General features: G+C 44.8%; 2 protein-coding genes across 6 annotated transcripts; one reads left to right on the forward strand and one right to left on the reverse strand.

The window, feature by feature from the left end:
- The first annotated feature begins 20,484 nt into the window (after positions 1 to 20,484).
- On the forward strand, positions 20,485 to 25,595 carry LOC127300137 (3-ketoacyl-CoA synthase 12). Its single transcript, XM_051330218.2, has 2 exons — positions 20,485 to 21,336; positions 24,376 to 25,595. Exons 1-2 carry the CDS (start codon positions 20,765 to 20,767, stop codon positions 25,205 to 25,207), a joined length of 1,404 nt encoding a protein of 467 aa, XP_051186178.1. The 5' UTR covers positions 20,485 to 20,764; the 3' UTR covers positions 25,208 to 25,595.
- A 38,038-nt stretch (positions 25,596 to 63,633) lies between these two features.
- Positions 63,634 to 70,530, reverse strand: LOC127300146 (uncharacterized). Of its 5 annotated transcripts, none has more exons than XM_051330246.1 (5): positions 67,688 to 70,530; positions 66,042 to 66,360; positions 64,802 to 65,265; positions 64,392 to 64,488; positions 63,634 to 64,320 (listed from the first exon to the last, which is right to left on the reverse strand). In XM_051330246.1, the coding sequence occupies exon 1, from the start codon at positions 70,141 to 70,143 to the stop codon at positions 68,194 to 68,196; it is 1,950 nt and encodes a 649-aa protein (XP_051186206.1). In that variant the 5' UTR covers positions 70,144 to 70,530; the 3' UTR covers positions 63,634 to 64,320; positions 64,392 to 64,488; positions 64,802 to 65,265; positions 66,042 to 66,360; positions 67,688 to 68,193. The 5 variants fall into 5 exon arrangements, with proteins under 5 accessions (XP_051186206.1, XP_051186192.1, XP_051186188.1 ...); XM_051330232.1 differs by having other exon boundaries at positions 66,042 to 66,441; XM_051330228.1 differs by having other exon boundaries at positions 66,042 to 66,181; positions 66,269 to 70,530.
- Between the last annotated feature and the right edge of the window lie 1,559 nt (positions 70,531 to 72,089).

The following is a 72,089-nucleotide window of genomic DNA, read 5'->3' on the forward strand; positions in this document are numbered from 1 at the left end:
AAACTAAACTTGGTCAACCCTTGCCATGTCATCCAAGACCTTGTCAAGGTGAACAACTTTCATGTTGACCACCATGGCTAACTTTGACCAGGTTAACTGATACGTCTCCGACGTATCGATAATTTCTTATGTTCCATGCCACATTATTGATGATATCTATATGTTTTATGCATACTTTATGTCATATTTATGCGTTTTCCGGAACTAACCTATTGACGAGATGCCGAAGTGCCAGTTCCTGTTTTCTGCTGTTTTTGGTTTCAGAAATCCTAGTAAGGAAATATTCTCGGAATTGGACGAAATCAACGCCCAGAGTCTTAGGATCACACGAAGCTTCCAGAACACCCGAGAGCCGCCAAAGGAGGGCCCTGTGGGCCCCAGACGACAGGGTGGCGCGGCCAGGGGGTGGCCCACGCCCCCCTAGTGTGTCATCGCCTTGTCGACCCTCCGACTCCGCCTCTTCGCCTATTTAAAGGTTCCTGACCTAAATCTTCGATACGGAAAAGCCACGGTACGAGAAACCTTCCAGAGCCGCCGCCATCACGAAGCCAAGATCTGGGGGACAGGACTCTCTGTTCTGGCACGCCGCCGGGACGGGGAAGTGCCCCCGGAAGGCTTCTCCATCGACACCGCTGCCATCTCCACCGCCATCTTCATCAACGTTGCTGTCTCCCATGAGGAGGGAGTAGTTCTCCATCGAGGCTAAGGGTTGTACCGGTAGCTATGTGGTTAATCTCTCTCCTATGTACTTCAATACAATGATCTCATGAGTTGCCTTACATGATTGAGATTCATATGAGTTTTATATCACAATTCATATATGTGTTACTCTAGTGATGTTATTAAAGTACTCTATTCCTCCTGCACGGTGTAAAGGTGACAGTGTGTGCATCGTGTAGTACTTGGCGTAGGTTATGATTGTAATCTCTTGTAGATTATGAAGTTAACTATTGCTATGATAGTATTGATGTGATCTATTCCTCCTTCATAGTGTGATGGTGACAGTGTGCATGCTATGTTAGTACTTGGTTTAGTTGTGTTGATCTATCGTGCACTCTAAGGTTATTTAAACATGAATATCGAATATTGTGGAGCTTGTTAACTCCGGCATTGAGGGTTCGTGTAATCCTACACAGTTAGTGGTGGTCATCATCCAACAAGAGAGTGTAGAGTCTAGCATCTATTTATTTATTCTGTTATGTGATCAATGTTGAGAGTGTCCACTAGTGAAAGAATGATCCCTAGGCCTTGTTCCTAAATACTGATATCGCTGCTTGTTTACTGTTCTACTGCATCTGTACTGTCCGCAATATTACCACCATCAACCACACGCCAGTCCTGGACAGCAAAGCACTTTTCTGGCTCCGTTACTACTGCTCATACTTATTCATAGCACATGTATTTCACTATCTCTTCGCCGAACTAGTGCACCTATTAGGTTTGTTGGGGACACAAGAGACTTCTTGCTTTGTGGTTGCAGGGTTGCATGAGAGGGATATCTTTGACCTCTTCCTCCCTGAGTTCGATAAACCTTGGGTGATCCACTTAAGGGAAACTTGCTGCTGTTCTACAAACCTCTGCTCTTGGAGGCCCAACACTGTCTACAAGAATAGAAGCAGCCGTAGACATCAAGCACTTTTCTGGCGCCGTTGCCGGGGAGGAAAGGTAAAAGGCACTCATACTCCGGTTCCAGGTAACTAAGTACTTTTCTGTCGCCATTGTGTGTGTGCTCGAAGCTATTTCCTTTAGATCCTGCAATTGCATCTTTTTGTTTCTTGTTTTACACTAGTTAGGCATAATTGAAAACAACAAAAATATGAGAGATCTTTATGAACTTTATCTTGAATTAGGACATGATGTGTTTGAAGAGAGAATTAAAAAACCCATGGAACTTTATATGCATGATAATGGGAATGTTATTAATATGAATGCTTTGAACACTATTGTTGCTAATGCTATGGAAAATTCTAAGCTTGGGGAAGCTGGTTTTGATGAGCATGATATTTTTAGTCCCCCAAGCATTGAGGAGAAAATTTTCTTTGATGATACTTTGCCTCCTATTTATGATGATTATAATGATAGTGGTCTTTTGGTGCCGCCTGTTATGGAGGATAAATTTGATTATGATTACAATATGCCTCCTATATTTGATGATGAGAATAATAATGATAGCTACTTTGTTGAATTCGCTCCCACTATTACTAATAAAATTGATTATGCTTATGTTGGGAGTAGTAATAATTTTATGCATGAGACTCATGATAAAAATGCTTTATGTGATAGTTATATTGTTGAGTTTGCTCATGTTGCTACTGAAAGTTATTATGAGAGAGGAAAATATGGTTGTAGAAATTTTCATGTTACTAAAACACCTCTCTATGTGCTGAAATATTTGAAGCTACACTTGCTTTATCTTCCTATGCTTGTCACTTTGCTCTTCATGAACTTGTTTATTTACAAGATTCCTTTTCATAGGAAGCATGTTAGACTTAAATGTGTTTTGAATTTGCTTCTTGATGCTCTCTTTTGTTTCAACTACTATTTCTTGGGAGTGCATCATTAAAATTACTGAGCCCATCTTAATGGCTATAAAGAAAGCACTTCTTGGGAGATAACCCATGTGTTTATTTTACTACACCAATTTTGTTTTATATTTGTGTTTTGGAAGTTGTTGCTACTGTAGCAACCTCTCCTTATCTTTATTTTATTGCATTGTTGTGCCAAGTAAAGTCTTTGATAGTAAGGTTCATACTAGATTTGGATTACTGCGCAGAAACAGATTTCTTGCTGTCACGAATCTGGCCCTAATTCTCTGTAGGTAACTCAGAAAATTATGCCAATTTACGTGAGTGATCCTCAGATATGTACGCAACTTTTATTCAATTTGAGCATTTTCATTTGAGCAAGTCTGGTGCCTCAATAAAATTCGTCTTTACGGACTGTTCTGTTTTGACAGATTCTGCCTTTTATTTCGCATTGCCTCTTTTGCTATGTGGGATGGATTTCTTTGTTCCATTGACTTCCAGTAGCTTTGTGCAATGTACAGAAGTGTTAAGAATGATTGTGTCACCTCTGAACATGTGAATTTTTGATTATGTACTAACCCTCTAATGAGTTTGTTTCGAGTTTTGTGTGGAGGAAGTTTTCAAGTGTCAAGAGAGGAAGATGATACAATATGATCAAGGAGAGTGAAAGCTCTAAGCTTGGGGATGCCCCGGTGGTTCACCCCTGCATATTTCAAGAAGACTCAAGCGTCTAAGCTTGGGGATGCCCAAGGCATCCCCTTCTTCATCGACAACATTATCAGGTTCCTCTAGTGAAACTATATTTTTATTCCATCACATCTTATGTACTTTGCTTGGAGCGTCTGTGTGCTTTTGTTTTTGTTTTTGTTTGAATAAATGCTTGTGTGGGAGAGAGACACGCTCCGCTGGTTCATATGAACATATGTGTTCTTAGCTTTTAATTTTCATGGCGAAGGTTGAAACTGCTTCGTTAATTGTTGTATGGTTGGAAACGGGAAATGCTACATGTAGTAATTGGTATGATGTCTTGAATAACTTGATACTTGGCAACTGTTGTGCTCATGTTTAAGCTCTTGCATCATATACTTTGCACCTATTAATGAAGGAATACATAGAGCTTGCTAAAATTTGATTTGCATAATTGGTCTCTCTAAGGTCTAGATAATTTCTAGTAAAGAGTTTGAACAACAAGGAAGACGGTATAGAGTCTTATAATGTTTACAATATGTCTTTTATGTAAGTTTTGCTGCACCGCTTCATACTTGTGTTTGTTTCAAATAACCTTGCTAGCCTAAGCCTTGTATCGAGAGGGAATACTTCTCATGCATCCAAATCCTTGAGCCAACCACTATGCCATTTGTGTCCACCATACCTACCTACTACATGGTATTTCTCCGCCATTCCAAAGTAAATTGCTTGAGTGCTACCTTTAAAATTTCTATTCTTCATCTTTACAATATATAGCTCATGGGACAAATAGCCTAAAAACTATTGTGGTATTGAATATGTACTTATGCACTTTATCTCTTATTAAGTTGCTTGTTGTGCGATAACCATGTTCCTGGGGACGCCATCAACTACCCTTTGTTGAATATCATGTGAGTTGCTATGCATGTCCGTCTTGTCTGAAGTAAGGGAGATTTACCGCTAGAATGGTTAGAGCATGCATAATGTTAGAGAAGAACATTGGGCCGCTAACTAAAGCCATGATCCATGGTGGAAGTTTCAGTTTTGGACAAATATCCTCAATCTCATATGAGAAAATTAATAATTGTTGAATGCTTAAGCATTAAAGAGGAGTCCATTATCTGTTGTCTATGTTGTCCCGGTATGGATGTCTAAGTTGAGAATAATCAAAAGCGAGAAATCCAATGCGAGCTTTCTCCTTAGACCTTTGTACAGGCGGCATAGAGGTACCCCATTGTGACACTTGGTTAAAACATATGTATAGCGATGATAATCCAGGTAATCCAAGCTAATTAGGACAAGGTGCAGGCACTATTAGTATACTATGCATGAGGCTTGCAACTTGTAGGATATAATTTACATAACACATATGCTTTATTACTACCGTTGACAAAATTGTTTCTTGTTTTCAAAACCAAAGCTCTAGCACAAATATAACAATCAATGCTTCCCTCTGCGAAGGGCCATTCTTTTACTATTATGTTGAGTCAGTTCACCTATTTCTCTCCATCTCAAGAAGCAAACACTTGTGTGAACTGTGCATTGATTCCTACATACTTGCATATTGCACTTGTTATATTACTTTGCATTGACAATTATCCATGAGATATACATGTTACAAGTTGGAAGCAACCGCTGAAACTTAATCTTCCTTTGTGTTGCTTCAATACCTTTACTTTGAATTATTGCTTTATGAGTTAACTCTTATGCAAGACTTATTGATGCTTGTCTTGAAAGTACTATTCATGAAAAGTCTTTGCTATATGATTCATTTGTTTACTCATGTCATTTACCATTGCTTTGATCGCTGCATTCATCACATGTGCTTACAATAGTATGATCAAGATTATGATGGCATGTCACTCCAGAAATTATCTTTGTTATCGTTTACCTACTCGGGACGAGCAGGAACTAAGCTTGGGGATGCTCATACGTCTCCGACGTATCGATAATTTCTTATGTTCCATGCCACATTATTGATGATATCTACATATTTTATGCATACTTTATGTCATATTTATGCGTTTTCCGGAACTAACCTATTGACGAGATGCCGAAGTGCCAGTTCCTGTTTTCTGCTGTTTTTGGTTTCAGAAATCCTAGTAAGGAAATATTCTCGGAATTGGACGAAATCAACGCCCAGAGTCTTAGGATCACACGAAGCTTCCAGAACACCCGAGAGCCGCCAGAGGAGGGCCCTGTGGGCCCCAGACGACAGGGTGGCGCGGCCAGGGGTGGCCCGCGCCCCCCTAGTGTGTCATCGCCTCGTCGACCCTCCGACTCCGCCTCTTCGCCTATTTAAAGGTCCCTGACCTAAATCTTCGATATGGAAAAGCCACGGTACGAGAAACCTTCCAGAGCCGCCGCCATCGCGAAGCCAAGATCTGGGGGACAGGACTCTCTGTTCCGGCACGCCGCCGGGACGGGGAAGTGCCCCCGGAAGGCTTCTCCATCGACACCGCTGCCATCTCCACCGCCATCTTCATCAACGCTGCTGTCTCCCATGAGGAGGGAGTAGTTCTCCATCGAGGCTAAGGGCTGTACCGGTAGCTATGTGGTTAATCTCTCTCCTATGTACTTCAATACAATGATCTCATGAGCTGCCTTACATGATTGAGATTCATATGAGTTTTATATCATAATTCATCTATGTGTTACTCTAGTGATGTTATTAAGGTACTCTATTCCTCCTGCACGGTGTAAAGGTGACAGTGTGTGCATCGTGTAGTACTTGGCGTAGGTTATGATTGTAATCTCTTGTAGATTATGAAGTTAACTATTGCTATGATAGTATTGATGTGATCTATTCCTCCTTCATAGTGTGATGGTGACAGTGTGCATGCTATGTTAGTACTTGGTTTAGTTGTGTTGATCTATCGTGCACTCTAAGGTTATTTAAACATGAATATCGAATATTGTGGAGCTTGTTAACTCCGGCATTGAGGGTTCGTGTAATCCTACACAGTTAGTGGTGTTCATCATCCAACAAGAGAGTGTAGAGTCTAGCATCTATTTATTTATTCTGTTATGTGATCAATGTTGAGAGTGTCCACTAGTGAAAGTATGATCCCTAGGCCTTGTTCCTAAATACTGCTATCGCTGCTTGTTTACTGTTCTACTGCATCTGTACTGTCCGCAATCTTACCACCATCAACCACACGCCAGTCCTGGACAGCAAAGCACTTTTCTGGCGCCGTTACTACTGCTCATACTTATTCATAGCACCTGTATTTCACTATCTCTTCGCCGAACTAGTGCACCTATTAGGTGTGTTGGGGACACAAGAGACTTCTTGCTTTGTGGTTGCAGGGTTGCATGAGAGGGATATCTTTGACCTCTTCCTCCCTGAGTTCGATAAACCTTGGGTGATCCACTTAAGGGAAACTTGCTGCTGTTCTACAAACCTCTGCTCTTGGAGGCCCAACACTGTCTACAAGAATAGAAGCACCCGTAGACATCATTGACCAGAATGGATTTGGCAAGTGGTGATGTTGAAACAAAGTGAAGATGACCCCAAATTTGAAACTTTGCAAATCAACTCCAAAATGGACACCACCACCACCATTCTAACACAATAATTATATAATTGAGTTGCACCAAAAAGAAATCCAAAATTCCTCAAAATTGTTCTTGCGGCCATTTCTCCGAACACCTTGCAGGCAACTTTCCAGAATTTGGTTACACCCTTTTACACACTGGTTTCTTGCCTAAACCACTTTTAACTTGTGATCATTAGACTCTCCTGCAACCCCTGCATCAAGACTCGTCCTTGCCCTGGTCGATTAAAGTGAAGAAAAGGAGAGAAAAGCTCATGCCATGTACCATGACGGCCACCTTTGGTCACCCTCTCTCTGGCCTCCCTCTCCCAGCACCACCTTGTCCAAGAGCATCTACTCATCACCACGATCGTGCCAGTGCACGGCCCGAGCTCGCCAAGGCACGGCATTGGCCAGAACGCGCGCGTCCAAAACCATGCCAGTGCATGCCAGCCGACGCGGTGAGCACGCTCTGGACGCGCCAGTACGTCGCGCGCTCGAGCACCCTCGCCCTCCCCTGCAAAGGCTACGCCTGCGTCGAGCATCTCCTCGCCACCCTCTACCGCGTAGACATACTCAAATAGCTGCGGCCGCCTTGTCACCGTCGTCCTCGCCAGAGAAGTACCGTGGGTACCGTGGCATGATGAGCACGCGCCCGATCGATCGCATCCTCTTTTCTCTGCGCTCGCTGCGCCTTGAGCATCGCCAGGACGACACCTACACATAGCCGTCCTCGCCTTGCCCCTTCGAGCACCGTAGACGCCGCGCCATGGACGCTCCTTCACCGCACCCGCCGGCCACCTCCCCTGCTATAAATAGAGACGTCCCGAGCCCCAACTCTTCACACCAACTCGTTCTCCTCCCATCCTTGCTTCTTCCCCACCAGTTAATTTGACACCACCTCGCCGGAGCACCACCAATTGCAAGACGAAGTCCGCCGGAGCCCGCAGATCACCGCCGACGATTGACGCTTCCCCGCGCCTCGCCACTGCTACCAGGAGCTTCAGCACCGTCGACAACGTCGCCTCGCACCAAGCAGGACCCCGCGGGAACGCCGGTAGGTCCTCCGACCCCCTAGGCTCGCCGTCACTCCGTCGGGATCTCGTCGGAGACGACGATGATCCTCGACCACTCGATCTTGTTCTAATCCGACGGTTGGTAACGAGCGTACCGTTTCGCTCTGATACGAGCCACTGACGGGTGGCCCCCACCTTGTCAGGCGGCCCACTCACACGGGCTGTGTTGCTGGGCCGTGCGTCGCGATTTAAAGTCGTTTCGGCCCAATTCCTTTTCCCGCGCAGCCCAAGAATTCAAATTTCGTTTAAATAGTTTCAGTTCAAATTCAATACTGGTGTCCACTTCCAAATCGAATAACATACAAACTACTGCACCAAATTTAGCCAACTTTATATCTATGGAAAGCTCATGAAATTCTCTAGCCAATGCCACTGGTCCCATCTCCATTTTCGTAGTAGAATTAATCTGCTAAAAATAACAAGGCAGAGCCTTTTCTAACTTCAAATAATTTTTAAAAATTATCTATAAATGATATTGAGTTGATTCCAACTCTCATAAATCACAAATGTTGTCCTCTAATTGATTATGCAATAATATAGCTAAGTTGTTTGAATAATCATGGACTAGATCAAAATAATGGCTATGTAGCCATTACTAGTGCATTTAAATCTTGAAATTCAAATTCTATAAATAGTATGAGAGCTACTCTCTCATTTAAATATTGATCCTAAGTAGTACAACCAGAGGAAATGACCTTAGGCCAATGAACCTCTGATTATTATTACTTAGAGATTTTAATTCATTTAAATGGTAGTCTTAAATTGTGTGAAGTGTAGCACTTCATTTAAATTATACTCCCATATAATAGATATGGAATGTTGACCTTGGTCAACCTATATTTCATACCTGATTATTATGTGAGGAGATTAAATCTTAACAAGATTTAATGAGAGGAAATTGTTTTCTCTGAAGATTTAAATAGCAAACTAAAGTAATAATTACAATGAGAGGAAATTATTTTTCTCTTAACTAAGAACCAACCAAGTAATCCACCATGCCATGATTGATATGATGCTAGGATTAGTGTGTGAATCTTTGGTGTGTTTTAGTCTAGCATGTAAGATTTGGTTTGGTGTTTATACTTCGTATTCGTATATAGACGCTAGTAACGAGGAGTATCAAGAGGAGGAAGCCTACTCCCAGGAGGAGGAGGAGAACTTTGACAACTACCCTGCTCAAGGCAAGCTAACCCTTGCTAAACACCTAGTGCATAGCTCTACAAGAGCAAGGCACCATCACACTTTATTTTATGTCTTACTTATCCCATGTTTTTACCTTGCAATTATTTTGCTTATTTACTTTCAAAGTACTTTTTGATTTATGATTCACTTGGTCTAGAGTAGAACAACATTTAAAGTTAGCTTAGAACAAATCAAAGCTAGATAGCACCCCTCATGAAATAGTTGCTAGTGCTAATCAAATAAAATTTGACTACTCTAGATGGGAACATGGTGAAGTGAAATGACTTTGAAAGAATGTGACTTTGAAGGTGACATGGTTGACTTGGTGAATTTAAATGAAAACTGATGATTGGGTTTGAATGCGATACCCTTCCAATTATACAAGTACCCCCACAATACCTGATTATGGGTAGGGCTTAACTAGAAACTTGTGTATTTTAGTATGGGTTCCCTCTAAACAAGCATCATAGGGTTACGCCGAGGCTGCCTCCGTATATGTGAAATGATGTGAATATGAGGTGAATGTACGACCCAAGCCCTGTGCAGTTCCCGGGTTGACAGTTGGTTTTCACCGGGAGGCCAAGCTCATGGGGAGAGGTGCCTATACTAGGATATATAAGTGAAAGGTTATGGTTGATGATCCGCGTACTGAGTTACGATGATTCGGGGTTATCCTCGACGGATGAAATCAAAAGTTGTGGCACAAGAGTACAACCTCTGCAGAGTGTTAAACCTATTCGAATAGCCATGTCCACGGTTACGGACGATTGGAAAGGCCATACTGTTCCGTTATCAGAATTTTGATCTTAAAAAGGAATGGTGAATTGAAAGGTGATATTGACTTGAACCACAATGAATTGTGGGAATGACCCTAATGTTCCCACTTGAGTTAGTCTAGCAAATGATAAGGCTTACTAAATGTTTATCAAACTAAAACTTGGCTTTATGCAAATAAACCTAGAGTTTAGCACCCCTTAATATACTTAATAAGTAATTACTTTAGTATTAGTTTGCGAGTATTTTAAAAGTACTCATGGCTTTGCCCTGGCTATTCAAATGCCAGACTTTGAAGGAGAGCAACAGTATCAGGATGACGGACAACAGGACGTCTACAATAACTAGGATCGTCTTCTAACGTCAAGCGTTGCCTGTGGAATAGATAGTCCACTACTACTTCGCTTCCGCTACTATTTGTGTTGTTGAACAATATATTTGTGTAATATTGGATCATGTGATCTATGGTTGTAAGACAAGTATGTGTTGTAATAAATGATGACTCTATGCTACTTACTATTATGTCTCGCAAAAACAATATTCATGGGATTGCGATGTACGGCATAATAGGCATCTGGACTTAAAAATCCGGGTGTTGACAAGTTGGTATCAGAGCCATTGTTTGACCTTAGGAGACCCTAGTTAGAATGGACGTTCAAAAACTTAGTTTCAAATTCAAGGAATTGACTAGTTATGAAAATTTTATTCACCCCCTTATCTTTGAAGAATCTTTTGCAAACTTTAAATTCATGCTCTTTCTTATGAGTGAAGTAAAATTTTGAACACTTGCACTTCTCTAGCTTACTCATCTAATCCCTCTACAGATGGAGCCCATCATCCCAGCGGAGCCTTTCCTTCAGACTGAGTTCTACCAGCTGGGAAATGGTGGCGAGATCATTTTCGAGAGGGACCTCTTCGCCCTTTCGGAATTCCTCGGACGCCCACCTCCGGAGATCTTCGGTGGATAGGTGAATGACCAGCCCGGAGGTCAGCTCCAATGGGTCATCATGGTTGACCTCCGTGGAAGGTTCACGCTTCCCATGAGCCAGAGGATCCAGTTCTCCTTCCGGGAGAACAACTGGGCAGACGGGCTCGCCCGTGGACTACAGGAGGGGCTCGCACGTCTGTGCGGGCAGAATGCTATGGACCTCGAGGGGAATCGCTTTGCTCACTATGCAAGGCACAACTCTCTTGGGGTTCCCATGAACCTGCCGTCGCACCCTCAACTGCGTCACCATGTGGATCATCTCGACTTTATGTTGAATGAGACCCGCATCGACTTGGACAACTCCCGCGAGTATGCCAACCACACCCACCTTCAGCTGGCCCAGCAGGCGGAGACCATCAAGGTCATCGCCAGGGAGCGCCGGAACCTCCGCCGCCTCAACCTGAAGAAGGACTACTCCATCAACCGCCTCAAGGCCAGGATCGCCACACTGAAGTCGACCATCGAGACCCAAGCCGAGCAGATTAGGGAATTGGAGGGAGAAGGTGAGGGGGAAAACATCCAGGGGGACGGCTACTCCTACGTGAGCAACGACGACGACTACGAGGAGGAAGACGATGACCTGGACTTCCACCCCTACGAGGATGGCCACGAGCACCTTGCAGCCGGGATAGACAATGTCTACCCGATCAACGTCGATGGAGAGTAGTCCCGTCTGAGCACTTGCGTCCCGTGATATGTATCGGTCCTTTGTATCCGCCCCATGTATCGTAGATTGTTGATAGGGTTCTTCAAACCCTCCGGATTGTTGGCTTGTAATATTTGCTACCTTTATGACTATGTTTGTGTGTTTAATATTATTATTTTATGAATCAAGTTTTAAACTTTGTGAAATTGTATCCAAAATGAGCCATAGAAATTTCCCTCTCGTCTCATGATCCATATCCCTGTTCAGATGGCACCCCCAACTCGCAACATGACTCAGGAGGCGATGATGCAGATGTTGCAACAGATGTTGGCTGATAGAGAGGTTGAGAGAGCTGAACGGCAAGCCAACTTAGCTGCACTTCAACAGATTGCTCAGGGCAATCAAGGCCACGGAAACCACGACCACCCAGGGTCGAAGCTGAAGAACTTCCAGAACACTAACCCACCGGTGTTTAGCAAGACAGAGGAACCCCTCGATGCTGATGATTGGCTCCAAACCAAGGAGAACAATCTTGAGGTTGCCGGAGTTGAGGACAATGAGAAGGTGTTGTTCGCCACTCACTATCTGGCAGGACCTGCACGTGCCTGGTGGACAAGTGCCCGCGCATTGAATGCGGGGCAAATGATGACTTGGGAAGATTTCAAACTCAAGTTTAGCAAGTATCATGTGCCCCCGGGCCTGATCAAGAAGATGAGGGACGAGTTCAGGGAACTGAAGCAAGGCCGGATGTCCGTGGTGGAATACCGCGACAAGTTTCTAACTTTGTCAAGGTACGCCCCGGATGAGACTGATTCTACTGAGAAGAGGAAGGAAAGGTTTCTGAACGGACTGCATGATGAGATGCAGACTGTGTTGATCAACATCCCCTTCGCCGACCTGGAAGCCCTCGTTGACTCCGCCATTCAGATGGAGGGGAAGATACACCAAGCCAATGAGAACCGCAAGCGCCGCATGATGAATCAGAGTGGGCCCAGCAATAACCACAAGTATCGCCCCAGCTCAAGTGGAGGGTTCGCCCCAAGGAACAACAAGCCCCCGATGCAGAATTCACGTCCGGGTTATCAGAACCGGAGTGGAGGAAACCCCAGGCCAGGAGGCCACAACAACAACAACAACAACTACAACTACAACAACAACTTGAACCGCGCTCCGCCCCGAGCCCCCAACCACCACAACAACAACTCCAACACTGCTCCAAGGACTGGGAGCAACGCCGTTCCCATCACCCCCAAGGACAAGTCCACCTTCAACTGTTACGAGTGCGGAGTGGCGGGGCACTTCTCCTACGAGTGCCCCAAGAAGCTCGCCAAGACTGCCGCCAACACCTCTGGCCCTGCTCAGCAGCAACGCCGTGTCACCAGCAACAAGAAGTTCGCCCCCAACAACCCGAACAACCGCAATGGCCGCCTCTATCACATGAGTGCGGAAGAAGCTCAGGAAGCCCCAGATATTGTGCTAGGTATGTTCTCTGTTAACTCAATACCTGCAAGAGTGCTGTTTGATTCTGGAGCATCGCATTCATTTGTTACCGAAGATTTTGCATGCACTAGTAAGATTCAACCCATCAGTTTGAAGCATGTCATGATAGTTCAAATACCTGGGTCAACAACTAAAGCTAGAAAAATTTGCAAAGATGTGCCTATCAGAATTCATGAAATAGAATTTTATGCAAATTTGATTGTTCTGGGAGCCAAAGGTTTGGAAGTAGTCCTGGGTATGGACTGGATGGCGAAACATCATGGACTGATTGATTGTGCCAAGAAGGCCATCACCATGACTAGTAGCACCGGAATAATAGTCGAGCACATATCTGAAAGAATGCCCAGAAAGTTTACCTGCAACCAAAGTCTAGCCAAACCCACCTTGGATCAGATCAGGGTTGTTTGTCGATACCCCGATGTGTTTCCTGATGATCTACCTGGTATGCCCCCAGATCAGGATATCGAGTTTATCATCGAGTTAATCCCTGGAACCGGACCTATAGCCCAGAGAGCCTATAGCATGAACCCGGCAGAGTTAGTGGAACTGAAGAAGCAACTGGATGATATGTTGTACAAAGGTCTGATTCGACCAAGTGCGTCGCCTTGGAGATCACCAGTTTTGTTTGTGGATAAGAAGGATGGTGCCACTCGTTTGGTTACAGACTATCGTAAGCTTAACGATGTCACCATCAAGAACAAGTATCCGTTGCCCAAGATAGAAGATCTGTTTGACCAACTGACCGGTGCCAAAGTATTCTCGAAGATTGATCTGAGGACAGGATACCACCAGCTGAAGATTCGTGCCACCGATATCCCCAAAACTGCCTTTACCACCAGATATGGATTGTATGAGTACAATGTCATGTCATTTGGATTGACCAATGCCCCCGCTTATTTCATGAATCTCATGAATAAGATCTTTATGAACTTCTTGGATAAGTTTGTCGTTGTCTTCATCGACGACATCCTTATCTACTCCAAATCCAAAGAAGAACATGAGCAACATTTGGAAGTGGTCCTAGATACCCTTCGGGAGCATCAGTTGTATGCCAAGTTCAGCAAGTTTGAGTTCTGGTTGAAGGAAGTAGGATTCCTGGGTCATATCTTGTCTGCCGGAGGAATTGCCGTTGACCCCTAAAAAATCAAGACCGTTGAAGAATGGAAAGCCCCAACCACTCAGACCGAAGTCCGTGCATTTCTCGGATTGGCGGGATATTACCGCCGGTTCATTGAAGGATTCTCGAGCATAGCAAGACCGATGACTGTGTTATTGAAGAAGGACAAGAAGTTCGAATGGACTGACAAGTGTGAAGAGAGTTTCCAACAGCTCAAGAGTAGATTGACCTCAGCCCCAATACTGGTTATGCCGGACATTACCAAGCCATTTGATGTGTACTGTGACGCCTCCAAGATTGGTCTTGGATGTGTGCTGATGCAAGAAGGCAAAGTGATATCTTACCTATCAAGACAGCTGAAGCAGCATGAGCAGAACTATCCAACCCATGACTTAGAGCTAGCAGCCGTGGTTTTAGCCCTGAAAGTATGACGTCATTACCTCATGGGTAATCGATGCGAGGTTTACTCGGATCACAAGAGCCTGAAGTATATCTTCACGCAGAAGGAGCTGAATATGAGGCAGCGCAGATGGATAGAGTTAATCAAGGATTACGATATGGAAATCCACTATCACCCCGGCAAGGCCAATGTGGTAGCGGATGCTCTAAGTAGACTGCCGTGTCAGTTGAACTCCATGTTAGCAATCGAGCAACCCAGCCTGTTTCAAGAGTTTGAACAGTTTAGACTTGAACTGGTTAGCGAAGGATATCTAGCCAGCATTGAACTCCAACCCACCCTGATTAGTCAGATCAACGAAGCTCAGAAAGGAAATGCTAGCATTGACGGGATCAAGAGCCAAATAGCTGCGGGAAAGGCACCAGGATTCACCGCAGATGAAGAAGGAGTGCTATGGTACAACGGACGCCTTTGAGTGCCATCAGACTCAGAGTTGAAGCAAGTTATTCTGAAAGAAGCCTGATACGTCTCCAACGTATCTATAATTTCTGATGTTCCATGCCACATTATTGATATATCTACATGTTTTATGCACACTTTATGTCATATTCGTGCATTTTCTGGAACTAACCTATTAACAAGATGCCGAAGTGCCAGTTCCTGTTTTCTGCTGTTTTTGGTTTCAGAAATCCTAGTAACGAAATATTCTCGGAATTGGACGAAATCAACGCCCAGGTTCCTATTTTGCCCGGAAGCATCCAGAACACCCGAGAGTCGCCAGAGTGGACCCACAGGGGGCCCAGACCATAGGCCGGCGCGGCCCAGGCCCTGGCCGCGCCGCCCTATAGTGTCGGCGCCCCTTCGACCTTCCGAGGCTGCCCTTCCGCCTATTTAAAGCCTCCGTCGTGAAAACCCTATCACGATCGACGAAACCCACAGAAACCTTCCAGAGCCGCCGCCATCGCGAAGCCAAGATCTGGGGGACAGGAGTCTCTGTTCCGGCACGCCGCCGGGACGGGGAAGTGCCCCCGGAAGGCTTCTCCATCGACACCGCTGCCATCTCCACCGCCATCTTCATCACCGCTGCTGCTCCCATGAGGAGGGAGTAGTTCTCCATCGAGGCTCGGGGCTGTACCGGTAGCTATGTGGTTAATCTCTCTCCTATGTACTTCAATACAATGATCTCATGAGCTGCTTTACATGATTGAGATCCATATGATGAGCTTTGTATCGCTACTAGTTGTGTGCTACTCATGTGATGTTATTAAAGTAGTCTATTCCTCCTGCATGGTGTAAAGGTGACTAGTGTGTGCACCATGTGGTTCTTGTCGTAGGCTATGATCATGATCTCTTGTAGATTGTGGAGTTAATTATCATTATGATAGTATTGATGTGATCTATTCCTCCTTCATAGTGTAATGTGGGCAGTGTGTGCACTATGTTAGTTCTTGGTTTATTTTGCAATGATCTATTATGCTCTAAGGTTATTTAAATATGAACATTATTGTGGAGCTTGTTAACTCCGGCATTGAGGGTTCGTGTAATCCTACGCAATGTGTTCATCATCCAACAAAAGAGTGTATGTAGCACATATGAGAAAGAGTTATTTATTATGCGATCAATGTTGAGAGTGTCCACTAGTGAAAGTATAATCCCTAGGCCTTGTTCCTAAATACTGCTATCGCTGCTTGTTTACTATTTTACTGTGTTACTACTGCTGCAATACTACCACCATCAACTACACGCCAGCAAGCTATTTTCTGGCACCGTTGCTACTATTTATTCATACCACCTGTATTTCACTATCTCTTCGCCGAACTAGTGCACCTATTAGGTGTGTTGGGGACACAAGAGACTTCTTGCTTTGTGGTTGCAGGGTTGCATGAGAGGGATATCTTTGACCTCTTCCTCCCTGAGTTCGATAAACCTTGGGTGATCCACTTAAGGGAAAACTTGCTGCTGTTCTACAAACCTCTGCTCTTGGAGGCCCAACACTGTCTACAGGAAAAGGAGGGGGCGTAGACATCAAGCTATTTTCTGGCGCCGTTGCCGGGGAGGAAAGGTAAAAGGTACTCACACTCCGGATCTCGGCTACTAAGCTATTTTCCGGCGCCGTAAGTACTCGAAGCTATTTTCTTTAGATCCTGCAATTGCAACTTTTTGTTTCTTGTTTACACTAGTTAGGCATAATGGAAAACAACAAAAATATGAGAGATCTTTATGAACTTTATCTTGAATTAGGACATGATGTGTTTGAAGAGAGAATTAAAAAACCCATGGAACTTTATATGCATACTAATGGGAATGTTATTAATATGAATGCTTTGAACACTATTGTTGCTAATGCTATGGAAAATTCTAAGCTTGGGGAAGCTAGTTTTGATGAGCTTGATCTTTTTAGTCCCCCAAGCATTGAGGAGAAAATTTACTTTGATGATACTTTGCCTCCTATTTATGATGATTATAATGATAGTAGTCTCTTGTTACCACCTGTTATGGAGGATGAATTTGATTATGATTACAATATACCTCCTATATATGATAGCTACTTTGTTGAATTTGCTCCCACTATAACTAATAAAATTGATTATGCTTATGTGGAGAGTAATAATTTTATGCATGAGACTCATGATAAGAACGCTTTATGTGATAGTTATATTGTTGAGTTTGCTCATGATACTACTGAAAGTTATTATGAGAGAGGAAAATATGGTGGTAGAAATTTTCATGTTACTAAAACACCTCTCTATATGCTTAAAATCTTGAAGTTGAGCTTGTCTAGTTTTTCTATGCTTGTTGCATTATGCTTCTTGAATTTGTTTATTTACAAGATTCCTTTGCATAGGAAGCATGTTAGACTTAAATGTGTTTTGAATTTGCCTCTTGATGCTCTCTTTTGCTTCAACTACTATTTCTTGCGAGTGCATCATCAAAACTGCTGAGCCCATCTTAATGGCTATAAAGAAAAGAACTTCTTGGGAGATAACCCATGTGTTATTATGCTACAGTACTTTGTTTTATATTTGTGTCTTGGAAGTTTTTTACTACTATAGCAACCTCTCCTTATCTTAGTTTTGTGTTTTGTTGTGCCAAGTAAAGCTGTTGATAGAAAAGTTCATACTAGATTTGGATTACTGCGCAGAAACAGATTTCTTTGCTGTCACGAATCTGGGCTAAATTCTCTGTAGGTAACCCAGAAAATTATGCCAATTTACGTGAGTGATCCTCAGATATGTACGCAACTTTCATTCAATTTGTGTAATATTGGATCATGTAATCTATGGTTGTAAGACAAGTATGTGTTGTAATAAATGATGACTCTATGCTACTTACTATTATGTCTCGCAAAAACAATATTCCTGGGATTGCGATGTACGACATAATAGGCATCTGGACTTAAAAATCCGGGTGTTGACATCCGACGGTCGTTCTCCCCCTCCTCCCCCCCCCCCCCCAAAACAGCGGTATGTGTGCCCCGACGGGTCTAACCCCCTAGATTTCTCCGCGCGAGGGTGCACCAATGTACTTTTTCATTCTTTTAAGTTTTTTTAGGACATATACACATGGAGAACCAAGATTGGGACCCTTTGGCACATATACCCCGCAGCTAGAGCCATTATCACACGATCGAGGGTGTGCCTGATCTACTGGTTAGGGTTAGGTGTAGGGTTAGAGCTAGGGTTTAGGTTCATGGTAAGGATTTATGGTTGGTACAGGTTTAGGGTTTAGGGTTTAGGGTTAGGGTTTATGATGCATGGTTTTGCAGCTCCGGTGTCAGCACGTGTAGTTAATGGTTTAGGGTCTAGGGTTTTAAGCCCCGGTTTAGTGTTTAGGGTTTAGAGGTGCTACTTTTGCACCATTACACCTTGCACCAAAATTTCACACATATCATATGTCCACATGCACGATTTGGTGGGATTCCGGTGCTCCGACGGTCGTTCTCCCCCTCCTCCCCACAAAACAGCGGTATGTGTGCCCCGGCGGGTCTACCCCCCTAGATTTCTCAGCGCGAGGGTGCACCAATGTACATTTTTATTCTTTTAGGTTTGTTTAGGACATATACACATGGAGAACCAAGATTGCGACCCTTTGGCACATATACCCCGCAGCTAGAGCCATTATCACACGATCGAGGGTGTGCCTGATCTACTGGTTAGGGTTAGGTGTAGGGTTAGGGCTAGGGTTTAGGGGGTAGGGCTAGGGTTTAGGTTCAAGGTAAGGATTTATGGTTAGGTATAGTTTTAGGGTTTAGGGTTTAGGGTTTAGGGTTAGGGTTAGGGTTTATGATGCATGGTTTTGCAGCTCCGGTGTCTGCACGTGTAGTTAATGGTTTAGGGTCTAGGGGTTTAAGCCCCAGTTTAGTGTTTAGGGTTTAGGGGAGCTACTTTTGCACCATTAAACCTTGCACCACACTTTCACACATATCATATGTCCACATGCAAGATTTAGTGGGATTCCGGTGCTCCGGCGGTCGTTCTCCCCCTCCTCCCCCCAAAAACAGCGGTATGTGTGCCCCGGTGGGTCTACCCCCTAGATTTCTCCACGCGAGGGTGCACCAATGTACTTTTTCATTCTTTTAGGTTTGTTTAGGACATATACACATGGATAACCAAGATTGGGACCTTTTGGCACATATACCCCGTAGCTAGCCATTATCACACGATCGAGGGTATGCCTGATCTACTGGTTAGGGTTAGGTGTAGGGTTAGGGCTAGGGTTTAGGGGGTAGGGCTAGGGTTTAGGTTCAAGGTAAGGATTTACTGTTAGGTATAGGTTTAGAGTTTAGGTTTAGGGTTAGGGTTTATGATGCATGGTTTTGCAGCTCCGGTGTCAGCACGTGTAGTTAATGGTTTAGGGTCTATGGGTTTAAGCCCCAATTTAGGGTTTAGGGTTTAGGGGAGCTACTTTTGCACCATTACACACCTTGCACCACACTTTCACACATATCATATGTCCACATGCAAGATTTGGTGGGATTCCGGTGCTCCGACGGTCGTTCTCCCCCTCCTCCCCCCAAAACAACGGTATGTGTGCCCCGACGGGTCTACCCCCTAGATTTCTCTGTGCGAGAGTGCACCAATGTACTTTTTCATTCTTTTAGGTTTGTTTAGGACATATACACATGGAGAATCAAGATTGGGACCCTTTGGCACATATACCCCGCAGCTAGAGCCATTATCACACGATCGAGGGTGTGCCTGATCTACTGGTTAGGGTTAGGTGTAGGGTTAGGGCTAGGGTTTAGGGGGTAGGGCTAGGGTTTAGGTTCAAGGTAAGGATTTATGATTAGGTATAGGTTTAGGGTTTAGGTTTAGAGTTAGGGTTTATGATGCATGGTTTTGCAGCTTCGGTGTCAGCACGTGTAGTTAATGGTTTAGGGTCTAGGGGTTTAAGCCCCTGTTTGAGGTTTAGGGGAGGTACTTTTGCACCATTACACGTTGCACCACACTTTCACACATATCATATGTCCACATGCAAGATTTGGTGGGATTCGGGTGCTCCGGCGGTCATTCTCCCCGTCCTCGCCCCAAAAACAGCGGTATGTGTGCCCTGGCGGGTCTACCCCCGTAGATTTCTCCACGCGAGGGTGCACCAATGTACTTTTTCATTCTTTTAGGTTTGTTTAGGACATATACATATTGAGAACCAAGATTGGGACCCTTTGGCACATATACCCCGCAGCTAGAGCCATTATCACACGATCGAGGGTATGCCTGATCTACTGGTTATGGTTAGATGTACGGTTAGGGCTAGGGTTTAGGGGGTAGGGATAGGGTTTAGGTTCAAGGTAAGGATTTATGGTTATGTATGAACTCGGAACAGAAAAACCATGCCCCCTAGTTTACATAAAATGAAAATATATTTTATGGGAATACGAAACGGGCGGACAAAGTTTTCATTTCCAAAACCAGACCATGCCACGTGGCCCTGCTTAAACACCGCTGCGGGTCGGATTAAAAAACTAAGAAAAATAAGTGGAGCGATCCGGAAATGTGAAGAAGCTTCTCAAGTCACGGGCACCTCAGTCGTTATAAAACCTCACCTCCTTTCCTCGCCCTTGCTCTAAACCTCTCCATTAATCTCCTCCCATCCTCGCAAACCCCAGTCCACAGTACTGGCTACCTACCTTTTCACTCCATTGGAGTTAGGTGGCTCAGAGAAAGAGCTCCAGCTCGAGCTGAGCAAGCACTGACAAGGCCGCCGCATATATCCTAGCTCTGGCCTCCATCTCCATGAGTGGCAACCACGAGTAGTGCTGCACATTGCCATCTCCTCGCTAGCTAAGTGCACATCTGGCTAGATCTTCCCTAGCTTAGCTCGAGTTTGTAGATCAAGATGGAGTTGGCGATGATGTTGATGCTGACGCTGCTGGCCTTCTCGCTGGCGACGCTGGCTCGGCTGCTGGTATCCCGTGCGCGGCGGCGGCGGTGCTACCTCTTGGACTACGTGTGCTACAAGGGGGCGGACGACCGGAAGCTGCCGACGGACCTGTGCGGGGAGATCATCCAGCGGAACAAGCTGCTGGGGCTGGAGGAGTACAAGTTCCTGCTCAAGGTCATCGTCAACTCGGGCATCGGCGAGGAGACGTACGGCCCGCGAAACATCATCGCCGGCGGCGACGCGAGCCCGGACCGCGTCGCGGAGGGCATGGAGGAGATGGACGAGACCTTCCACGCCGTGCTGGACGAGCTCTTCGCGCGGTCGGCGGCGCCGGGCGGGCTTGGGATCCGGCCCGAGGACGTGGACCTGCTGGTGGTGAATGTGTCCATGTTCTCCCCGGCGCCGTCGCTGTCGGCCCGGGTGGTGCGCCGCTACGGCCTCCGGGAGGACGTCAAGGTGTTCAACCTCACCGGCATGGGGTGCAGCGCCACCCTCATCGCCCTCGACCTCGCCAACAACTTCTTCAGGTACGTGGTGCTGCTCCTCTCCTCTCTGTTTCTTCCCCACATCAATAATCGGCCATCTGTCTATTAGTCTCTGTTGCAAACTTTAGTATACAACCAACTTGCATCCGATGATTCAAGCGGCCGGAATTGAACAACCACGCTAACAGTTCTACCCTCGGCTGGATTCTTACCGTTGAAGCACGGCTAGTGTAATGCGTCGGTTTAATGTTCTGACAAGCAAAAGCCTAAAGTTTGGCGATAGTGGCCCCCTAGCAATCAATTTGGCAACCAGTACGCTGAGCTATTCTGGACGATATGCACTCGATTACAGCTTCCTGCGGAGCGAAATGACAGTAGATAGTAGATCTTTCAAGCTGAGAAATGTAGCCACGCATCTTGCACACTGGAAACTTTTTTTTGGTAAAGAGCTACACCAACTTTCGTTTCAATAAATATTATATAGATTTCCTTCGTTTTTATGAATATTATACAGATATCATATAAAAATATATTTTGTGATGTATCTAACCGATGTTAATTTTGGACCGTACTTAAATATTAGTGCTTTTTTTTCCTTCCTAAAAACTTGGTGAAACTTTATGTAGTTTGACTTTTGAAATAATAATCCTCCTTAGAACGAAGTTAGTATAAAATGTAGGAATGCCTTGGAAACTACAAATAGGGACGGAGCTATATTTTTGAAAAAAATTAAAATAATATTTAAAGGCTCAAATTTGTTTGATAAAGATCCTGGATGTGATGTATAATCTCAATGTAATATTGTTTGTATTGTAGGTTACATAGAAATGACAAATGTGTGGATCTAGCTATAGTGAATAGGCATACTATAAAACTTTAAAATTTATTATATTTTATGTAGCCTAGAATATAAAGAATTTATACTCCCCTTGTTCAAAAAATAAAGTGTACTTTATTATATTTTTTTCTCTAAAAACTATAAAGAATTGTACCTTAAATTTTGCACCATTGTTGAATATTTTGACTATTTATTATTATTTTTAAATAAAGTGCCTCGGCCTTCATTTGTTCAATCTCATATATACTCCCTTTGTTTTGTCGCGAATAAGTGTTCTTCTAACTTTATGTTACGTGAAGTCTTCAAAATTTTGACCAATATATTTTATAGAAAAATGTGACAACATTTATGACAATAAATTGGTTAGTCAGAATTTAAAAGATTTTACCGAGAATAAAAGTTGAGGAAAAGAGCAGACACAACCGCAGTACACTCTGCAGTAGAGCGGTACAATATTGCTATTAATACCACAACAAGAGACATAAATTTCGTAACCGCTCGCCTCGTCTGCGTCCCAAAAGTAGCCGAGATGGATCTTACTCCATCATGTGATGGTCGCTACGTGAAGTTGTGTGATGAGAGTGAGCACTGAACACACCTCGATCGATCTACCCCTGCGTGCCAAGATGGACAGAGAATAAATGTGAGGGAGGTGGTGAAGTAACCTGCCATGCATCAGAGTCGTAGGCACCAGCGCTGCATGTTACGTGCCCGGCCGCCTCCTTTCAATGCCTGCTCGCGCAGTTTGGTACGCTTTTAGTGGCGGCAGACACGGTGCATGCAGACGGTGCGTAAATATGTTGGCTTCTTCTTCTTCTTCTTCTTCGGCTGTCTTGACATAGCTAGAAGCCGAGTAGTTAATGGCACGGCGGTCCAACTGTGGCCATGCCGTTGCCGAAAGAAGAGACTGTCCATTGCCATTGACAATTTCAGATGGGAACGTTTTAGGTTTTGTTTTGAGCAAGAAACAAGGAAAGTTGTAAGGAGAGAACCTTCCAATTAATAGTCTCCTCTCCTCTCTGTTTCTTCCCCACATCAATAGTCTCCTCTCCTTGGAGCTGATGGCTTTCACTCTTTCAGCCTGACTTTCTTTACTTTTAGGGACGGTGGACGACGTCAACCGGCATCACAACAAGTTACTCCCTCCGTACTATGAAAGTTGTCTTAAATTTGTCAAAATTTGGATATATCTACATACTATGTAGTATATAGATACATCTAAATTTAGTCAAATGTCAGACAAGTTTCATGAGATGAAGGGAGTAGAATAAATTGCCACATGGTAATTTTTGGTTGGTTCACAATTGTTTGCTATGAAAAATGTCTCCTTAATATTGACGTCCAAACATAACTTTTTGGGTGGAAAACCTGGCGCGATCGCAAATTATATATATTTCCTCCGTTCACTAGTCATAGAGCTTTAAGTCTGATAAAATCTATAGAAAACATTATCAACGTCTACAATATAAATTTAATATTATTAGAGCACATAACGTGACGCTTGGAAGTCGACACCAAGATCAAAACCCTTCTCTATCGATAGTTGGAGCCTTCGAGGCTACACTCCTGGGCGCCTGGCGCAAGTTTTATCATCCGATGATACCTAGCTTTTAGTGCGCAGCGTGAGAATCGACACCTCTAGCCGGGCTCTCGGGCTCGAGTCATCTTGTTATGTTACTCCCTCCAATCCATATTATTTGGTGCTAAAATGGATGTATCTATAACTAAAATGTGTTTAGATACATACTCCCTCCATTCCAAAATGTAAGGCGTCTAAGGATTGATCAAAAGTCAAACCTTACAAACTTTGACCAAATATTTAGAAAAAAATATTTACATCTACAATATCAAATTGACATATTAAGAAAATATACTTTAGGGTGAATCTATTGATAATGATTTAGTATTGTAAATATTTATATTTTTGTGTATAAACTTGGTCAAAATTTAAAAACATTGATTTTTAACTAATCCTTAGACGCCTTATATTTTAGGACGGATGAAGTATATATTAGCATCAAGTAAAAAATTTAAAAATCATATTTAAAATGTAGCTAATGATATATCTCACAAACCCACTAGGATTTGCATGCTTGTGGTTTTAGTAACTGGGTATGTCTAGATTTGTTTTCAGAATTTTTTCAAACATATAAATATGATTTCCAATTTTATTTTAAATAAGGACACTTTCCGGGAATTGAGCTGTTTTACTAATATTAACATACGTGCATCGCTGCAAGCAGGACGCACGCCAACAAGGTGGCGCTGGTGATGACGTCGGAGTCGATCGCTCCCAACTGGTACCCGGGCAACAAGCGCTCCTTCATGCTCGGCAACTGCCTCTTCCGCTCCGGCGGCTGCGCCTACTTCCTCACCAACTCCTCCCGCCTCCGCCCGCACGCCAAGCTCCGCCTCCGCCACGTCGTGCGCACGCACACGGGGGCCTCCGACGAGGCCTACAACTGCGCGCTCCAGATGGAGGACGACGCCGGCAGGCCCGGCTTCCACCTCGGCAAGGAGCTCCCACGCTCCGCCGTGCACGCCTTCGTCAAGAACCTCCGCGTCCTCGCGCCCCGCGTGCTCCCGCTGCCCGAGCTCCTCCGCCTCGCCTACGCCACCCTCTCCGCGCGCCTCTCCGCGCGCGGCGGCGGCACCAACAAGAAGCGCTCGTCCGGGGCACACACCATCCGCATGAAGGCCGGGGTGGACCACTTCTGCGTGCACACCGGCGGCGCCGCCGTCATCGACGGCGTCGGCAAGGGGCTCACCCTCACGGAACACGACATCGAGCCCTCCCGCATGACGCTGCACCGCTTCGGCAACACCTCTGCCAGTAGCGTCTGGTACGTGCTCGCCTACATGGAGGCCAAGCGCCGCCTCCGCAGGGGCGACCGCGTCCTCATGCTCACCTTCGGCGCCGGCTTCAAGTGCAACAGCTGCGTCTGGACCGTCGAGAGGGACGACGCCGCCGACGCCGGCGTCTGGGAGGACTGCATCCACGATTACCCGCCCAAGGAGATCAGGAACCCATTCATGGAGAAGTACGGATTCGTCAAGGACATGAGCGCACTGTGATCCTCCATGAATATCCATCCTATATCCAAGAAATGCACGTACTACATCAGTACATGAGCAACAGGTTATTACTACGTATACACCCAGTTTGATTTTAAAACTGAATAGTACAACAAGGAGAGAAGACGAAGAACAAGCTAGAGTTAAGCTAAGGATTAATTCATTACCAGGTGTACATCTACTATATATAGCTTAATTATTATGATTCTTTTGATGGCGGTTGTGATGGAGCAGTATGTTGTACACTTCAGTGGACCGGGAAGATACAGCTTTATTATTATTTTGTTGTTTTGCACGTCTATTTTTTTATTTGTCCATGTAGAAGTTCTTTTCCCCTAAAGAATGTACTGTGTGACCTTTTAGTTGGTTGTAATATTGTTTGTCTCCATGGGTCTAAGCATTCAAATGACTGATAAATGGGATTTTTTATACTTCATCTCGATGTATAGGTGTTATGGTATATTAGAAAATCCAGATGTTATACTTTATGATGGTATGATTTTTATGTTGTATTATTTATGTTATATTTGTAAAATTATGTCTATACACAGGGACGGAGGTGCCACTGGTAGAAAAACAGGCTTCCGGTGAGCCCCATAAGTCGCGAAGCTATAGGAACCGCGACTAATGGGACCTTTAGTCGCGGTTCGGGAGGCGAACCGCGACCAAAGGCCTGGGCCCAGGGCGCTCGGTGGCCAGCCGGTGCACGTGGGGGTCTTTAGTCGCGGTTGGCCTGGCCAACCGCGACTAAAGGTGCCCGAAGGCCTTTAGTCGCGGTTGGCCAGGCCAACCGGGACTAAAGCCCCCCCCCCCTATATATACCCATCCAGCAGCCAACACTTAGCCATTTGGAGCCATTCTCTTCACAAACTTCACAAGTGGGTGTTAGGTTTGCTTTTGGTTCCTCTTATGCACATAAGGTGTTTGATGAAATGCCCCAAGAGCATGAAACAAACATGATATGAAGTGTTGGAGCCACACTTGAGCTTTCTCATTTATTTTTTCCTCCTCGATCGCGGTTAGCAACTTGAACCTTTGATGTGTCGTTGATAAAATATGCATGTGTGTGTAGTTCATTGTTTAATTTATATTGTTTGTAGCTAGTTAGTTTAACAAATGCATGATGGTTAATTATATATTTTATATTATAATAATGCAGATGAATCGACAATGGATGTACGGTAACCGACTCTCCGGCGAGTTCAGTACGGGTTTGAAAGATTTCCTCGTAGTGGCTAATGCGAACAAGCAGGGGGGTTTTGTTATCTGTCCATGTGTTAACTGTAAGAATCAGAAGGGTTACTCTTACTCAAGAGATGTTCACATGCACCTGCTTCGGCACGGTTTCATGCCAAGCTATAATTGTTGGACCAAGCATGGAGAAAGAGGGGTTATAATGGAAGAAGATGAAGAAGGGGATGATTTCATCGATGAAAGCTATCTTGCTCATTTCGGTGATACTTTCATGGAGGATGCTGAAGGTGAAGGGGAAGGTGAAGGGGAAGGTGAAGGGGAAGGTGAAGAAGAGGCACGTGATGATCCCGTTGATGATCTTGGTCGGACCATTGCTGATGCACGGAGACGCTGCGAAACTGAAAAAGAGAGGGAGAATTTGGATCGCATGTTAGAGGATCACAGGAAGGCGCTGTACCCCGGATGCGATGATGGTCTGAAAAAGCTGGGCTGCACACTGGATTTGCTGAAATGGAAGGCACAGGCAGGTGTAGCTGACTCGGCATTTGAAAACTTGCTGAAAATGTTGAAGAATATGTTTCCAAAGAATAACGAGTTGCCCGCCAGTACGTACGAAGCAAAGAAGGTTGTCTGTCCTCTAGGTTTAGAGGTTCTGAAGATACATGCATGCATCAACGACTGCATCCTCTACCGCGGTGAATACGAGAATTTGAATGAATGCCCGGTATGCACTGCATTGCATTATAAGATCAGAGGCGATGACCCTGGTGACGATGTTGAGGGCCAGAAACCCAGGAAGAGGGTTCCCGCCAAGGTGATGTGGTATGCTCCTATAATACCACGGTTGAAACGTCTGTTCAGGAACAAAGAGCATGCCAAGTTGTTGCGATGGCACAAAGAGGACCGTAAGTCGGACGGGGAGTTGAGACACCCCGCAGATGGAACGCAATGGAGAAAGATCGACAGAGAGTTCAAAGATTTTGCAGCTGATGCAAGGAACATAAGATTTGGTCTAAGTACGGATGGCATGAATCCTTTTGGCGAGCAGAGCTCCAGCCATAGTACCTGGCCCGTGACTCTATGCATCTACAACCTTCCTCCTTGGTTGTGCATGAAGCGGAAGTTCATTATGATGCCAGTGCTCATCCAAGGTCCGAAGCAACCCGGCAACGACATCGATGTGTACCTAAGGCCATTAGTTGATGAACTTTTACAGCTGTGGGGCAGACCTGGTGTCCGTGTGTGGGATGAGCACAAAGAAGAGGAATTTGACCTACGAGCGTTGCTTTTCGTAACCATCAACGATTGGCCTGCTCTTAGTAACCTTTCGGGACTGTCAAATAAGGGATACAATGCATGCACGCACTGCTTACATGAGACTGAAAGTGTACATTTGCCAAATTGTAAGAAGAACGTGTACCTTGGGCATCGTCGATTTCTTCCGAAAGGTCATCAAGTAAGAAAGAAAGGCAAGCATTACAACGGCAAGGCAGATCACCGGCCGAAGCCTCATGGAACACACCGGTGCCGAGGTATTTGATATGGTCAAGGATTTGAAAGTCATCTTTGGAAAGGGTCCCGGCGGACAATCAGTTCCGAAGGGAGCCGACGGGCACGCAGCCATGTGGAGGAAGAAATCTATATTGGGAGCTAGAATATTGGAAAGTCCTAGAAGTCCGCTCCGCAATCGACGTGATGCACGTTACGAAGAATATTTGCGTGAACATCCTAAGCTTCTTGGGCGTGTATGGGAAGTCAAATGATACAAAGGAAGCACGGCAGACCAGCAAAGTTTGAAAGACCCCGATGACCGGCATCCGGAACGGTTTCAAGGTCGTGCCAGCCTACGCCCGACCAAAGAAGAGAAGGTCATCTTTTTTGAATGCCTCGAGCAGTATGAAGGTCCCGTCAGGATTCTCGTCCAATATAAAGGGAATAATAAACATGGCGGAGAAAAAGTTCCAAAACCTGAAGTCTCACGACTGCCACGTGATTATGACGCAATTGCTTCCGATTGCTTTGAGGGTCTCCTGCCGGAAAATGTTCGAGTAGCCATTGTGAAGCTATATGCATTCCTCAATGCAATCTCTCAGAAGGTAATCAATCCAGAAGTTCTACCACGGTTACAGAACGATGTGATCCAATGTCTTGTCAGTTTCAAGTTGGTGTTCCCGCCATCCTTCTTCAATATTATGACGCACCTCCTGGTTCACCTAGTCGATGAGATTTCCATTCTCGGTCCTGTATTTCTACACAATATGTTCCCCTTCGAGAGGTTCATGGGAGTATTAAAGAAATATGTTCGTAACCGTGCTAGGCCAGAAGGAAGCATCGCCAAGGGCTATGGAAATGAGGAGGTAATTGAGTTTTGTGTTGACTTTGTTCCTGACCTTAAGCCGATTGGTCTTCCTCAATCGCGGCACGAGGGGAGACTAAGTGGAAAAGGCACGATCGGAAGGAAATCAACGATATGTATGGACGGCCATTCTCCGATCGAAGCACACCACACGCTTCTGACCAATTCCAGCTTGGTGGCTCCGTACTTTGAGAAACACAAGAATATTTTACGCTCGGACAACCCTGGGAAGCCTGAATCCTGGATTAGGAAGGCCCACATGGAGACTTTCGGCAGTTAGTTGAGAAAACATTTAATGAGTGACGATCATGTTGTAGATCAGCTGTACATGTTGGCCAAGACACCATCTTCGACTATAACGACTTTCCAAGGGTACGAGATAAATGGGAATACATTTTACACGATCGCCCAAGATAAAAAGAGCACCAACCAAAACAGTGGTGTCCGCTTTGATGCAAAGAACCGAGAATGGGCAAAAGGTCACATATTATGGTTACATAGAGGAGATATGGGAACTTGACTATGGACCCTCCTTTAGGGTCCCTTTGTTCCGGTGCAAATGGTTCAAGCTAACAGGAGGTGGGGTAAAGGTGGACCAGCAATACGGAATGACAATGGTGGATTTCAACAATCTTGGTTACCTTGACGAACCATTCGTCCTAGCGAAAGATGTCGCTCAGGTTTTCTATGTGAAGGACATGAGTAGCAAACCGAGGAAACGGAAAGATCAGCCCCCGATCAGTACATCATGCGATGATCCAAAGCGCCACATTGTTCTTTCAGGGCAAAGAAACATCGTGGGAGTGGAGGACAAGACAGACATGTCAGAAGATTATAATATGTTTGCTGAAATTCCGCCCTTCAAAGTGAACACCGACCCAAGTATTAAGTTAAATGATGAGGATGCTCCATGGATACGGCACAATCGTAAGCAAGCAGGGACACAAGGGAAGAAATGATGTGTAATAATTTATTGTACCAAACTTTGTTGAATGAATCATGTGAATTATATTACCCGGGATGTGTTTGGTGTCCATTTTCGAATGATTCAATTGACTCGAGATAGCACTGATGATACATGAAATTTGGAGTGATTCACCATACTCCTGCATACAGTGAAATTTGGAGTGACTCACCATACTCCCGCATACATGAAATTTGGAGTGACTAAGTCATACTCCTGCATACAGGAAATTTGGAGTGACTAAGTCATACTCCTGCATACATGAAATTTGGAGTGATTTAGTCATACTCCTGCCTAGGCGTATAATATGCATACTCGTAGTCTTCATAGCCGCCGCCGTTGTACTGGTAGTCGTCGCCTTCTAAGTTGCCTGCGTCGCTGCCGTCGCTGTCGTCGCCGGCTGCTGTCGGGCGGCGCTCGTGGCTCGAACTGAGGGTAGCGCAGGCGGGGGATATCGCCGGCTGTGATGTAGTCCTTGACGCTCTGCAGAGTCTGGACGTACCACCATAGCCGACGGCCGGCCTCGTGGAAGTTTCCAGGAGGCAGACCGTCCTCCTCATACCTGGCGAGCGCCCTCTCACGCCGATTGATGAAGAAAGCGTCCCAAGTATGCTGGTTATCGGGATGCCAGCGGGGATTCATCCGCTGCTCCGGCGTGAGGTCGAGGTCGAGGTAGTAGTGGTTCGTGATGGCCGCCTCGGCGCGCAGCACTCGAGGGACGGGAGGGACCGGCACGCCGCCCGCGCTTAGGCTCCAGCCGGCAGGGACGCGGTAGCCCGGTGGGCAAGGGTAGTTCGAGGCGCAAAGCTCCTCCACCTGCTGGTAGGTTAGAGTGGGTGCGGTGGAAGCCATGAGAAAGTGATGAGAGATTGTAGAGATGTGATAATGCTGGCCAAGCCGGGCTACCTATATGTAGTGACAAATGGCGGGAAAAATGGGAGCGGGAAGACAGGAGGCGGGAAGAAAGAGGCGGGAAGAAAGTGGCGGGAAGAAAGAGGTGGGAAGAAAGTGGCGGGAAAAATGGGAGCGGGAAGAAATTGGTGGGAAGACAGGGAAGAAATGGCGGGAAGAAGAGGAAGAAATGTAGTAAGATTTTGAATTGAATTAGTTTTATTTTTCTTTATTTTTTGATATATTATTTGTATTTTTAAGATTTTGAATTGAATTAGTTTTATTTTTCTGAATTTATTGATATATTATTTGTATTTTTAAGATTTTGAATTGAATTAGTTTTATTTTTCTTTATTTTTTGATATATTATTTGTATTTTTAAGATTTTGAATTGAATTAGTTTTATTTTTCTGAATTTATTGATATATTATTTGTATTTTTAAGATTTTGAATTGAATTAGTTTTATTTTTCTTTATTTTTTGATATATTATTTGTATTTTTAAGATTTTGAATTGAATTAGTTTTATTTTTCTGAATTTATTGATATATTATTTGTATTTTTAAGATTTTGAATTGAATTAGTTTTATTTTTCTTTATTTTTTGATATATTATTTGTTTTTTTAAGATTTTGAATTGAATTATTTTTATTTTTCTGAATTTATTGATATATTATTTGTATTTTTAAGATTTTGAATTGAATTAGTTTTATTTTTCTTTATTTTTTGATATATTATTTGTATTTTTAAGATTTTGAATTGAATTAGTTTTATTTTTCTGAATTTATTGATATATTATTTGTATTTTTAAGATTTTGAAAAAGAAAAGCATTTTGAAAAATGCCTTTAGTCGCGGTTGGCCTCCCAAACCGTGACTAAAGGTATTTTCCGCGGGAAACGAAATTCGGGCGAAAAAATCCTTTGGTCGCGGTTGGTGTGGCCAACCGCGACTAAAGGGGGACCTTTAGTCGCGGTTGGCCACACCAACCGCGACCAAAGGGGGGGTCCCTATATATTTCGGCGCGAACCGCCGCGGATCTTCTCGATCCACCACTTCGTCTCTCGCAAAACTCATCGCCGCGCGCCGCCCGTCGCCTCGCCCGACCGGCTGCCGCCGCTGACGCCGTCGCCGCCACGCTCGACGCGTGCCTCGACGCTCCGCCGCGCCTCGACGCCTCCGCCGCGCGCTCGGCGCCGCCGGCGCTCGCCGTCGCTACACGCCGCGCGCCGCCGCGCCGAACGAATCGAAGTAACCGCGCCGCCAAGGTACGGCCGGCGCCGCCGAGCGAAGACCGCCGCCGCCCTAGCCTCGCACCGCCGCCGTCGCCGCCCTAGCCTCGCCTCGCCGCCGCTTGCCGCTCGCGCTGTCACATATACTGACGGCCGGCCGGCTTATAGAGAAACAGAGAGAGAGAAAGAGAGACCGGCCTTTTTTTTGTTTTTTGTTTTTTGTTTTTTACTAAACACAAATTGACTTAATAATAAATCTCCCTCATTTCACTTAATAAAAATTTGACTTTAACATGTATAACAAAATTTTAAAGTAACAAGAAATAACTTAACAAAATTTAACAAAAATAACTTAACAAAAGTTTGTCAAAAAATGAACTAAATTTTTACTTTCGTATTTTTCACTTTTAAAAGAACTCAAAAAAATGAACTAAATTTTTACTTTTGTTTTTTTTCACTTTTAAAAGAACTCAAAATAAGTAAAAATAATAATATATTGGAATGTTATTTTCTTAACATATAATACTTTGGAATGTTATTAAGCAAAATCCCTATCACCTTGGAAAAAATATACTATTACATCATTATGGTAATAACATTTTTCCAAATTGATATTACAACCGTGGAAAAAAATATCATAAATTTTTGAAAATAATGCACCAATTATCTACTCGCAACAAAAACCGTATGTTTTAGGAATATTCATGAAAAAGTCTAAAAACTTACGCAGCATAGAAACCCAATGTTTGTAGCACCTCAAAACAACTTTTGCATCATTTTAAAACTTTGTAACTTATAACCGCCACCTCCGCCCGGCCGCCGCCGTAAGTCGTCGCCGCCCGTGCACGCACAACGAGACGCAGGCCGCGCGCCGCCGCGCGCGCACGAGACCGCGCCGTCTCTGTTTGCCCAACCGGTTCACGTCGCCCTTCCCCCCCTCGCCACGGCACTTGTCCAATGAATCCGCCGCGACACCCTCTCCCACCCCTTCCTCGCCCCCTCCTTTTGCCACCGCCCTTTCGCCACCGCCACCGCCCCTTCTTCACTTAATTAATTTGTTTTGACTACATGTTTTCAGGACTGACATATGGCGGACGATAGAGCTGACCCGATTCTGGACAACTATGATCCGGACCTTGAAGACCATATGTTCGGCATCATAAAAGGCGATATTCTATATGTGCCGACCGGACAAGAAGAAGATGATATCTCTTCTTATCTGAACCTTGAGGGTGAAGATGAAGGGCGCCGTCAAGAAGATGATGCCGAAGAAACGTCGATAAACGACGATCTTCAATTGGAAGTAGCAACCACCTCCGGCGCCGAGGTATATATATACATTGAGCCTCTGGTGATACAAACTAACTGATTTGAATAAATATGTGTGTACTAACGCGCGCGACTCTCTTTCTTATTTTAGCCCTCGGCCGGATCGTCGAAAAAATCGAGTACGTCGTCAAAGCGTGGCGCAACCAAGACGATGAAACCAGGAGAAACATGCACCATCGAGGTTGTCGAGGAAGCAACCGGCAGGCCGCTGGAGCCCAGCAAGAACGCCACCAAGTTTATCAGCCAATGCGGAGCCGTTGTTAGAGACAACGTCTCGATCACCGTCCAGGAGTGGAATGAGCCAAAGAAGGCACGTCTTGGTTTCACTTTTGTCGATAAGAGAATAAAAAAAGATTGCTTCAACAAGCTTATGGAACATTTCGTTCTACCTCCGGAATACCGCAAATACGATGAGAAGGGTAACAAGATTCAGGAAAACAAGGAGAGGTGCAAGCTAGTCAAACAGTTCGCTCTTTCTAAGATGTCCAACGCATTCCGGAAATACAAGCAAAATCTAGCCCATGACTTTGTCAAGCAGGGCAAGACTCCGGATTTCAAAGGACAATATGAGAAACTGCAACATGATTGGCCAGAATTTGTGAAGCAAAAGAAATCGGAGTAGTTCCTTGAAATATCGAAAAAAAATAAGGAGAATGCGGCCAAGAAGGAGTACAATCATATTATGGGGCCAGGAGGGTGTCGCTTTTGGCAGCCTAGGTGGGAGAAGATGGAGAACGAGCTGAGGGCGCGAGGAATCCGTCTGTGCACGGAGGGATGGGACCCAAGGGCCAAAAGCTGGTGGTACGGGCATGGGGGATCGCTGAACCCGGAGACAGGGGAGTGTGTTTATCGTGGGCAAAATAATTAAACCCACCCAAAAGCTTATTGAGGCAATGAGGGATGCTCAAGAGGGGAGGATCAAGTTCAACAGAGAACGACGCCCTGACAAAAGCCCTCGGGAATCCTGAACACGGAGGACGTGTACGAGGCATGGGGCCCATTCCGTGGAAAGTAGGGTTCCCCCAGAACGATGACCCGTACGGTTACAGAAGCCGTAAGAGAAAGATGGATCGGGATGCAGATGTTGTGGCGCAGTTGGTAACGGAAATGGATGTGATGAAGAAAACTGTGAGTGTACTAGTAGCCAAAAGAGATGCAGCTCGGGCGCAGCAAGAAGATCATCCAATGGATCTCGGAAGCCAGCAGCAGAGAAGAAGCAGCGTGGCTTCCACGGAGGCCTCACCGGCTGGTGCACCGACGATCGAAATTACTGCACCGGAGCCTCTGGTGGTCGAAATTACTGCACCGGAGCCTCCTCGCTACCCCGTGGACGATATAAAGGAGATGAAAGCATGTCATCTGTATTATCCTATCGGGAACATGTCCATGAAGGTAGCCATTGGCAGTGCTTTACCACCTGGAGCACTCCACCACAACAACCCCATTCAAGATGGCTATGCTCGTGTCACGGTGGAGGAGATAGTCCAAGGGTTTGAGGACCTGGACATTGACATTGCTACACCTGAAGGGGTGAAAAGACTTGGAGATGTCAGGCGCCAGTTCATTCTATGGCAGAAGAAGTTTATCAAGTTTCCAGGCGAGGCGCCAACAAGTCCACCCCCCTACGGTGGTGGTGGTGGCGGCGGTGGCGGTGGCGGTGGTAGTGGTGGTGCTTCACCTACACCTCCTTCACGTCAGCCGACGCCGCCCCCCAATTCACCTCCAGCCGGAGTAGCACGCCGCCCCCGGTCCTCGTCCGGCGGGTGATCAGACGCCGCCCCCCAATCCACCTCCGGCGAAGAAGCAGAAGCAGTCCTGGGTTATTAACCCGGACCCTTATGTACCTAGAACCACAAAGATACCAGAGCCATCACTGAAGCCTCTCCCCACAAGGCCTTGGGAATGTAGTGCCGAGGAAGTCGACGCACACGCGGCTGCTGATTATGAGAAATGGAAGGCGGACTGCAAGAAGAAAAGAGAGCCCGAGCCCAAGCAAGTATTTTCTGACAAGGAAAAGAGCTGGGCTAAGTCATTTTTGAACACACCGTCCCAAGCCGCGAAGAATCTTCCTGACGACTATTTACGTGAACTTCGTAGGCAAGCACTCGCGTTCAAGAGGAACCAAGAGTTAGCGGAGAAGAAAGCCTTGGAGGAGGCCGAGAAAAAATTAGAAAGGGGGAAAGAAGTTGCCCAGCTCGGGGAACAAAGTAAACAATCGATCGCCCCGCTCATAGTGCAAGCCGCCGGTCCGGATGCCCCCGATATCATAGCAGCTGCGGCAGCACATGGATTGACTGTAACGAGTGCCAGAGAACAAGCGGCCGACTTAGGTATCACTCTTCGTGCACTGTTAGGCCTTGATGAGGCGCCAATGAAGGACGTAGTATTTACATATGTGAAGAATGGCCCTCTCGTCGAGCCTGCGCAGGAAGAGGATCTACCTCGACAAATGAAAGGTCTGCTAAATTGGTACAAGGGTTACATAAAACTTAAAAACGCCAAAGACTATATTTATGCGGAAGTTAGATATGAGGATCACTTCAAACATTACTATATAACAATTCATCGGAGTGAATTGTTCCAGCTGTTCAATCTGCGCGAGCTCGACAAATCTATCATCAGTTGCTACGTTCTGTAAGTGATTTATTAATTTCTACCCCATCTCGTTCATTGCCTCGCACTATATATATAGATATATATATATATATATATATATATATATATATATACATATATATATATATATATTGTCCTAACTATCTTGTTGTGTACGCTATTATGCAGAATGAAGAAGCGGGAAATGTGAATAAGGAACATCCAGGATGTTGGGTTCATTGACCCACAAATCGTTAATTCATATGTGTTAGAACACCACCCCGCCGACGTGGAGGATGACCTGTGGCGGTTTTTTAGAAAACAGAAACTCAAAAGTGATATTCTATTTCCTTACCATTTTGGGTGAGTGTTTCTGTCTTGAGCACATTCTCTTTTGTTTACTCCATGCATGGTATGTGGCTAATCGATGAGTTATGCATGATCGTGCATGTATCGTGTCCGCAGTGTTCCACCGGATTCTTATGGTAATTAAATTTCACACCTCCACAGTTCTCGTCCACGACTCTCTGAATATGGATCCGGCGCTTTGGGCCGACATGAGAAAAATGATGCAAAAGTAATTATTTTCATTCATTTGCGCTCTATATCGATCGGCCTATTTCGTTCATCATTTCCTAATATCAAGTAACTAATTAATAACTCTCTTGTTCATTTAATTTTCTTTGCCTCGTAGGGTTTGGAGACGGTTCGTAGATCAAAAGGTCGGTGAATTCAAAAAAGAGCTACATTTTAAAATGGCAGTGCGGACGACTGGGGATATTCAGCCACCGGGGACCAATCTATGTGGATACTATGTTTGTGAGAGGATCCGGAGATACTGCAATGAGCGGGACCAGCAGTGTGAGAACAACATCATGAGGAATAACCTCCGGAAGACGCTTAGTCCAGAAGCTCGCTTCCGACCACTTCAAGAGGAACTAGCTGGATGGTTGGCGAGGGAAGTCATCGATCCTAGAGGAGAACACCATTACGATGACGTAGAACTTCATATGCACTAAATTATGGATGGAAACTTGTTCAAAATTGTATATGGTCATCCGATATTTAATATATATTGTATATGGTCATCCGATATTGAATATATATTGTATATTCCTCTTGAATTCTTTTTGGTTCTAATTTCAAATTTGTTTGAAATTGTACATTCATATGCATGTATGTAGTACCGTAGAATATGTGAAACTCCTTCAAAATTAAAACCCAAAAGAAATAAAACAATACAAATTAAAAAGAAACCAGATTTAGGGGGAGGGGGCTAAACCCTAAACCTCGCGGGAGGCCTTTAGTCGCGGTTGGCCAGAAGAACCGCGACTAAAGGTCCTCCGCCATGGCGCTCGCCTGCGGCCCACGTGGACGGGCCTTTAGTCGCGGTTCGTAAGGAACCGCGACTAAAGGGGGGGGGCCTTTAGTCGCGCTACTTTGGTCGCGGTTGCGCAACCGCGACTAATGGCAGTTGCGAACCGCGACCAAAGGCCCTTTTTCCACCAGTGTGCAATGAAGTTTTTCATCAAATAAAGGCCATATGAAATAGTATAAAAACGTTGTTTTTCTTCACATTTTGTGGTTGTGTTCAACTGACACAAAGGGGTGTTGTGAAACAGTGAGGCCCTCAAAATATTTTTTAAGAAAATCATAAAGATGTATATCTTAAAAAAAGGTCCCCCATGCCAAGTACATTCGCGACTTGATTTAATATTCCTCTCTTTATAGAACTAAATTTTAGAAAGTATCAAACATCATATTGCTACTATTTTGTTTAATTGACAAACTCTAAATTTATGTCTCATTTAAATGGAAGTTACCTTATACTCTGATTTTTTTGTCCAGTTAGATTCAAGGACAAGAGTGTGGTATGTTTACAGTTGAAGTAGTACGTAATGGGTTTTTTTGTGGATTAAGAAATAATTTGGACTATTTTAGTGCAACACATTCCCATTTTAATAATTGCACTGCTAGCACCTGGTCAGTTTCCTGGACTAATGAAATTTTGAGGATCTTGGGCTCATAGAGAGATGGGAGGCTGCATGTATTTAGAGCATCTCCAGCCGTTGGCGCTCCCCTCGGCTAAATCCGGCGCTAAATAACGTCGAATTGGACGAAAGTTTCGACCGGGGAGCGCCGAAGTTCCAGCCGTCTTCTCGGTAGATAGCTGGTGTTCGGTATTTTTCAGGAAAAAAAACGTCTCTGGTTACCAAATTTTCAGCATAATTCGGTGAATTTGACCAAATTTACCAACATTTGGTTTATTTTTACAAATAAACGTTACAGTTCAACAAAATAAGACAAGTTTTCAAAAAAATCAAATGAAAAATAGTTGATGTTGCCTCGAAACATCCATATGTGCTCCACCAGATCATCATGCAGCTGTTGATGCATTATGGAGTCTCGAATCTCCTGACACATAGGGATGAACGCAACCCACGATGTCGGCACCTGGTGGTTAGGCTGTGCAAGAGGACCCTCTCTGTTATATGGTGCAGCTTGTTCGCTCAGAGGAACCGGATACTTCCGCTCATTCTCGATAATCATGTTGTGTAAGCACACACAACAGTTCATCACCTCCCACATCTGATCTTTGGACTAAGTCAAAGCGGGTACCGGACTACAACAAATCTCTGCTGGAGGACACCCAATGCACGCTCGACGTCCTATCGATAACCTTCTAATTCCTTGACAAACTCCAGCTCCTTCGGGAGGACGTTGCCTGAGATAGGCTTCAGAAATGTTGCCCACTTTGGACAGATACCGTTTGCAAGATAGTATCCCTTGTTGTACTGCCGGCCATTGATCACAAAGTTAACCGGGGGAGCATGACCTTCAACAAGCTTGGAGAAGATCGGCGAGCACTGCAAGACATTGATGTCGTTGTTTGATCCCGGCATACCAAAGAAGGAGTGCCAAATCCATAGATCATGGGTAGCCACTGCCTCAAGTATCACAGTGCAACCTTTTTTGTGACTCTTGTACATTTCCTGCCAGGCAAACGGATAGTTCTTCCATTTTCAGTGCATGCAGTCAATGCTAGCAATCATCCCTAGAAATCCTCGAGCTTCATTGATAACGAGGATCTTAGCAGTGTCTTCGATAGTGGGTGATCTCAAGTAGATATCTCGAACACTGCTATCACCGTCCTGCAGAACCGGTAGAAACAATCTTGCACGCGAACCGTACTGCATGCGGCTAATTCGAGAAATGGTCGCGGTAGAGAGGTTAGAGCATCTCCAGTCGCGTCCCTCAAATGAGGTTTGGGGACCGCGGACAAGAAATGGGGAAAAAACTGTCCAATCGCATCCCCCAAAGCTAATTAGCGTCTCATTTTGTGTCCGGCGTCCCCGGTAGAGACTCTATGCATAGAGTCTCTACCGGGGACGCCGGACACAAAATCAGCGTCCACATGCATACATGCAGTCCCTAGTCCCCACATAGCATTCTCTTTCCCCACACTTTCTCCCATCTACTTTTTCCCACATGGGGTGGTCCCCTCTATTAAAATGCATGCATCCGGACGATGTTTGAGGGACGCGGCTGGGAAGAGCCTCTTTTTTGTACAGATTTTTTGTCTCTTTTTGTCCGGCGCGGTCCTAAACGTGCCTCAAATCATTTGTGTCGGACACTTTTTGAAGGATGCGACTGGAGATGCTCTTAGACAACTACGAAAATTAGAGGCATGTTTTTTTTTTAGGGTAAGCAGGACTCTACTGCGGGCATTTATTAATCAAATAACAACTACATCATCAATCAGCCTAGAAATAATGAACGGGGGTGGATCCTCAAACCAAACATTCAGCTGGGCATCACACTCCTTAGCTAAAACATGAGCAACAAAATTTGAATTTCTAGGACAAAAAACATAATCTACTTTTGTAAAAGACGAAGCCTGGATGTAAATATCTTCAATAATAGGTGCTGCCGCCATTGCCGTGAACCCGCCATCTTTCAAAACCTCAATCATCTCCTTACAATCAGAGTGCACAATAAGCTTGTTGGCACCTAGTTGGTTCGCTAGGTACAGACCATCTCGTATAGCCATTGCTTCTGACGTTGTTGCATCAAGAGCATAATCTATAGGGTTATTGTTGGCCGCCAAGAAATTTCCTTTGGCATCACGGACTACCGCGCCCGTTGATTCTCTCCTTGTGTCCAACTCAAAAGTTGCATCCACATTTACCGAGACAAAACCCTCTTTAGCTTTCACCCAACTACTTTCTTTTGCCTTTAGCTTTGGATTAACAGCACGTACAAAACTTACAGTCAATGTTTGGATTGTCATAACCACCTAATGTAAGGGTTGCATTGTTTCACCATTTACCTTTTGGCGTCTCATCCACCATATGTACCATGTTGTAGTGATAATCAATTCCTTTAGATCCGCATACGACCGTTCCTGAATGTTCCTGAACTTACCCCTAATCAGATATTCCAGGACCACACTGCCCGATCTATCCAGTGTACATGCTTCATCAACTAGGTTCCCTCAACCCATCTTTCTCCATACTTCCTTTGCTCCATTACAAGTAAATAAAGTGTGCTTTATATCTTCACAAGACATTGAGCAAATGGGACAGCCGCTACTAACCTTTATGTGTCTATTTGCTAATGCTCCCATACAAGGTAGAATCCCGTGTAAGCACTTCCAGCCAAATATTTTAATTTTCGCTGGTAACTTGCTTTCCCACAACTCATCCCATATTGGGTTATGGTTAGCATTACCTGTTCCGTCCAATCTTCTCAAGCTATTGCCAAATTGAGATTCCCATTCTGTGTGATAGGCTGACCTCACCGAAAAGAAACCATTCTTAGTGAAGCGCCAAGCCACAAAGTCCTCCATTCCATTACGACTTTAACGGAATTGAGAGGATATTATTGACATCTATTGACCAAAAAATTTCTCTTAATAATTCTTCATCCCAATTTCCTTCTGCATCAATAAGCTCGTTAACATTTTTTAGAAGAATATTACCCTTCGAAGTAAATACCTTTCCTGTTGGACTTAACGGGATCCAAGCATCATCCCATATACTGATTTGATGTCCGTCTCCCACACGCCATATAGCACCTTTCTTGAAGGTTTGTAGCCTTGTCATAATACTTTGCCACGTGAACGATGAGCCTTTCTTCAATTTAGCATCTAGGATTTTACCATATGGGTAGTATTTTCTTCTCAATACCCTTGCACAAAAACTTTCAGGTTCCGAAATTAACCTCCATATTTGCTTAGAAAGCATAGCTGGCATGTTGGAACTTACCGGGCGACGCTTTGGGCCAATATCGTTAGCCTAGCCCTAGGATAAAACTAAGTGGGACATGCGGGCTTCCGTGGGCAGTCCCACAACATTTTTGGTACATAAGTGTGTTGCCCATGTACGACATTAAGTGGGCTAATTATGCGGATCCTGTGGGCAGCCCGCTCCCGGCCACTTGCACACTACCACGACCAGGATCGACGCATGATCATTGATCCAAACAAATATTCTCCCGTCATTATCACGCTATCGAAGCTAACCACGCAGGGGACATAGTCCGATTGGAGCACCATTGCCGTTTAATACGCACGGGACCAAGCAAGCATGATCACAGTCAGGCAACGCCAGCTCACCCACAGAGATCGATGGTGATCCTCTCGTCAATCATGCACGATCAGCTGATGATCATATTCTTGGATGATAGTAATGCATAAAGCAACGAAGCATCTCGCGCTTGCTTGCTTGCGTTGAAAGCGGCCGGGAACTGATTGACGGCGCACGTCGGGCAGAAGCGACGGGCGGATCGGCTGGTCCACTGGCCACTGGATCCAGTACATGGATGCGATGCATTTGATAGTGGAGGCGGCGGAGCTGTTCACTTCTTTTTTGAACAGTGGAGCTTTCGCTTGGTATGGTTATGGGGGCTGTGGGCTATCAATGGCGAAGAAGAAGGATGGATACGTTGCACGGCGCGTCGTTTCCTTGCTCGTTGGGGACGAGACTGGTACGTGCACGGCGAAGCTCCCCGCCGGGCCGTCATAAAGACCACGTGGGGCGTTCGGCCGGCCGCGCGGTGCTGGCAGTGCCAGTGCAAGCCAAGCCAGCGTTGGGAGTCGCGTCCCATCCTGCCCTATTGACTATCGTCTGGCTGTTGTTGGATGGAAGACGCGCCGCACGTACGGCACGCTCGCCGAAACCCGGTCGACGCGTGACGCGGGCGTGGGCTTTCTCTGGTGAAAACAGGAGGAAGATGCACGGTGTGGGGATCGGGAACCCAGCGCTAGGGCGTGGGCTTTCTCTGGTGAAAACAGGAGGAAGATGCACGGTGTGGGGATCGGGAACCCAGCGCCACATAGCGCTGGGTGGCAGCTGACAGACCGGCGGCGATCCAGGTCTACCGTCTGCCCAGGAAAACTGCCGTTGATCGTTGCTGTTTCCATATCTTTGACCGTATTTTTTGGCGGATTTAAATCCAAGCGGATAAGGGCATCTTCAGCGGCGCCACGCATTTTAATGTCCGCGAGCGTTCGTTTGCGTCGCGCTGCGGACGCTATAATGACCGTTTTTGTCCGCACGTCCGTTTGCGTCTGCGGTCTTGCTCTAGCGGGGCGACGCATTAATTTTTTTTTCTTTTTTTCCCTCTTCTCAATTAAACATAGTTTGAATTATTACATTTTGAAACATGATTTTACACAAACTAACATATAGTTAGGAACATGGTTTACACAAACTAACGCATAGTTTGAACCATGGTCGACACAAGTATAAAAATTTAAAAAAAAAGAAGCCAATTGTGTTGATTTCCGTATGTTCGCTGCCAAGAAAGAACATTCGAGGGCACACCCAATCACCCAAACTGGAAAATCCAGCGGGAGGAGATGGTGCCCTTGTTGGTTCTACCGATGAGGCGAACATCCAGAAACATCGACTACTGGCTTCGTCTGGCCCGTAGCCAGATTCGCTGCAAAGAAAGAACACTCGACGTTCTAACTATCGGTGTCGGAGCCGGAGTCATCGGTGTGGTAGTGCCTGCGGCAGGCTGTGCCGTCGAACACCTTGACGATCATCTCGCCGTCCCCCTCGTAGAGGAAGGTGAGCTGGCAGCCGGGCTCGAGCGCGAGGTCACGGGCGAACTTGTCCCACCTCGTGTGCAGGTACATCTTGCCCTGCCCGTCGAACAGGACCTCCACGGTCCAGCGGCAGAAGTTGCAGCTGGCCTCCCGTAGCTGCAACTGCGCCGGCTCGACGCCGTCGACGAACCCGGCGAACTTGTCTGGTAGCCGCTTGATGGCGAGTGGGTCGTCGTCGATGCGGAGGAGGAACTCGAAGCAGCGCTCCTCCTGCGAGGACGAGGAGGGCGCAGGCGACGGCGAGCGTGGGGCCGTAGCTTCTCCACCACGGCGGCCCCTGCCCCGGCCACGGGGGCGCCCAGGGCCGCGGCCTCGACCGCCTCGCCGGCCACCAGGACCGGCCATGGACTTCCTCGCGGGCTTGGCTGCATCGCAGGAACACCTAGGTGGCGCTACGGTCGAGCTTTGTGGCGGCTAGGGTTTCTTTGGACGATTGGATGAGGAAGAAGAACGTGTGCCCCCTTTATATAGGCCGGCGGCATGCGGTGGCCGCGGGACGCATGGCATCGCCATTAACGTGGTTGGCGGAGGTGGGCGGCCGCTCGGCAGCCGAAGCATCGTCGCCATTAACGTGGTACAGAGTGCCGAAGCGACGCAGCTTTGCAGTCGCTGGCGCGTTTGAGAAGACGCATCGACGCAGGGTCGCTGCCAGGCGGGCCCGACGAAACGTCCGCCAGACGCGAGCGGACGTTTCCGGACGTCCGCAGAGACGCATCCGAGGCGCATATTTGGGCCAGGTTTGCGTCTCCGCGGACGGCCCGGTCACTTTGCGTCGCCCCGCTGGAAGAGGCCCCAGAAGCATTTTCGGTCACGGCGGACAAAAACGGTCGCTGAGCGTCCGTTTGCGTCGCGCCGCTGGAGATGCCCTAATAGCCAAGTTGTTTTCGAGGATTCAAATCCACAAGTATACTTAGGGCATCTCCACCGGGGGACGCATATGGTCGAAATCGACAGTACGTCCGTTTGCATCGTGGTGTGGGTCCAGCGGCACGACACATAATTTTTTTTCCATTCATAAAAATCATAATTTACATTAATAAAAAACATAAAAGGCCATAAAAGCGTGGTAAAACTAGGTACTGCCTACTAGTCGTCGTCGCTGACGAGGTCGATAAACTCCGGCGTCGGCCATGAAAGCTGGTACGCCAGCGGTGGAGGAGGTAGGGCAGGCTGCGGCAACTACGGCCAGGCCGTCGCCAGCGCAGGAGGCTGTGGTGAAGGTGGCCACGGATCCCAGGCCGGAGCAGCAGCCGGAGCACGGTCGTTGGAACACGTAGGCGTGGCCGGAGGAGTCGCCGGCATCCCCTGCGCGAGTGCGGACTCGCAGAGATGGATTGCGAGCCCGTCCCACAAAGCGAGCTCGTTGAGCTCGTCGAGCTCGCTATTGGACAGTGCCATGGCAATGGCCTCCTCCTCGGTAATGTCCGGCGGCTAGGTCTCCGGATCCCCCGCCGGCCCGCCGTCGTCGTCGTCGTAGTCCGTGCACTCCGCATGCTCGTCCTCTTCCTCGTCCGCGACCTCGCCCGCCGTCGTCGTGGTCGTTCTCCTCTTCTTCCGCGACGATCTCGCGGTCGAAGTACTCGACGTCGCCGAGGTAGCCAGCGCGGCGGTGCGCGTCGAACTCCCACGTCCTGAACGAGATCCAGTTGTAGGAGTTGAGCCCGTATGCCGGATCCTCCCGGAGATCCGGCGGCAAGATCGCTCGGCGGCGGCGCATGATAACCCACAAGTATAGGGGATCGCAACTGTCTTCGAGGGAAGTAAAACCCAAATTTATTGATTCGACACAAGGGGAGGTAAAGAATACTTATAAGCCTTAACAACTGAGTTGTCAATTCAGTTGCACCTGGAAAAGCACTAGTAACAGGGGTGATGTGAAAGTATACACAGCAGCAATATGAGAGCAATGGCACCAGAAAATAGTTGATACTACTTCCAATGACATGTAGGAACGAGAATATGATGATGAGAGATGGGCCGGGGTTCCCAGCTATCTACACTAGTGGTAACTCTCCAATAACAAGTGTTGGGTGAACAAATTACAGTTGGGCAATTGATAGGATTGAAATAGCATTAAGACAGAACATCAAGATTATTAATCATGTAGGTATGTTTTCCATATATATGTAGGATAACGTTGCATAGAAAACAAAAATTTTCCTACGGCGAACACGCAATCCAAGCCAAGATGCAATCTAGAAGACGGTAGCAACGAGGGGGTATCGAGTCTCACCCTTGAAGAGATTCCAAAGCCTACAAGATGAGGCTCTTGTTGCTGCGGTAGACGATCACTTGCCGCTTGCAAAAGCGCGTAGAAGATCTTGATCACGATCGGTTCCGGCGCCACGAACGGGCAGCACCTCCGTACTCGGTCACACGTTCGGTTGTTGATGAAGACGACGTCCACCTCCCCGTTCCAGCGGGCAGCGGAAGTAGTAGCTCCTCTTGAATCCGACAGCACGACGGCGTGGTGTCGGTGGCGGTGTAGAAGTCCGGCGGAGCTTCGCTAAGCTACGCGGGCAATATGAAGTGGAGGAGCAAAGCTAGGGTTTGGGAGGGGGTGGCCGGCCACTCAAGGGGGGCGGCCAAGCTATGGTCTTAGGGTGGCCGGCCCCCTCCCTTGGCCCCTCATTATATAGGTGGATCCCAAGTGTTGGTGTCCAAGTCTTCGAATAAGACCCGAAACCAAAACCTTCCATAGGAGGGGGAAACCTAGCCCAACTAGGACTCCCACCCAAAGGTGGGATTCCCACCTCCCATGTGGGGGGTGGCCGGCCCCCTATGGTGGAGTCCACTTGGGACTCCACCCCATCTAGGGCTGGCCGGCCATGGAGGTGGAGTCCCTTGTGGACTCCACCTTCCTTGGTGGTTTCTTCCGGACTTTTCTAGAACCTTCTAGAACCTTCCATAGAACCTTCCGCGACATTTTATTTCACATAAAATGACATCCTATATATGAATCTTATTCTCCGGACCATTCCGGAACTCCTCGTGATGTCCGGGATCTCATCCGGGACTCCGAACAAATATTCGAACTCCATTCCATAATTCAAGTGCTACCATTTCAACATCCAACTTTAAGTGTGTCACCCTACGGTTCGAGAACTATGCGGACATGGTTGAGTACTCACTCCGACCAATAACCAATAGCGGGATCTGGAGATCCATAATGGCTCCCACATATTCAACGATGACTTTAGTGATCGAATGAACCATACACATATATTACCAATTCCCTTTGTCTCGCGATATTTTACTTGTCCGAGGTTTGATCTTCGGTATCACTCTATACCTTGTTCAACCTCGTCTCCTGACAAGTACTCTTTACTCGTACCGTGGTATGTGGTCTCTTATGAACTCATTCATATGCATGCAAGACATTAGACGACATTCCACCGAGAGGGCCCAGAGTATATCTATCCGTCATCGGGATGGACAAATCCCACTGTTGATCCATATGCCTCAACTCATACTTTCCGGATACTTAATCCCACCTTTATAACCACCCATTTACGCAGTGGCGTTTGGTGTGATCAAAGTACCTTTCCGGTATAAGTGATTTATATGATCTCATGGTCATAAGGACTAGGTAACTATGTATCGAAAGCTTATAGCAAATAACTTAATGACGAGATCTTATGCTACGCTTAATTGGGTGTGTCCATTACATCATTCATATAATGATATAACCTTGTTATTAATAACATCCAATGTTCATGATTATGAAACTAATCATCCATTAATCAACAAGCTAGTTTAAGAGGCATACTAGGGACTTCTTGTTTGTCTACATATCACACATGTACTAATGTTTCGGTTAATACAATTATAGCATGATATATAAACATTTATCATAAACATAAAGATAAATAATAACCACTTTATTATTGCCTCTAGGGCATATCTCCTTCAGTCTCCCACTTGCACTAGAGTCAATAATCTAGATTACATTGTAATGTACCTAACACCCATGGCATTCTGGTGTTGGTCATACTTTGCCCTAGGGAGAGCTTTAGTCAACGGTTCTGACACACTCAGAAACGTATGTATTTTGCAATTCATTTGCGTCTTCACGCATCACTCATTTTCCAAATGAGTCGGCATTAAATATGTTTGGTCTTCTGGTGGAACCTTAATTCCGCGGTCTGAAATATGTCACTAATATTGTCATACACAATATAGCTTCAAAGTTCTGACATTATCGGAACTACACCAAGTTCTCAAAGAACCTCTTGACTTTAACATCCTCAGTCATTGTCAGAACAATGACATATTCTGCCTTCGTTTGTAGAATCCATCACAATATTTAGAACTCTTCTAAATCTAGCATTGTGCTACCTTTTAATCAACACTTAGCCTAATTTTGAGACTGAAATTTTATTTTTATATGTGACAAAACCAATATCGGTGCAACACCTTACAGCGATTTGTTTGTCATTTCTTCATACAAAACTATTTATATATCCTTGGTTCTTCTAAAGTACACAGGGATATTCTTACTGTTTGTCCAATGATCATCACATGAATCATTCTGGTATATGCTCCTAACATTTTAGAGCACATGATATCTGATTGTGTACATATTATTCGTGATCTATAATCACTCATGTGTTTTTACTCATTGAGTGTCAGATACACTCAAGTCTTGTTAAAACTTTAACATGACAAGAACATTTTCTTAATATTTCTATATTGAACTATTTCAATATCCATTCTATGTACTTTGACTTAAACTTATTTTGTGTTTCAATCTATCTTCATAGATCTTGACACTAGATATGTTTCAGTCCATATCCTTTCATTGAAATTAATTTCTCAATGAAACCTTTTAATCAAGTATATAATTACATCATTTATAACCAACTATATGTCACCTACATAAAGTGTAATAAATGTGTCTTAGCGCTCCCACTTAATTTCTTGCAAATGCAAGCCTCTTCATCGTCTCTGATGAAATCAAAAACTCTTTGACTATTTCATCTGGTGAAGATTCCAACTCCGTGATACTTACTTCATCCAATTTGAAGTCGTATACCTATCTAGTATTCCACGGACCAGCAAAACTCTTGGTTGTATCTTGTATACACCTTTAATACACACTTCTGATAAGTAATGTATTTTGCCATCCTACTAACATATCTCATAAAGGAAATATGTAGTGTTTACTAGAATAATCCATATAGACTTTAAGCATTGCTACGGAAGATCTAATCTTGTCGTAGTCAACTCTTTGAACTTTGTCATAAACAACTTTTCGACAAGTCAAGCTTCTTCAAGGATATTTCATCCAAGTCCATCAATTTTATAGATCTATTTACTTTCAAAAAGTTTTTATCTATCTTGGATTTCATGGCATATAGCCATTTTAACAGAGTCAGGGCCCATCATAACTTCTTTGTTTATAGTTGGTTTATCATTGTTCAAAATCAATCCTTTGTCCACAAATCATTTATTTGATCACAAAGTAAACCATACCTACAAGGTTCAATATGTACTTCGATCTTCATGGCTAAAACACTTTGTAGTCATGGGAGCCATGATCGTTGTGGCCGCTTCCGAAACCAATTCCGATGCTGCGCTACTCTGATCATTATGCTCAGGTTCATAAACCTTATCAAATTATATTGTCCTCCCACTCAAATACTTCACTAGAAACAATTTCTCGGAAATAAGAAACATTGACAAACACTTTTGTCTTTGTCTCGTGGGAAGAATTCCCAACTAAATCTCTGGGATAACCAACAAAGACATTCATCCGATTTTGGTTGTAAACTCTTAGACCAAAATTTAAAGAAAAGACTATTAGGGTTTATACCCATACCATAACTTGTATGGTGTCATTTCAATGGATCATGATGATGCTCTATTCAGTGTAAAAGCGGTAGTCACTAAAGCATTATCTACAAAAATATAATGGCGTCATAATATTTTATCTCATCATTAATCCAACAAGATTTGGATACATCTCTCGGATACTATATCATCATTATGATACTTCAAGAAATGTGAGTTGTAGAACAATTTCATGACTCTCTTTGATGTTCGCTAAAACTCGTAATTCAAATATTTCCACCATGATTCAATCATAGATATTTGACTTTTCTATTACGATGATTTCCACTTCATGCTGAAACTTATTTGAATCCATTCAAAATGTTTCAAACTTTTCCTTATTGAATATATCCACATATATACTCAATTCATTGTTTGAAAGTTTTCATGAAGTAGAAGAATCTCCCGCACACAACTATGCCCAGTGAACCACATACATCATCATGTATTTTTCACTAAGTTAGTTGCCCGTTCAACTTTTGGCCTATGAACGGTATTTTAATCATTCTCTTTAGAAAAGCTTTGCAAGCGCCAAATGATTCAAAAATCAAATGACTCCAAAAATCCATTTGCATAGAGTTCCTTCATGCGTTCCTTTCTAACATGACCTAAATGGCGGTTCCACAAATAAGTGGAATTCAAATCATTTGCCTTATGGCATTTTTAGCATCAGTGTTATGTATGTGTGTTTCACCATTAAAATTTATAATAACTTATCCATCGTTCATGGAGTAATGTCATAATTTGAACAACTCATTGTTTTTATTTGACCAGAGCAAAATAACAATTTATTAAGCTCTTTATTATAAATTCTAAGGGCTAGATAGAATGCCAATGACGAACATAATAACACTTTATTTTTGTTCCTGACATGCATTCCTATCATATTCCTTGTCAGTCACTTAGGCCATTGTATTCTTGTATTGCGTTGTTTTGTATGACACTTCATACCAACCAATATAGTACTAATACCTAAGAATTTCATAGTGTGAGTTAACTAGGAATACAACCATAACATGTATATCATTTATATACACCTGAGCTAGACTTTCTAGTCTTCTCTTTTCTTTTTGCCAAAATATCTTTTGCAGTTTCTCTTTTAGCTTTCCTCATTATTCAGAAAAACACTTCAACATCATTAACTTCTAGGTTTGTTGGTCAAATACCAATAACCTCGAGGTTCTTACTTTGAAGTTGATCATCATATGACAAGTGTTCCAGATTTCACTATTAGTAACTTTGTAATATGATGAACAATTTCACTCATAATTTTATCCATCATATCATGACGACTTTCCGAGACCATGTCTGTACATGCTAGGCTCGTAAAGTTTTAACCTTGGTATTTGCATGTGCAAATCTAGCTTGCACCCGTTTTATGCACACGTAGAATCTATCACACCCGATCATCACGTGATGCTTCGAAACGACGAGTCTTAGTAACGGTGCATATTTAAGGATGGTCACTTCATGGATATGCGAATATCGTTAGTGCCCCAATAGTTGGAGGATTGTGACGCCTTGCGTCTTCAACCTTCGTACATTCCCATAAAACTTATGAGTTTATGTAGTCTCACCAAACTTTATCCTATCATCTTGCAATAAGGTCTTAGATATCACATATATCTCATACCTTGATTATTTCTGAAAACTAAATTTTCAGCTCCTTACTTTTCAAACAAATTTGAAATTCAGGTTTGACGGAGACAAGATAACTTTAGGTACTAATTGAAACCTTAGCTCTTTGAATCAACAATGTGAGGTTTACTAAAAGTTTGCAATAGGACTTAATCAATTCTTGATTCTTTAACAATACGGTATCAATCCGTAAAGTTTCTTGTCAGATTTTAACAGTATTTCTATCTCAATAACAAGACTAGCGCATAGTAGTAAACGGATGCCAAAACTACAAAATTAATTCAAAATACTACTCAGACTAAGTTTATGATAATTAGTTCATGTTTTAATCTAATTACTAATGAACTCCCACTTAATACAACATCCCTCATAGTTGTTAAGTGGTACACGATCCAAATTCACTACACCAAAACCGATCATCACGTGAGATGATGTAGCTTCAATGGTGAACATCAACATGTTGATCATATCATCCATATGACTCGTGTTCAACCTTTCGGTTTCCGTTGTCCCGAGGCCATGTCTGTACATGCTAGGCTCGTCAAGCAAACCCAAGTATTCCGCGTGTGCAACATGGCTTACACCCGTTGTATGTGAATCGTTGAATCTATCACATCCGATCATCACGAGATGCTTCGAAACGACGAACTGTTACAATGGTGCATACGAGGGGAGAACACTTTATTATCTTGATATTAATGTGAGGGATCATCTTATAATGCTACCGTCACGATCTAAGCAAAATAAGATGCATAAAGGATTAACATCACATGCAATTCATATGTGATATGATATGGCCCTTTTGTCTTTGCGCCTTCGATCTTCATCTCTAAAGCACGGACATGATCTCCATCATCAACGGGCATGATCTCCATCATCGTCGGCGTAGCGTCAAGGTTCATGGCGCCGTCTTCATGGTTGTTCACCTCATGTAGCAACTATTACAACTACTTTGAAATACTACTCAATATGGAAATTAAAGACAACCATAAGGCTCCTGCCGGTTGCCACAATACAATAATGATCATCTCATACATATTCATCATCATATCATGGCCATATCACATCACCAAACCCTGCAAAAACAAGTTAGACGTCTCTAATTTGGTTTGCATATTTTACGTGGTTTAGGGTTTTCGAGAGAGATCTAATCTACCTACGAACATGAACCACAACGTTGATACTAATGTTTTCAATAGAAGAGTAAGTTGAATCTTCACTATAGTAGGAGAGACAGACACCCGCAAAGCCTCTTATGCAATACAAGTTGCATGTCGAACGAGGAACAAGTCTCATGAACGCGGTCATGTAAAGTTAGTCCGAGCCGCTTCATCCCACTATGCCACAAAGATGCAAAGTACTCAAACTAAAGATAACAAGAGCATCAACGCCCACAAAACCATTGTGTTCTACTCGTGCAACCATCTATGCATAGACACGGCTCTGATACCACTGTAGGATAACGTTGCATAGAAAACAAAAATTTTCCTACGGCGAACACGCAATCCAAGCCAAGATGCAATCTAGAAGACGGTAGCAACGAGGGGGTATCGAGTCTCACCCTTGAAGAGATTCCAAAGCCTACAAGATGAGGCTCTTGTTGCTGCGGTAGACGATCACTTGCCGCTTGCAAAAGCGCGTAGAAGATCTTGATCACGATCGGTTCCGGCGCCACGAACGGGCAGCACCTCCGTACTCGGTCACACGTTCGGTTGTTGATGAAGACGACGTCCACCTCCCCGTTCCAGCGGGCAGCGGAAGTAGTAGCTCCTCTTGAATCCGACAGCACGACGGCGTGGTGTCGGTGGCGGTGTAGAAGTCCGGCGGAGCTTCGCTAAGCTACGCGGGCAATATGAAGTGGAGGAGCAAAGCTAGGGTTTGGGAGGGGGTGGCCGGCCACTCAAGGGGGGCGGCCAAGCTATGGTCTTAGGGTGGCCGGCCCCCTCCCTTGGCCCCTCATTATATAGGTGGATCCCAAGTGTTGGTGTCCAAGTCTTCGAATAAGACCCGAAACCAAAACCTTCCATAGGAGGGGGGAAACCTAGCCCAACTAGGACTCCCACCCAAAGGTGGGATTCCCACCTCCCATGTGGGGGTGGCCGGCCCCCTATGGTGGAGTCCACTTGGGACTCCACCCCATCTAGGGCTGGCCGGCCATGGAGGTGGAGTCCCTTGTGGACTCCACCTTCCTTGGTGGTTTCTTCCGGACTTTTCTAGAACCTTCTAGAACCTTCCATAGAACCTTCCGCGACATTTTATTTCACATAAAATGACATCCTATATATGAATCTTATTCTCAGGACAATTCCTAACTCCTCGTGATGTCCGGGATCTCATCCGGGACTCCGAACAAATATTCGAACTCCATTCCATAATTCAAGTGCTACCATTTCAACATCCAACTTTAAGTGTGTCACCCTACGGTTCGAGAACTATGCGGACATGGTTGAGTACTCACTCCGACCAATAACCAATAGCGGGATCTGGAGATCCATAATGGCTCCCACATATTCAACGATGACTTTAGTGATCGAATGAACCATACACATATATTACCAATTCCCTTTGTCTCGCGATATTTTACTTGTCCGAGGTTTGATCTTCGGTATCACTCTATACCTTGTTCAACCTCGTCTCCTGACAAGTACTCTTTACTCGTACCGTGGTATGTGGTCTCTTATGAACTCATTCATATGCTTGCAAGACATTAGACGACATTCCACCGAGAGGGCCCAGAGTATATCTATCCGTCATCGGGATGGACAAATCCCACTGTTGATCCATATGCCTCAACTCATACTTTCCGGATACTTAATCCCACCTTTATAACCACCCATTTACGCAGTGGCGTTTGGTGTGATCAAAGTACCTTTCCGGTATAAGTGATTTATATGATCTCATGGTCATAAGGACTAGGTAACTATGTATCGAAAGCTTATAGCAAATAACTTAATGACGAGATCTTATGCTACGCTTAATTGGGTGTGTCCATTACATCATTCATATAATGATATAACCTTGTTATTAATAACATCCAATGTTCATGATTATGAAACTAATCATCCATTAATCAACAAGCTAGTTTAAGAGGCATACTAGGGACTTCTTGTTTGTCTACATATCACACATGTACTAATGTTTCGGTTAATACAATTATAGCATGATATATAAACATTTATCATAAACATAAAGATAAATAATAACCACTTTATTATTGCCTCTAGGGCATATCTCCTTCAATATAGTCATACGTGCTCGCAATGAGAAACTTGCATAACATCTTTTGTCCTACCAGCCGGTGGCAGCCGGGCCTCTAGGGAATCTACTGGAAATTAAGGTACTCCTTTTAATAGAGCACCGGAGCAAAGCATTAACACTCCGTGAAAACATGTGATCCTCATATCTAAGCCTTCCCCTCCAGTTATCCCGATTCTTGCCGTCACTCGGGGCCTCGGGTTCCGGACATAGACATGTGCAAACAACTTGTAGATACAATCTAAGCAATAAGTATAGAGCTTAAATCTAAGATCATGCCACTCGGGCCCTAGTGACAAGCATTAAACACAACAAGATTGCAGCAACAATAACTTCACAAACTTTATAGATAGACTAATCATAATGTAACAATCCATCGGATCCCAACAAACACAACACCGATTACATCAGATGGAATCTCAATCATGTAAGGCAGCTCATGAGATCATTGTATTGAAGTACATGGGGGAGAGAGTACCAACTAGCTACAGCTAGAACCCGTAGTCCATGAGGGAACTACTCACGGAGCATGATGGAGGCGGTGGCGTCGATGGAGATGGCTTCCGGGGGCACTTCCCCGTCCCGGCAGGGTGCCGGAACAGAGATTCTGTCCCCCGAATTGGAGTTTCGCGATGGCGGCAGCGCCCCTGAAGTCTTTTTGGAGTTTCGTCAATTCGTATCGAAGTTTTAGGTCACCAGGGCTTAAATAGGCGAATAGTCGGAGTCGGAGGTTCCACGGGGCCTCCTCACACTAGGGGGCGCGCCCCCCTTGGGCCGCGCCGCCACCACGTGTGGGGCCCCCAGGGCTCCCCTCTGGTCCCACTCTGACTTTCTGGAAGGTTCCGGGAAAAATAAGATGTTGGGTCTTCGTTTCGTCGAATTCCGAGAATATTGCCCGAACAGCCTTTATGGAACCAAAAACAACAGAAAACAACAACTGGCCCTTCGGCATCTCGTTAATAGGTTAGTTCCGGAAAATGCATAAAAACATTATAAAGTGCAAGCAAAACATGTAAGTATTGTCATAAAACAAGCATGGAACATCAGAAATTATAGGTACGTTGGAGACGTATCAAGCATCCCCATGCTTAGTTCCTACTCGCCCTCGAGTAGGTAAACGATAAAAAGAATAATTTCTGTAGTGACATGCTACTTACATAACCTTGATCATACTATTATAAAGCATATGAGATGAATGCAGTGACTCAAGGCAATGATTTATAGTTGCTAACAAATAGATAACATATAGCAAAACTTTTCATGAATAGTACTTTCAAGACAAGCATCAAAAGTCTTGCATAAGAGTTAACTCATAAAGCAATACATTCAAAGTAAAGGCATTGAAGCAACACAGAGAAAGATGTAAGTTTCAGCAGTTGCTTTCAACTTTCAACATGCATATCTCATGGATAATTGTCAGCACAAAGTAATATGATGAATGCAAATAAGTAAGTATGTAAGAATCAATGCACAGTTGACACAAGTGTTTGCTTCTAAGATGGAAGGAAGTAGGTAAACTGACTCAACATAAAATAAAAGAAAGGCCCTTCGCAGAGGGAAGCAGGGATTAAATCATGTGCTAGAGCTTTTGAAGTTTTGAAATCATATAGAGAGTATAAAAGTAAAGTTTTGAGAGGTGTTTGTTGTTGTCAACGAATGGTAGTGGGCACTCTAATTACCTCATCAACCAGACTTTCAAGAGCGGCTCCCATGAAGGACGTTATCTCTACCAGCAAGGTAGATCATCCCTCTTCTCTTTTGTTTACACATGTATTTTAGTTTCATTATTTATGGATGACACTCCTCCCAACCTTTTGCTTACACAAGCCATGGCGAACCGAATCCTCGGGTGCCTTCCAACATTCACATACCATGGAGGAGTGTCTATTTGCAAAATTAAGTTGCTTACTGACAGATCAGGGTAAAACACGTGAAGAGAATTATTAATGAAAGTTGATTAATTGGGGGCTGGGAACCCCGTGCCAGCTCTTTTTGCAAAATTATTGGGTAAGCGGATGAAGCCACTAGTCCATTGGTGAAAGTCTGTCCGAAGTAAATGACAAGATCGAAAGATAAACACCACATACTTCCTCATGAGCTATAAAACATTGACACAAATAAGAGATAATAGCTTTTGAATTGTTTAAAGGTAGCACATGAAGTATTTGCTTGGAATGGCAGGAAATACCACATAGTAGGTAGATATGGTGGACACACATGGCATAGGTTTTGGCTCAAGGTTTTGGATGCACGAGAAGCATTTCCTCTGAGTACAAGGCTTTGGCTAGCAAGGTTGTTTGAAGCAAACACAAGTATGAACCGGTACAACAAAACTTACATAAGAACATATTGCAAGCATTATAAGACTCTACATTGTCTTCCTTGTTGCTCAAACACTTTTACCAGAAAATATCTAGACCTTAGAGAGACCAATCACGCAAACCAATTTCCACAAGCTCTATGGTAGTTCTCCACTAATAGGTTTAAACTACATGATGCATGAGTAAACATGATCTACTTGAGAGCTCAAAACAATTGCCAAGTATCAAATTATTCAAGACAATATGAAGCATTTTCTTTTTCCAACCAAATATCAATAAGTGCAGCGGTTTTCAACTCCGCCATGAACATTAAGAGTAAAACGAAGAACACAAGTGTTCGTATGAAAAAGCGGAGCGTGTATCTCTCCCACACAAGGATTGCTAGGATCCAAATTTATTCAAACACAAACAAAAATAAAAAACAAACAGACGCTCCAAGTAAAGCACATAAGATGTGACCGAATAAAAATATAGTTTCAATAGAAGAAACCTGATAAGTTGATGAAGAAGGGGATGCCTTGGGCATCCCCAAGCTTAGACGCTTGAGTCTTCTTGAAATATGCAGGGATGAACCACGGGGGCATCCCAAGCTTAGCCTTTTCACTCTTCTTGATCATATATCATCCTCCTCTCTTGACCCTTGAAAACTTCCTTCACACCATACTTCTCATAAACTTCATTAGAGGGGTTAGTACTCAAAAAACTTTAATCCACTTTGGTCCTATAGTGACACAATGCAAGAACTCAATAAAACATTAGCTACAGCTCTCCACGTCTAGAAAGCCTTGCTTAAAGTCCATAAGAGACAATGCAAAAAACAGAGACAGAATCTGTCAAAACAGAACAACCAGTAAAGACGAATTTTTAAGGGGTACTTCCGTTGCTCAAATAAGAAAACTCAAAACTAATGAAAGTTGAGTACATATCTGAGGATCACTCACGTAAATTGGCAGATTTTTCTGAGTTACCTACAGAGAATCCTACCCAAATTCGTGAAAGCAAGAAATCTGTTTCTGCGCAGTAATCCAAATCTAGTATCAACCTTCTATTAGAGACTTCACTTGGCACAACATTGCAATAAAATAAAGATAAGGAGAGGTTGCTACAGTAGTAACAACTTCCATGACACAACAAAACAGTAGCAAAATAAACACATGGATTACCTCCCAAGAAGTGCTTTCTGTATAGCCATTAAGATGGGCTCAGCAATTTTAATGATGCTCACATGGAAAATAGAAATTGAAGCAAAAGGAGCATCAAGAAGCAAATTCAAAACACATTTAAGTCTAACCCACTTCCTATGCATAGGAATCTTGTACACAAATAAATTCATGAAGAACAAAGTGACAAGCATAAGAAGATAAAACAAGAGTAATTTCAAATTTTTCAGCATATAGAGAGGTGTTTTAGTACCATGCAAATTTCTACAACCATATTTTCCTCTCTCATAATAATTTTCAGTAGCTTCATGAACAAACTCAATAATATAACTATCACATAAAGCATGCTTTTCATGATCCACAAACACATAATTTTTATCAAGCTTAAAAATAGTGGGATTAAGGGTATGTTTGTTTGGGCTGCAGCTTTTGAAAAGCAGCTGTAGCTGTTGAGCTGTGAAAAAGCAGCTGTGAGAAGCAGCTGTTGGAAATAGAGATTTGATGTTTGGCAGAAACGCTTTGTGTAGCTGCTGCTGTCAGTTTCAGGAGTGAAATGTCTGGAATACCCTGAGTACTGTATATATTTTATAAATGATGTTTTGAAATAAATTAGTTGTTTCTCACTGTTTTTTCACATAAGAGGTGATTTACCTTTATTTACCTTTTTTTGTTAAAATCAATTAAATATTTCAAGCAGTTTTTACATAATTATTTAACAATTTTCTTTCTTAGAATTAATGTAAAATTTTGTATACACAACATATAGAATTGATGCAAATCGAATCTATACATACATCCATCAACCATACATGGGATGGCCTAGATATTCCATTCCACTGTATTAATTCTAATTCATGGAATAACAAAAATAGATACGAAGTACTTAGGGACAGCAAGATCCAGCGGCTGGGTCCTCGTTCAGATCCAAGGCAGCAATGGTTCCCGAGCACGCTCCTGGACGGGATGGCAACAGGGATGAGATCCTCCTACCGGTGGTGAAGACAGAGACGAGCTCGTCGTCCTTCCAGTTGGTCGCGGACGGGATTTTGGTGACGAGGACAAACTCCGCGTTCCGGCAGCGCCTGTTTCCTGCGGCCGACGGGGACGAGATCAACCCGTTGTGCACCCGGTCGATTCGGGGATTGGGGACTTGGCGCAGGCTGAGAACGGAGAGGGGAGCAGCAGAGGTCGCGGGGACGGGGACGGGACGGCGACAGACGAGTGAGGTCTTCGAGGGCCGACGGATTCATTGACGGCATGGGTTGCAGTTGCAGGAGGTCGGGAACGCGGCAGGGGACGAGGCTTGGGGAAGGGAGCGGTGCGGTCGGCGGCGGGGAATGGCGGCGGTGAAACAGAATCGCCCGCCAGAGCTAGGACGAGGAGGGAGAAATCTGACCGATTCCAAGGGGCGGGTCGGGTTACACGGAGTGGCAAGATTTTCATAAATACAGAAAAGTGTAGAGGACAGTTCGGACCAAGGTAACTCGGGAAGCAGTGAAAGCTCGGGAAGCACCTCCCGAGTCCCGACTAGCTTTCCCTTCGGTAGGCTCGGCCAGTGCATTTTGTGGCCGCGCTTTTGAAAAGCGATTTTCTATTGTTGGGTGTTTGTTTGGGCTTTCGCTTTTGGATCCTAAAAGCAGAAGCGGAAGCCCAAACAAACAGGGCTTAAACCTTTCAAACCCACTTTTATCAATAATATAACAAGATGATTGTTCAATCTCAAGAGATATGGGACTCATAGATAAAGTCAAGACTTCTCCAATCCCATTTTCATTAGTAGTACAATTAATATTATCAAGTAACATAGGACCATCATCTAGAGATTTATCATAAACATTTGCTACGCAAAACTCTTTTGTACCATGCATTTCGACATCAGGCATAAACAAAGCATTATCATAAGATTTATCAAAATAGCATGGATTATCATAGATAACAATAGCATAATTATTCTCACAAGTTTTACTCATAGGGAATATTTCAAGAGAATCCACAGGAACATAACATTCATCCTCCTTTGGTAAGCATGGAGGACAATCAAATAATGTAAGAGATAAAGAGTTACTCTCATTAGAAGGTTGGCATGGGTAGCTAATCCATTCTTCCTCCTTTTGTTCATCCCTCTCCTCTTCTTTTTCATCCAATGAGCTTTCAGGTTCATCAATTTCTTCTTCCACTGGTTCCTGCAAATTGTGAGTGCATTCTTGTGCATTAATGAGTCTCTCTTTATAATCAATGATATAAGGATTATCACTGTAACTTTCTATGCAGAAATTAAGGATAGAAGAGACATAATCTTTAAGGTCCTTACAAACAACACAAGTTTCATATTTTTTAGCCATGAAGGATTCTATCTCAGAAGCTCCCATAAACAAAACAAATTGTTCTACTTCTTCGAACCCAAAATGAATATAGATATTCCAATTATAGTTCTTAATTAAAACTTCCTCACTAAAGCCACATTGAAATTTAAGATGTTTAGTATCCTGTTTAGAGCAACAGTTTATATCATGGCGTTTAAGCAAGATTTTAGCAATTGTATTCAATTTTTCTATCACAACACTCATAACTTTTCCCGTTCTTGATTCTCTATAATTATTATATAATTCTATAAGCTCCAAATAGGTTGTGGGTTCTTCCATAACAACAGTTTTTAATTTTTCGGTTTTTCAAATTTTTATGGATTTTTGGGTATATGAGAAAAGTAAAACAAGAAAAAAAACAAACTAAACAAAAGTAAACTAAGCAAAATAATACTAGACAGAAATAAACTAAGCACAAATAAACTAGACAAAAGTAAACTAAGCAAAACAAAATAAAATAAAACAGAGAGAGAGGTGGAGTGTACTCCCCAGGTGAACTTATGAGTAGAGCTATGCCTCCCCGGCAACGGCGCCAGAAAATAGTCTTGATAACCCACAAGTATAGGGGATCGCAACAGTCTTCGAGGGAAGTAAAACCCAAATTTATTGATTCGACACAAGGGGAGGTAAAGAATACTTATAAGCCTTAACAACTGAGTTGTCAATTCAGCTGCACCTGGAAAAGCACTAGTAACAGGGGTGATGTGAAAGTATACACAGCAGCAATATGAGAGCAATGGCACCAGAAAATAGTTGATACTACTTCCAATAACATGTAGGAACGAGAATATGATGATGAGAGATGGACCGGAGTTCCCAGCTATCTACACTAGTGGTAACTCTCCAATAACAAGTGTTGGGTGAACAAATTACAGTTGGGCAATTGATAGGATTGAAATAGCATTAAGACAGAACATCAAGATTATTAATCATGTAGGTATGTTTTCCATATATAGTCATACGTGCTCGCAATGAGAAACTTGCATAACATCTTTTGTCCTACCAGCCGGTGGCAGCCGGGCCTCTAGGGAATCTACTGGAAATTAAGGTACTCCTTTTAATAGAGCACCGGAGCAAAGCATTAACACTCCGTGAAAACATGTGATCCTCATATCTAAGCCTTCCCTCCAGCTTATCCCGATTCTTTGTCACTCTAGGGCCTCGGGTTCCGGACATAGACATGTGCAAACAACTTGTAGATACAATCTAAGCAATAAGTATAGAGCTTAAATCTAAGATCATGCCACTCGAGCCCTAGTGACAAGCATTAAACACAACAAGATTGCAGCAACAATAACTTCACAAACTTTATAGATAGACTAATCATAATGTAACAATCCATCGGATCCCAACAAACACAACACCGATTACATCAGATGAATCTCAATCATGTAAGGCAGCTCATGAGATCATTGTATTGAAGTACATGGGGGAGAGAGTACCAACTAGCTACAGCTAGAACCCGTAGTCCATGGGGGAACTACTCACGGAGCATGATGGAGGCGGTGGCGTCGATGGAGATGGCTTCCGGGGGCACTTCCCCGTCCCGGCAGGGTGCCGGAACAGAGATTCTGTCCCCTGAATTGGAGTTTCGCGATGGCGGCGCCGCCCCTGGAGTCTTTTTGGAGTTTCGTCAATTCGTATCGAATTTTTAGGTCACCAGGGCTTAAATAGGCGAAGAGTCGGAGTCAGAGGGGCCACGGGGCCTCCTCACACTAGGGGGGCGCCCCCCCTTGGGCCGCGCCGCCACCACGTTTGGGGCCCCCATGGCTCCCCTCTAGTCCCACTCTGACTTTCTGGAAGGTTTCGTGAAAAATAAGATGTTGGGTCTTTGTTTCGTCGAATTCCGAGAATATTGCCCGAACAGCCTTTCTGGAACCAAAAACAACAGAAAACAGCAACTGGCCCTTCGGCATCTCGTTAATAGGTTAGTTCCGGAAAATGCATAAAAACATTATAAAGTGCAAGCAAAACATGTAAGTATTATCATAAAACAAGCATGGAACATCAGAAATTATAGGTACGTTGGAGACGTATCAGCGCACCTCGTCCCGGAGCTCTCGGCCCTCGCACGGCACGGGGGGACCGGCACGCGCCTGGAGTTGAGGTAACAGCGCCCTCCGGGCAGGTTTGCGTCCGGCCATGGCACCGGCCGGTTTTCCTCTGAAAGGCGGCGCGCGAGCTCGACACGGACGTACCGCCCGACCTGTGGCTTCTTGCCGGACCGCGAGCCGCTAGCCTCGTGGTCGTTCTTGGTCTTGCGCATTTCTTCCCCATGGTGTCGGTCAGGCGGGTAGTGTGGGCTCTGGCAATGGTGTGGTCGGAGAAATGGGTGCCGGCAGCCTTCCTTTAAGAGGCTCAGACGCCATCTCGCCTTCAATGTCCTGCCACTGCGACGCCGCCCAGCAGCGCACGCTCGCGGAAGCCGAGGCGCGCCATTAACGCGGCTCTGGAAAAGCTGCAGCGCGCCACCTGTAAGTAATGCCGCGGAAGACGAAGCATCTATGCCCCTGCCAGGCGGGCCCGTGCGAGGACCGGGCAGACGACCGCTGCGTCCGCGTAACGTCCGCCGCGACGCAAACCTGACGCATATTTGGACCACATTTGTGTCGCCGCGGACGGCCCGGTCACTATGCGTCGCCCCGCTGAAGGTGGTACCAGACGCATTTTCGGCCCGAGCGGACTCAAACGGTCGCTCAGCGTCCGTTTACGTCGCCCCGTTGGAGATGTCCTTAGAGGATCTCTAGTCGGGGGGTCCTAAAGGCTCCCTAGAGGGCTATGGGATGCCGGCTAAAAAATTGCGTCTGGTTCCCCTATTTTGTTTTAGCGCCGGCACGTCGCAACTAGTAATCAGGCGTCCCTAGTTTGAACCCAATCCACATGGTGTGTGTGTGTGAAGGGGGGATCAGATGTAGGGCACAAGAGCAGCCATCGTAGAATGGAAACCGCTGGAATGACAACTGCGACGATTGAGACGTCTTCTCGGCTTCCGGTTGCGTCGATATAAAATTTGTACGTCTGAGTGCATGATGCCCCTCCCTGCTGCAATCTCCCACCGGCCGCCGCCATTTCCCAGCCAGCGCCATGACTGACCTTTCATGGCCATCTGACTCTGACAGTGAGGGCAAGTCACCTGGGTGGTGCCATTCATGGGAAAGGGAGAAAACTCCGAGCAGCTCAAGCTCCCCAGCGAACGACGCCACCACAGACGACCCGGACGCGCACGACGCCATCTCCGACGACCCGGAGGAGGAAGAAGAGGATGAAGATTCTAGGTGGGCACGGCTGGAGGCAGAGGAGGCGGCAGAGGAGGCATCGGCGAAAAGGGAGGCAATGGCTTGAGCGAAGGCGCAGGCGCAGGCGACATACACCAACGACGAGGGGGTGGATGAGTACGAATGGCAGGACTACTCGTCGAAGGGGGAGGCAGGCTCATCGGAGAAGACCGACACGTCAGAGGAGATGACAAGCAGGAAGCTTCACCGTGAAGATGGCACATCAGGGCCTCCAAGAAGTAGAAGAGGAAGAGGTCTTGTTGAAGAACATGTCTTGTTAATAAATTATTGTAGTTTATTTGCTATTTTAAATCTAAATTATACAAATAAGTAGTGTATGAGGGGTGTATGGGGTGAACGGCTGGACGCCGACACCTCCCATAATCGCATCCGCGCCGGCAAGAAAACAGCTTCGGTGAACACCATATTGGTGGGGTGGGGGAGTGGGTGGCCCGGTAATCCTCTTTGAGGACCAGGATAATCTATATCTATTGAATATTACCAATGCCATGTTCGATACCGAATCCAACTCACCAATCACATCTGTATCCATATCCGGTGGATTGTGGGATGTGTACATCTTAGTTATGCAGCCGGTGCATATATGCTTAAAGCTTTTGAATAATAAAAAGTCTTAAAAAATATCTGATAGATTCCTAAATATGCATATCATATTCTCATCAAAAACAATTGAGCAGAAATTATCCGCACCATTATCTACACCTCTAGTGGGGGTGTCTGATGATGTAGAGTTGCCTGGTACTAAAGTTTACCCCGTGGCCTCATAAACTTAATTCGGTATGCTTCCGGTCCCAGCTATTGATGCAAGATTTCGATTATAATAAATACTGGTTTACGTTAGTTATACCTTCCTGCATGGCTTTGTACTCCTGTAGGCACCAAACAAAACCTGTACTGAACTTCTTGAGCATGCAACCAACAACATATAGTAGTTTCGAGAGCCAAGCGCTGGCTTGGCGGCTAGAGCTTAGGATGTGAGTCAACCCACCTGGGCTCAAGTTGCAGGTGAAGCGCTCGGACTAAATGGGGTGTTATCCGCGTGAAAAAAATCACTGGAGAGGTCTCATCCATCTAATGATGTGCTCCCTCCGTCCAGAAATATAAGACGTTTAACGATTGGTTCCGACCAGGTGAAACAGGGAAAAAAGACGATGCTACCCTCCCAGATCTGAAACGGTACCCACCCAGATTTCAATCGGTACACGGCTCGATCGCCCTCCGCCTCCTCCGCCCTCGCCCTCGCCGGCGATACCACCTCCAGCCCCAGCAGCTCCTCCTCCGTCCCCAGCTACTCCTCTGCCCCCTACACCTCCGGCCTAGGCAGCTCCTGCCCAAGTGCTCCTGGAGGACGATCTCCAGCCGCCCAAGTGCTCCTAGATCTCCGGCCCATGTAGCTCCTCGCCCAGGTGATCCTGGAGGATGATCTCCTCCTGCCCAGGAAGCTCCTCGCCTAGGTGATCCTGCAGGACGAGATCCCCTCGCCCAGGTGGCCCTCGCCTCTTCGTCGACCACCGGCGCCCAGGTTCTTCTCACCCAGCACCTCGACGTCTAGGTGCTCCTCGCACAGAGAGCAGCAGCTGCACAAGTCAGAACAAGTGTTGAACAAAGAGAGCATCAACAACACATCACATCAGCAGCATCCACATACCTAAACAAAGAGCAGCAGCATCAATCAGATCAGTATGGTGTAGTCATCAAGCCGCCATTGTATCAGCATCACATGCCCGTGGTTCATCAGGGTCACACTACAATTGATGACAAGAGATTAGCAATATACTCCAGTTAAGAGATATGAATGTAAAACCAGCAGGAGTACAAGTGAAATGAGAGATACTGAGCCAGAGTATCTCCAGTTAGACTAAATAAAACAATGGGTACTCCAACCTTGCTACAGACATATGTTCAGAAAAGCAACAACAAAAGTACCATGCTACAAACATGCATCAGTGTACAGGAAGAACCAGCGGAAGGGAGTGTACATGAAACATTTTTAACAAACAAGATGTACCACACATTCTCTGCCTTAGAAACACATGGAAAATATAGATAAGTTTGCACCTGCTTCTTCATCTTTTTCTCCTACACCTTAATCTTGTAGCAACGGCAGTGGTAGAGGCTTCCTCTTAATCCATATTCATTACTGCCAGATGGAGATTGTGAGGACTGATCATGTATTAGCCGAGCAAGATTATGGGAGCATTCCAAATGGTTCACAAGGTTACGGATTCCTTAACAAGTTATACTGATACAATTAAGCAGTAGCAACTACTGATGCTAAAGAATTGTCATTAGCAACTTCAGACAAGCTGCGCGAGCAGTGGAGAGGCTTGCGAGTTGCGCGACTGGAGATGAGACTGTCGTGGTGAGGCGTCGCTGCCGACCAGGCCTTGCGTTGAGCTACCGCTGCCCGATGGACGACTGCCGCCACACCGGATAGTGGCCTGCCCGTCTAACTCGTACGCTTGGAGCAGAACCATCAGCAAGAATAGCACAAGCAATCTTTGACCTCAACTGCACTCCACCTGAAGAAGAGGAGGATCAGAATCGTCAAGAAGGCACATACTCTACTCTACTACAAATATGCAAATCAGTGCCCATATCTCATCAGTTTCAGCTCTCATGAGTTTGTACCCATATCTAGACCTGATGGGCAAAAGCAAAGTTGGAATAACAATGAAACATTGTTTTGGTTTACCAGGAAGCATGATATTATCGCCTACATAAAGAATGAGAGCTTAGCTTCAGTAACCAAAGTTAAGCAAAAGCATTATGTTATTCAACACTTGATCGAACACTTCACCATTATGTTATTTCTATTACCTCCTCTAAGACAAGAAGTATTTTAGTGCGGAATGAACATTTTGTCTTGAACATTATTTTGTCTACTCCATGCAAGGCAACAAGACTAGGAGTAGCAGAGAAAATACTTTATCTACTCCTACAGCACAAGCACCATAACATAACACTGTCTACAGAGAAACAATTGGAAGATGCAGCTAAGAACTAATGACAATTTGGTTGTGTTTACTATTCCTGAATGTGGAACAACAACCATCCTGGAATAAACAAAACTATTTAATTCAGAGTACTCCATGATTAAATACTGACAAAATAATTCAGAGTACTCCATGATCAAATATTGCATATTGGATGATTAAGTTTGTACTCCAAATTGCAGTAATATGATGGGATATGAAATTTGCAAGGAATAGTAATTTAAAGCTTGTTTGCAGAGCAAATAAATGGAGTACTAGAGTAATGGTCGATAAACAAATAAGTGGAATTTGCTGTTCCTAACTCTTTAGTGATATCTGCAACTGCATATTTTCTGGTTCTGTTTGAAGATGCTGGAGCAATAGTTGGAAGACAATCATGACACCAGGATAGACCAAATGCTACACCCACTCCATAACTTGAAATCAACACTACAGCTGGAACCTGTATGAAATGAAATTTGACACAGTAGTATTATTGCTACAAAACTAGAGTAGCACTATCATACAGGTTGGGGAAAACTGAGGTTACCTAGGAGACTTTTAGCCATAAACATTTGCTTCATGTTCCTCCAATTCATCATATGAATGTCTGCCTAAGAGAACCCACCATGTGGTAATCCTCTGACGATGGTCAAGCATGTCAATTAATTGTCTACTGATAATACTCCACAATCAGTTAATTGATTTCAAATCTTGACATGCCTGGTTCATACAAAATTACATGGAGTCTTTGCACAAAAATATTTAATCTGAAATCTGCAATGGAGAGGGCATGGGCACACTCTATTCATGCATCTTGAGCAGCTCGCAGTAGCTAACTGTGCACATGACGAGTCAATCTTTAGACCAAACCTAGTAGCACCTAACGAGTATACTGAAACGTATCTGGAGTAGCACACAAGGAAATGGACACTCAAAATTAATCTAAACTTTTCAGCTATCTACCGATGTGCGAGTTGCTTTTTTTTTCGATAAAGGGAATATATTAATATCAAGAAGATACCAATTTCACATTTTGTTCTCTTCAACTTGGTTTTCCGCACTATCATTTCCATGATGAGCACAGACCATGTAGGGAGCTCGGAGTTTCTTGTTAACTTTGACAGCTATCAATGATTCTGACATTTTAAATCCTCTAATATAGTCTTTCAGTATGCATAGTTAGTTAATCTCCCGCAGTCTTGCTGCAGTGGGAGCTAATTTAGAACCTGAAACCCAAGCTGCTTTACATAAACAATGTAAAGTCGAGGTTTATAAAAATGATCGTTAGAATAATATGTTATATAATTTATTTTGTATCATCAACTGGTCATTGACTGGTACACTATGACTCATCACAAAGTCCACCTGTCTGTTTCTGCATATTTTTCTTCCTATTAGGAATGCGTATTCTACTAAACCTAATTTATAGTTCTGTTCTGCCTACTGATCAATTTCTGCAACATAATTTCGATTAGTTTGTGACACTATATGTGTGGGCTATAAAAGGTGGATTCACTTAGGCACCACTTGTTATTTGCTTCTAATTATTTTCAATGCCTCACACCTCTTGCACATGCTCATAAAATAAAAAATGTAAAGCTTGCAAATCTGCAAGTCCACTGAATAGTCTGAATCTCAGGAAAACAGAAAAGGAAAGAAAAACAAAAGGAAACTGCAGATGCACTGTGATGTAAACTGTATCATGCCATAGTGGATTAATTCTAAAACTCGCATCAGTGATGAGGTAAACTGCTTAAAGGCATAAAGGAATGCTAATGACTGTCAGCCTGAAGAGAAATACCGCTGCGGCTGACAGAAATGAAGAAATCTTTTTATGCATATTCTGGTCTGCTCCTCATTGTTTGTAACTATTAAGTCACTTGGTGGCATCACATTTTTTTTTCTACTCGAGTACCCTAATCACTGAGATGTTCTTATTTTGCATGTACATAAGTAGAGCGCTTACCTCATCTCCTGGTCATGTGAAAATCTACATGGGTGAAACAAAGGGTCTGACGTGGTAATATCGTAAGAGATACCCAGACAACCAGGATGACTTGCCCATGAAACAGGGTGCTGCTCTCGATTGCCGTGGTGGCACCGAGAGCTCAGCTCCAATGAGGTTTAGAGGCAAATCATGCCAGGCTATCGAAGATGGCCTCCTACCTCCATGTAAGACATCACTTCTGCATGTGCATAACTAGGGTGGTTACCTCATCCCCAGTCTTGTGAATTCTGTGAGCCACTCCGAGTAAATAAGCGTAAGTCTAACATGGATACTGTACGAGGTACTCAGGTAACCAGGCTGACTTGCCCGTGAAACCAGGTGCCGCTCTTGCAGCGTCACGGGCACCGGGAGCTCGGCTCCTAAGAGGTTCACAGGCATTTCTTGTATCAGCAGAAAGGCCTCATTGCAAGGAAAATCTCAAAGTGTGCCTTTTGAGGGTTTAAGTTCAGATAGAATGTATCATGTCAACTGCGGATGTCTCCTTCCAAAAATTGATACCTTTCTGGGAGCAAATCTTTGTGTTTATGGTATATCCCTTTCCTTGAAAAGAGAGATATCAACAGAGAAATAGTTGAAGCTTCAAGCGACATGCTTTTCCCATCAACTCGGGACATATAATTGATGGCCCTGACTATTTCACCTTTTTTCAATAACTTTCTGGTAATAATATTTAGCATACGAGAGTTGGGAGCACAACCACTCCTCTCCATTGATGAAAATATATTGTCAGCTTCTTCTACCAATCCTTTTTCTATAAGGTTTGACATCATCGTAGTGTACGTTATAACGGTAGGTACCAATCCCTTGGCTGGTATTGCAGCAAACAAATTCTGAGCTTGCTCTATTCTTCCAACTTTAAACATAGCATCAATTATAATGGTGAGAGTTCTAATATCAAATTTAAGGTTCATTGCTCGCAACTTGTCGAACAGCATGACTGCTTCATCTGCACAACCATTTTTGCTAAGCCCGCCGAGAATTACATTGTATGTACCAATGGAAAATCTCACTCCACTTTTGATCATCTCATGGAACATTTCCTTTGCAGCAACAGTTCTACCATCCTTAAACAACCCATCCAGTACGATGGCATGAGTAAGAGTATCCGGTTTAGCTGCCACACCTGACATTTCTTTGAGCAAAGTCAACGCAGCATCCACCATTCCAGCTTTAAAGTACCCATCAATAAGTATACCGTACGTAATTGCATTAGGCTCAATGCCCACCGATACCATATCATCACATACTCTAGATGCTTTCTGCATATTGCCAACTAAGCAGTATCCATCAATCAGTGAATTGAATGTGATAACATCGGGCTTCTCACCTATATGTATCATAAAGTCAAAGATATCTTGTGCATCTGTCACCCTTCCTTCTTTGCATAGGCTATTTATTATTGAGTTGAAGAACATAATGCCAGGATAACTGATGCCTTTTTCCTTCATTTCATGAACCAATTCTTTAGCTCTCACTAAATCACCATGTGTACAATAACCCTGAATCAGGCACCCAAAAATCTGTACATCTGGCCGTACCCCCATATTAATCATCTGGTTGAATTGTTGAATAGCATCATTCATCCTGCCCTTTCTGCAAAACGCATCTATCATGGCTGAATAGGTTATAACATTCAGTTTCACTCCCTGTTTTTGTATGTCTTGAAAGATAAGAAAGGCCTCATCCACCAATCCACACTTAGCATGTGCATGAATCAATATGCTGAAAACATATTGGTCAGGTACAATACCTTCTCCTATCATCAAGTTGTAGAGATTATTCATATCAACAAGGCATCCTTCTTTAGCATACCCATGCAGCATGGTAGTGTATGCAACGATATTAGGTTTGAGGCCCTTGAGAATCCCACAATCCAGAATTTGTCTAGCTTCTCTGCTTCTTCCACGCTTGCACAATGCATCAATCATCGAGCTATATGTCACGGCATCAGGAACAACGCCCTGCTGCACCATTTCATGGAATAGGTTGCTTGCCGTGCTGAATTTACCCTCCTTTAAGAATCCATTGATGACCGTGTTATATGACACCACGTCAGGGGAGCAGCCAGCTTCTTGTTTTGCCATCATCCGGAGTAGCTTGAGTGCATGCTGGCTCCTGCTATCATCACATAAACCCTTGATAACCGTGTTGTATAAGATGGCATTAGGCATGCAGCCCAGATGCGGCATCCTGTGAAGCAGCACGTCCGCAGCCTCATCTGTCCGCTTTGCCTGGCAGAGGACCTTGAGGAGGGGGTTGACGATAAGGCAGTTCGCCTTGAGGCCCGCCCTGAGGAAGCGGCCGAAGAAGGCGAGCGCTAAGTCTGGGTGCCGCGCGCGGCAGCAGCAGTCGAGCAGGATGCCGTAGGTGTGGACTGTGGGCGACGGCACAGGCGGGCCATGGCCTCGGGACATGCGGCTGAAGAGGGCGACGGCGAGTGAGAGGCCGTCGCTGTAGGCGGCGGGGGGCGGCGTGCGGGCTAGGGCGGCGAGAAAGGCGTTGAGGGCGCGCTCCGGGACTGGAGTGGCCTGCAGCAGCAATTCGTCGAACAGGTTGTGTGCGTCCTCAGGGCTGAGCGTCCCGGAGCGGACGCGCGCCGTGGCGGCGGCAAGGCGACGTGGGGAGGCCGGTGTGTGAGCAGCGAGGTGGAGGTGGAGGAGGAGCGCCGGAGGTGGTGGAGGAGGGCTTGCGCTGGTTCGCCGTGCGCCATGGGGAAATTTTGGTGTGAAGTTGGGTGTCTAGATTGATGTGCTTGGGCGACTGGTTTGTCCTGCGGTGCGGCCAACCGCTGCTCGCAAAACTGTCTATCGAACGACCAGCTTGTTCAGGTTGGTTGACCAGTGCAATATAGACACACAGGCCCAGTCCAGTTGCACTCCACAGGGACATGGCATGAGGGCGTCTGCGTCTCCCAGGTGGCGGCGGAAACAAATTTCCTGCTCCAATCTTCGGCATCTGCGTTGGGCCTCTCTCCTTCCGCTTGCCGTTCCGGCGGTAGGAGGGAGGGGGACTCCGATTTTTGCATGGTAATTAGGGCTAGGAGTTCTCTGGCATGGCGTGCCGTTGGGGTGGTGGGAGCGGCGCCCGGGCAAATAAATCTGCCTCAACTCTTCTCCCACACCGGCGCTGTCATTCATGGCGGCGTCTCGGAGTTGGTGGCACTGTGTGCTTGCCGATCTTTCAGATCGGTGGCTTTAGGGTTCATGGATGGTGTCGGCGAGGCGGCGGCGACGACTCCATCAGATGGGTTTTTCCTCCTGCTCTGTCCCTGTTGCTGCGGCGTTGTCTCCGGCGCCAAGGTGGAGCAGAGAGGATTCGTCCAGGAGTACGTGCAGACGGTGGTCTGCACTGGTGACAGCTGGAAGATGGTGCACCTTGTGGTGGGTTCGTGGTTGAAGGCTAAAGGTTATGGTTCCTACTCCGACATCGTCGTGCGTGGGTGCCAGTGCTAAAGTTCGATGGCGTGTCCAGGGACATGTTGCTCTGGTCTGATTCTTTCAACGGCAATGGTTTATCCTATGGCAAACTACATTGGAGGTCCGAAAAGCTGATGATCAGCGATGGAGCCGCGTCGAGCTCAGGTGAAGAGGTGATCTGTCCATTTTTTCCTTGGTGGCTGCTACGGTGGTGCCAAAGAAGATGGATAGGCGTTGGTTTGTCACATAGGTTTATCCTATCTTTCCAGATCTGTAAGATCGGTGTATACGTACTTTGTATCTCGTCTTTTATTTATCAATGAGAATCGTATTACCATGCAAAAAAAAGGGACATGGCATGAGGCTGATCATGATCATATACGACCGGGCCTATGGAATACTAGGAGGTGATGTCTACGCACGCTTCTATTCCTGTAGACAGTGTTGGGCCTCCAAGAGCAGAGGTTTGTAGAACAGGAGCAAGTTTCCCTTAAGTGAATCACCCAAGGTTTATCGAACTCAGGGAGGTAGAGGTCAAAGATAGTCCTCTCGAGCAACCCTGCAATTAAGATACAAGAAGTCTCTTGTGTCCCCAACACACCTAATACACTTGTCAGATGTATAGGTGCACTAGTTCGGCGAAGAGATAGTAAAACACAGGTGGTATAGATGGTGGTAATATTGCAGGAAGTAAAGATGCAGTAAAACAGTAAACAAGCGATGTTTGCAGTATTTGTAAACAAGGCCTAGGGATCATACTTTCACTAGTGGACACTCTCAACATTGATCACATAATAAATAAATAACTTCTCCTCACATGTGCTACATACACTCTCTTGTTTGATAACAAACATCATTCATTGTGTAGGGCTACAAGAGCTACCTCAAGCCGGAGTAAACAAGCTCCACAACATTCGGAGTTCATATTTAAGTAACCTCTAGAG

The sequence above is a fragment of the Lolium perenne genome, chromosome 1, assembly GCF_019359855.2.
Source record: "Lolium perenne isolate Kyuss_39 chromosome 1, Kyuss_2.0, whole genome shotgun sequence".
Taxonomy (NCBI): Eukaryota; Viridiplantae; Streptophyta; class Magnoliopsida; order Poales; family Poaceae; genus Lolium; species Lolium perenne.

Excerpts from the sequence above, each read along its gene's own strand:
- LOC127300137 (XM_051330218.2), top strand. The coding sequence starts at position 20,765 with ATGGAGTTGGCGATGATGTTGATGCTGACGCTGCTGGCCTTCTCGCTG. Across the intron at positions 21,337-24,375 it reads CTCGCCAACAACTTCTTCAG|GACGCACGCCAACAAGGTGG; the intron begins GTACGTGGTGCT and ends CGCTGCAAGCAG.
- LOC127300146 (XM_051330246.1), bottom strand. The coding sequence starts at position 70,143 with ATGTCCCGAGGCCATGGCCCGCCTGTGCCGTCGCCCACAGTCCACACC.